General features: G+C 27.5%; 4 protein-coding genes across 4 annotated transcripts; 2 read left to right on the top strand and 2 right to left on the bottom strand.

Moving 5' to 3' along the window:
- The first annotated feature begins 27,957 nt into the window (after positions 1 to 27,957).
- On the top strand, positions 27,958 to 29,759 carry LOC136074110 (general transcription factor II-I repeat domain-containing protein 2A-like). The gene is made up of 4 exons (XM_065786411.1): positions 27,958 to 28,057; positions 28,229 to 28,936; positions 29,056 to 29,182; positions 29,279 to 29,759. The coding sequence occupies exons 1-4, from the start codon at positions 27,958 to 27,960 to the stop codon at positions 29,757 to 29,759; spliced, it is 1,416 nt and encodes a 471-aa protein (XP_065642483.1).
- Positions 29,760 to 32,303: 2,544 nt separating this feature from the next.
- Positions 32,304 to 34,241, top strand: LOC136074109 (uncharacterized). The gene has a single exon (XM_065786410.1). The coding sequence runs from the start codon at positions 32,304 to 32,306 to the stop codon at positions 34,239 to 34,241; it is 1,938 nt and encodes a 645-aa protein (XP_065642482.1).
- Positions 34,242 to 48,976: 14,735 nt separating this feature from the next.
- Positions 48,977 to 50,894, bottom strand: LOC136074108 (metabotropic glutamate receptor 8-like). Its single transcript, XM_065786409.1, has 3 exons — positions 50,888 to 50,894; positions 50,146 to 50,740; positions 48,977 to 50,099 (listed from the first exon to the last, which is right to left on the bottom strand). The coding sequence occupies exons 1-3, from the start codon at positions 50,892 to 50,894 to the stop codon at positions 48,977 to 48,979; spliced, it is 1,725 nt and encodes a 574-aa protein (XP_065642481.1).
- Positions 50,895 to 62,144: 11,250 nt separating this feature from the next.
- LOC136074107 (tigger transposable element-derived protein 4-like) lies at positions 62,145 to 67,128 on the bottom strand. Its single transcript, XM_065786408.1, has 2 exons — positions 67,029 to 67,128; positions 62,145 to 63,715 (listed from the first exon to the last, which is right to left on the bottom strand). Exons 1-2 carry the CDS (start codon positions 67,126 to 67,128, stop codon positions 62,145 to 62,147), a joined length of 1,671 nt encoding a protein of 556 aa, XP_065642480.1.
- Between the last annotated feature and the right edge of the window lie 4,961 nt (positions 67,129 to 72,089).

Below are 72,089 nucleotides of genomic sequence, written 5' to 3'. Positions count from 1 at the left end.
TCTATGTGCCTGCCAAATTTCATTAAAAAATATTCATGACCACATACCGTATTTTTCGACCCAGTGTAGGTACCATTTCCACCTCTTTTAGTGTTACTGTTACTGATACACTTTATAAAACTGTTTCTGCTGTTGTTACTGTTACTTTTTGTTATAAATTCTGTTTTTTTTTTACAGTTACCAGTGATTTTCATTCGGTTTTAAAATTTTGTTTCTGTTCCGGAGGTGCATTTATATTGAAAGCATGTTGGTACACATTTAAAATTTTTCAGGCAACTGTATAGATCTATTTTCTATGTGCCTGCCAAATTTCATCAAAAAATATTCATGACCACATACCCTATTGTTCCGCGCAGTGGAGGTATGTATTTCCACTTCCGTTACATTGTGTTAGGGGAGGGGCGGTTTTTGACAGTGGAGAATTCAGTATTTTTGATTTTTTATTCATTATAATAATATATTTTTTAAGAACTGTTATACAAACTTTTTTTTTAATAGCTTTTTACCACTAAGGATATTTGGGTTTTCTCTTTTTTTAAAATTGTTAAATGATGTACACAAAAACTAACAAGTATAATTACGGTGGTTATATATTATTTTTTTTTTTTGATGGCTTACTCTTTTCACACACCAAAATTAGTTTAAAGGCGAAATTCTGCAAAATAAAATTTAAAATGTTAAAATTAAAATTATATAACACTATTTTATGATGATTCTGCGTAAATTCATTAAAAACAAAAACAGCATTTTCTCAGCTTTTTCCATACCCATAATTTACCATATAGCCACATTAAGCTATATATGATATATAAAAATTATACATATATTTAAAAAATTTTTATTTAGATTAAATGTAATTTTTTAAATTATTTAGTTATGATTAATAGCTGACCCAATTAAATAGTAGTATTATGAATGTTGAATTTAATTTAGTGCATCATGGGACCTTAGAAGAAAACATTTCAAAATCTATTTTATGGTAAAGCTAAAACTTATTTAGCTTGTAATTTTCCAATACCAGCTCATTTAAATATTGGCTGTAGAAATGGACATGTACTGTATATATTTGCAACTAACAACGATTCATATAAAGTAACTGTAGAACTAATCGGTAAGTATTTTAACATCAAAATTTGTATAAGTCAGATTCAGCAACTAGTGAGAACATCAAAAGGTTTTGTAAACCATTTTTCACGAAATTCGAAACCATTTGTTGACATCTGCAACATGCTCTTTGCATACCAAATAACAACATCTGCTGTGGCACAAACATCCCAATCAATTGCAACCACAAATGACTTTCCTACATGTTCTTCATTTTCTTCTCAACAAATCAGTGTTTCATCTGTATCGAATAGTGATCAATTATCTCCTTTATCTCGTCCTACTTTAAAAATCTCTTCTCATGAACCACTATCTAGTTTGAGAGCTGACCAGTTGAGTCCCAGAAAAAAGGTTATGAGAAAGAGATTAACCATTTTGGTAAACGAAATGGCAATTAAGAAGAGAAAGCATAAATAGGATACTAAAGGTTTAAAAGATAAGGCAAAGGCTAGAGCATACAGATTTAAATATCTAAATCAAGTTATTACTCGTAAGGAAAAGATAATTTCTCAACTTAGAAAAAAATTAAAAGAAAAGTTTTTAAATTTACAGTTGAAAAAACTTCAAAATCAAATTTTTTTGTCAGAAACAACAGTTGACATCCACGCAAAGAAAGTTTTTTTATCAAAAGGCAATGTTAAGCCAACAACTTGCTGGAAAAAATTCTGCAATTCTTGTACTGCAAAATGAAATTCAGAATTTACAGGAAGAGTTTGGAGGAAATTAAGCAAGTAACACAAAACACCAAAAATGAAAAATGCTACTCAGCAGATATTAGGAGACTAATATGTGACATGCTTGTGTGCCAAGTTCCTACGCAAAGTGTGCCATCTCTGCTCCGTAAAATTGGGGAACATACTGGCTATCGATTTAGGCAAATTCCACATCGTACAACTGTAGAACAAATGATGCATGAGCTTGGTGTGCTTTCAGACTTACAGGCTGCTGAGATAGCATTTACAACAAAAGATCTGACACTTGGTTTGATGCAACAACCCAGGAGGGTGTTCATATAAATGCTGTGCGTTTGACAACGGAATCAGTATGTATGGTTGTAGCTATTGATCAACTTCCTGGAGGTACAGCTTATGACTATCAGCGTCATATTACAAAGTCTATTGATAAAAGAAGCACTATTATTGGGAACATAACAAATACAATGAGTGATAGAGTTGCAACAAACCATGCAACAATCGCAAAGTTAAACCTTGTGTGGCATCATTAAATGAACTAAACTGTCACCTTCACCCTTAAGACACAATGACCAGCTCTTGTAAGTCTTCACTTAAAACATTAGAGACTTCAAAAGGGAAACTTTTTGGAAGAGACTGCATTGCAGCAAACATTGTTGTACAGCTGAACAAACTTCGCTACAAGGATGCAAAAGGTACTCTAACTAATCTAAATCATTCTTTTACTTAAATATATTTAGCTTTCTGAATAAAATTTTGAGTTAAAATGAAATATTATAATTAGTGCATGTTTTTATTTCACACTCTTCTTGCAATTGCCAAAATGAGCTTCTTTATGATATTCATAGGTGATCCAAAAGGTTTTGTAACCTTTTTGGACCGACACGAGTTGTCCAGAGAATTGCTACCACGCTTTTTCACACATGCGGTATTTTAATCCATCATTATGCCATATTGAAGATATTTCTGTGTTCTGGCTTGGCGTTATGCGGAGGTCTGCGAAATAGTTTATTTCAAGACTTTACATCTGAAACAGGTATTTTTTTTCTTTTTTATACCTGTTCAGTTCATTTGATAAAGTGCTACACTATATTATAGGCTATAGAATTAATTACAAATATAGTTACAAATACAAATTACAAATAGTAATGACACTTGCAAGATTAACGTGGAGTAAAGACTATTATAAACAAAGATTATTTTTTGTTACTAATTCACTTTTTCACCTTAGGTGTGCGTGAGTTGTGTGTTTTAGCTTTAATTGGAAAACTACTTTCTGGTCCTTGGATGACAAAATTTTATATGCACCAAGTACGGGACTTGACTACATATCTGGCATTCAGATAGTAAAAGATGTTCGGAACACTCTTATTGAGAGCAGCAAGAATCCTTTATCTCTACTTTAACGAAAAACTGATTTCTTTGGTAATGATATTGAAGATGTAGTTTTTGATTCAATAGTCAGCTTTTGCCCAGTAACCGATGAAATGAATAAAGCATTAGCTGACTGCCTTAATGCAGTTATTAGCGTCATTGACAGGCAGTACAAGCGGCAATTTGAAATGAGTTCTAATGATCACCTTAAAGACCAGCCTAAGTCAGCTAGGCTTCACAACATTGATTCAGAAGAACTTATGGGTATGTTTAGCGCTGCAAAGCACAAAGCTCCAAATGCCACTCTTTGTTTTCTTTCTTCAAAACTTCGTGCTTGCAAAAACAACTGCTCTGCTATGCAAAAAGCCTAATGATATTCAAAACTAGTTGATATTATAGGCTCTAATGCCATCTCTAATGCCAGAAAAAAGTAGTTTACAAATATGCAATGTCATATTGACCTGAAGTTAGAATTGATAAAACGAATAGCAGATAAAATTCAGAAAAAAGAAAACAAAGAACGCAAAAATGTAGAAAAAATATTAAAAAACTGCATGCCTGATCAGGTAAAAGTAATGTTTCCTGACCTAGAAAATAATGAGGCCTCAGATATCGAAGAAATTTTAATTGGGGCTTCTATTGGAAGAAGTATTTGCCACATTTGGTTCGATAATGTCACTAACACCCAGGATGTATATTATGGCAGAATTGTTGGCATTAAAAAGAAGAAAAGTGATGTATATATAGTTTCTTATTGGAAACCAAAAGAGAATGAAAATGATGATGGTGTTGAGTATGATGTGAGCAAACATCAACTTTCTGCAGACATAATAAGTGGTGATATTGCGATAACATAATAGAAATGTGTAATAAGGTATATATTATTTTAAATAATAGTATGTTTTATAAACTTGCATTAATAGATATTATTTACAAATAGTAGGTTAATTTTTATTTTTTATAATAAATTTTACAGTGCCTAATGTATTTCATATTCTCTACCCTCCCCTTTTTTTAAGATAATGAAAAAATTTATAATTATTTAAATTCTTTTTATGTATACATATATGTATATACATATATGTATATAGAAATGTATTTTTAGGTAGTCGGTTAGTTACTGATATCCAAGAACCAGGGTTGACCTGGTTGCAACGAGTTATGGGAAACCAAACCTCATTTACTATTTGACATAAGCAAATTGTCTGGCTCATTACAATTAATTTTAATCATAATGATGGCTATACATTGTTTCTACCCAGAAAGACAGATTTTTGCTTGCATGGATTGAGAGATGTAAGTGTTTAGTTATAATAAATCAGTACACTCTATGCAAATGGCATATGCCATTACCAGATAGTTACGCTAACACAATATAAATTTCTTCTCATTATAACTTATAATCAAATCTATTATATTTCAGGTTAATAAGTATTGAAGGGTCTACTTCTATCGATTTTTCTGTTTGGTAATGAAAATGTGTTGTGTATCAGGAGTTTAGTGATTTTTAATTTTTTTTCAAGTTCGGAAATCATTCTCATTTTCTCTAATTTGTAATGGGTTTTTCAGTTATTGTGCTAAATATCTAATATAATTTCACTTATCTTTTATTGCAAGATTTTAACTATGATGGCAGCTTGCTACTGTAGACGTTTATCTTAAAAACCTCCAGATTATATTTATTATTTCAGTAAAAACAGTTACATGTTAATTTATTATACATTAGTTAATTGTTAGCCTTAATTTTTTTTTAAATTTTATATATCTGATATATTTTATCGTATGTATCATTGGAAGGTTACGCAACATGATGAAAACCACACGATTGCTTCGATGGATGTTGATCTTTTTCATATCAAGATTAAACCGGTTCATATTTTCTTAGAGATTGATTATGTTTATTAATGCAATAATAACAGTTATATATTTATTTATTATCCGCGACATAAGGTATCCTTATTTATTATCCGCGACATAAGGCATCATAAATAGGTATGGCGATATTAATTTAGGGGTTTACTTTATTTTAGATATCATTGGATGTGGTTTCTTTGCGTACTAAAGAATCGACTCTTTCTAGCTATTGATGACACAATTTTGTTTGCTTCAAAAATTAGGCTTTCTTCAAAGCCACAATTCTGTTAAAAACATTACTAAGCAAAAAAGAAAATCATTATTATAGTCTAAATTTTTTGTTAATGAAGTATGCTTTAAAAAAAATTACTTTTATTTTTTGCGGTTTGTTGGAATTTATATATAGTTAAATAGATATAAGGACTACGGAAGGGAAAATGAAATATTACGCCTTTTCCGATGTTGTTTTCCGATATTACGCCTTTTCCGATGTGAAAAAAAAATATATATATATATATATATATATATATATATATATATATATATATTTTTTTTTTTTTTTTTTTTTTTTATATCTTTCATTGAAATTCATGAGTAACGAAAAAAACAAAGCGAAAACGCAAAGGCTTTTAATGTATTTAAAGATCACCTAAATGCATTTAAAGATACACTATAGAAATCCTAGCCTTAGTGCTTATTTAATAAAATAAATATATATACCCTTAACCATATATATATATATATAATATATATATATATATATATATATATATATATATATATATATATATATATATATATATATATATATATATATAATATATATATATATATATATATATATATATATATATATATATATATATATATAAACACATATATATTTATATATATATATATATATATATATATATATATATATATATATATATATATATATATATATATATATATATATATAAACACATATATATATATATATATATATATATATATATATATATATATATATATATATATATATATATATATATATATATATATATATATATATATATATATATATATATATAAAACTCTTATATGTTGTCCGAAAGTTTTTTCCATATTTTGTTGACAAAAAGTAAAAATTAAAATGCAAGAACAGAATTTTTTTTTTATTAATTGATAGACTGCCTGCCCCAACCAAACCCGCAGTCGATGTAGCAGCACTCCCTTGCGGGTCAGGCTAAAAGATAGTAAATGTAGCAGCACTCCCTTGCGGGTCAGGCTATTTGTCAGTCGATGTAGCAGTACTCCCTTGCGAGTCAGGCTATAAGATAGTTGATGTAGCAACAATCCGCGCATGATTTACAGTAAAAAAAATAAAAATAAAAGTATTGTTTATATTGTTTATCTTTAAAAGTCATATTTTTGTTATACGATGTTTATAATATGTATGTTGGTTTTATTAAAAACGCAGCGTATAACAATTTTTAAATATATTTGGATAAAATAATATATTAACAATATTTTCGTTGACCTATTGTGGTCAGCATCATCAAGTAATAATTATTACCTGATGACACTGACCATAATAGGTCAGCGAAATATCGTTAATATACCATTATATCAAAATACATTTAAAAATAGTCATATGCTGCCTTTTTATTGAAATAAACTTACATATTATTAATATATATATATATATATATATATATATATATATATATATATATATATATATATATATATATATATATATATATATATATATATATATATATATATATATATATATATATATAAATTTTTAAAATTTTTATCTAACGTATTGTGGATTATAACCATTATGACATGAGGGAATCTTTTGGTGGCATTATAGTACTAGTATTAATAGTCTTGGATATAAATCCCATTTGGTTATACTATCCTAGGTAAATAATTTAAAATCAAACTCTGCATAAAAGTGCATCTAAAAACCCTTAAAAATATATAAACTTTAGCAAAACATAAACTTTTATCACTTTTACTTTCAACCTGCATAAATTGTACCAAATAAGTAAATAACCATATTTATAATATTTCTTAGTTGTCTTAACAACCAGTAAACTAGTAATGCTTAACAACAAATTTAAAAGCAAATAAACAATTTTTATCAATTCTAACATAATAAATATAATTTTTTAGTTATAATCTTATGATCTCTTTTTATGAACATATACATTCTAGTAAAATGATTTAAATGTTCTTAATCAAGTTTTTTGCTGTTGAATTCTGTGAAACATCAGGGTGATTGCTTAATCTTCTGTGCCTTTGCTAGTGGGAACTATGAAATGAAGTCTTTTTTTGCAATGACTGATACTTTAAATCTCTCAGCTGCTACAGAGTTTTTTGACATGACTTCTGCTTTTTTTTTGCAGGGTAGACTTTGAGCAGTTGTGTGAAAGGCCTACTTCTGAAAAGCATTGAGGACATCTTTGTTCAACTGTGTTTTGGTTTGCCTTAAATTTTAGAGTTAAAGAGACTGAAAGAATTGCGCTTAGAACTCCTTCCTTATTAAAATTAATTGGTTGCTTTGAAATAAGATTTACAACACTAGAATTTTACATACTTCAGGTTTTCTAATGTGCTTTTATAAAAAAAAGAATTAGTTGGCCAGGGTCTCAACTTGGACTTTTTTAGCCAGATATCAAGTAGATTTCGGTAATCAAATTAAACACCAAAAGTTGATTATAGAGATTATAAAAATATTGATAAAAATATTGTTTTTAATTTAATCAAATTAATATATTATTTGTTGTTGCTGTTTATTGTTTATTTTAGTTGTTAATGTTTCGTCGTCACATAAATTGATATATTTGTCTGAACTCATTTGTTACAATGATTTAAATATAAATTTCTTTAAAGATTTCTTTAATTTCTTTATCAATAATTATGATGATAAGTTCCTTAAAGTTACACATTAGGACTTTTGACTTATTGTTTTGCTTTTGTAAAAATAATACACTTTAAACTCAGGTTTTTAAAAAATTGCAATCAGTAAAGTTGTTAGTTAATTACTTTTAACGATTTTGTATCTTATTATCAAATTAATCCTAATATCATAATATTATAATAAGGTAAAAAATGGTTAAAAAACAAACAAACAAAAAAACTTACATGAATTCACTTCCAATCCACTTTTAGCAGTAAACATAGCTATTAAAACGACGCCTTAAACAAAAAAAAGTACATATTGTTAAAAAAATATTTGCCTAATAAAAGAATCTTTATTAGAATATAGAAATTTAAAATAATCTCTAATTATGAACTTATCTTGAGATCGAAGGTTAGAAATAAGAAGTAATTTATTATTTTAAAAGCAATATATAAGTAATATATCGTCGGTATACAAGGGAAATTCACCAAGTCCAAAAACGTTATTTTGAGATATTGAACAAATAAGTTTTTACGTAATAGTAAAAACCATTAGTTTTTGTGTAATAGTTGAAATAAAAATTTCCTAATATCTTATCAATAATTGATTTATTATATTTGTGTATATCAAACGATATAGAATTTAAAATACTAAATAGGGATATAATAAATCCATTTCATTTATTATTGCATTTCCCTTGCATACCGACGATATATTTTGTAAGTAATAATTAAAGTGTAATTATTTAGACAGAAATTATTAATTCGAATAAGGTGGTTGCTATGTGGTTATATGTACACATGTTTTCAATTTTAAAGTATCTCGATGATGTTACGGATTAAGAAGGATTAAGCCATGCGGTTTAAAACTTCGGTAACAACATCCCCAACAAATACCTTAGCAATTATGAATTAAAAAAAAAACGAGTAGTAAAAAATTTAATAAAAGAAATTGTTTTTCTTTTGTAAAAATGTTAATTCTTTAAAAAAAAAAATTAAAAAAATGAAATTGTAAAATTATAAAATAATCATACCAAATAAGACATTCATTTTAGAAAGCCGCAAAATAAAAACTTATATCCTTCGAACCAATATAAGCTATAAAGTAGAAGAACAAAACGCAAACCTTTTCGCGACTGGTTGGTTCGAAAAGTAAGTATTTTTTTAGTCAAAAGAAAAAGTAGTCAACCATCCGGAAATACTATAATAGAGTATTAAGTACATTAACTTCAGCATATAGAACATGTTTAGGCGATGAATATTTTTTGCAGCGGATTGTAAACCTTTTATCTGTTCTACTTTAATTTGAATCAACTTGATTATAATCTTTTGAGGAATATTTTTAAATATTTTGTTAAGCCCAATGGAACTGTACACTTCAGCTGCTTCCATATTTCTTTCAACAATACTACCCCAGTGGGCATCCATCGTCCGGAGGTCAATCGTAAGACGCCTTCTAAACGTTCAGACGTCCGACGGACGTCCCCTGGACGATACATGCACACTGGGTTGTAAATTGTTTACTTCCTGAATCACACAATGTTTACATCCACACATGTTTCATTGAGTAGCTTTCATTGAGTAGCTATATCATTTAAGAAAGACAAAAAATGCAACTATTTTTCACATAAAGATAAAAAAGTTTTTACTGCTACTTCAGTATTAAAAACGTTTATAAATGACTTCATTATTAGACATGTATTTCAAAAATTATTTAGTAATTAGAAATTTATATTCAAAATGTAAATTATTTAAATAATTTATAAGAACTATTTTTGTGTATGGTCGTCGTGTTGTGATCACGTGGTGCTCTAATGAATGGAACATTAGAGCACCTAGTAATACGATAACGGATATGAATTTAATTTTTCAATAATTACTGCTCTTAATTCCTTCAACAATAACAGAGAATCTTCCGGATTTACAAAAGCAATAATTCCTTTTATTCATTCTTTATAGGAGCTTCGAAGAAACTTTCTGTATTCGTTTTCAGGTGCAATTCCATCTACATCATCGTAACTTTTTCGAAGATATTTGCTATACACTATAGTATCAAAATCTTCCAGAAACATTTTAATTTCACTAATGCATAGATTTAAATCGCTCGCCTAATTCTTGAAAACTTCTGTGTCATTGTTTATATACACAGCCTCTGAGGTTGTTAAATTAAAATAGTTCCACACCAAAGAAGTCAATAGGATTAATAAGGCTTGCATTTTATACCGATCTGATGGCACTGTTTTTAACATATTTGTTGATTCATATTCTAAACAAGCAGTTGTTGCTCCGTAGCTCACCATAACTGTTTCCGTGCCGTCTGCCGTCTCTACAAAAGAGCTATATAAGTTTTCGTTGGCGCTTATGATTATCGGAACATCAGACAAATATTTCAAACAATAAAAAAATGAAAAACAAAATATCATCAAACAATAAACAAATAAAATAGAATTTATAATATAAAATAGATAATATCAAAATTAAAATCCTTTTTCAATTGTATTTAAAATTTACTTTTCTGTTTTTCATTTTAAATAACTCGAAAACGATGCTCTTTTGCTGTATTTTCATCTTTACAAACTTGAAGACAATGTTATTCTCAAAAGATCAAAACTTTTGAACTAGGTCAAACTTTAACTAACGTTGGTATTTATCTAAAAACTTCCTCAAACTAGCTTATTCATATAAAATAACTTTTTATTCAAAAAAACAAAAGATTCGCTAAAAAAAAGACTGTGTTTAATCTTTTTTTAACAGGGTGTTCATATTCACAAAAGGGTTAAGAGGGTATTTTAGAGGGTGTTCTTGCCTCTCCTTAAAAATTCATATTAACTAATTAACTTTATTCATATTAACTTTTATTTGTGGCGTTGGAAGGTTATAGCAGTTTACTTTCAGCTATAGCAGCCAGGGTTGGGGATTAGAAGGGGAGGGATGTCTGCAACCTTTTTTGATTAGATATGAAAGGGGGCTGTTAACTTTTCTGTAGTTTTACTTAATCACCAGATATTTATAACTTGTGGTTTTACTTGATAACCAGATTCAATACATACTAAAAAAGTAATATAATTTGAAAATGAGAGAAAAATAAAAATTAACCGTTTTTATATTTATTACTTTTCCATTAAATTTCCAGCAACTTTAAACAAAGTTGTTAGTTACATGAGAAAAGTGAAAGGTAACTTAATAATTTTTTCTAAAATTATTATTTATAATTATTTATTAAATGATTATTATTTATTTTCTATAAAATTATTATTATTAAAATTTATAGAAATAAAAAAAGTAATACAAATTATCATCAGTGGTTTGAATTAACTTTTTACTTATTGTTTACGTCATGATTTTATTAACTTTTTACACCACATTCCACATAAATACCTTTTAAAATGCCTATACCTATGAAAATATAAAAATGGATATATTTTTAACCTACCTCAAAAGAAAAAAAAAAATTTCAAACTGTCTTGTCAAACATATTTATTGACAAAACAATCCAAAAAAGAGACAAAATTTTTAAATTCTTAGTATGATGATAGATGAAACATCTTGGAGACAAGTTGATTATATTTACATAAATATTGCAAAAAGCATTGGAATTCTATATAAAGTTAAACATATATTAAATAAAAACCGATTCACACAACTACAGGGCTGAGAACGCCGGGGGGGTGAGGGAAACATTTGCCTTTGCGCCCTCTCACCTTTTTTTTCTAGAGGATTTATTTTTTAGAAAGTTCTAAACACAGAGGACTTTTTTTACAAAATTAACAGTTTTGATCCCCCAAGTCCGTCACTTTCCGAAAACTGCTTCGTCGGCCCTGAACTATATTAATTTATCCTTTACCATGTAAATTCTGCGAAGATAATGTTGTGAAGTGCTCACGAAATCGAACTTGAATTTTTTATCGACATCAGAAACACTTAATTTTGAAAATCGTTTTCAAGAAATAAAAGTTTTGAATAATTAACAACGAGAATATTTAAAACAATATTTCATGTTTTATGTTTAAATGTAAACAAAATATATAACATAAAGTTTTTTTATAATTTAAAACTTAAAAATAAATATGATCTTTGTGTTGATAAAAACATCCTTGAGCGATTTTGGAAAACTAAAAATGTTTTGTATTTCTTGTTTTCGTCCTTTTTTTTGGAATAAAATAGTTTTTGTAACTTTGATTTTTCTTTTAAATAACTTAATTCTTTTTTATAAACGTAAAATCAAAAGGTTATCTTTTTGACAAAAAATAATTTTATTTATTTTTAATAATTGAATTGTTTTGAAACTTTGTTTTGTTTATTATAAAGATTGCGAAGAAAATTTTTTATGTTGTGATTGTAATTCCATGTAATTCCAATTTTTTATGTTGTGATTGTAATTCCATGTAATTTCAATTTTTTATGTTGTGGTTGTAATTCGATGGTATCATAGATTGTAAAAGCCTCGTGATAAGATCCTGTGATTTTCTGGTCTTGCCGGTAATATATTCAATGTAAATTTATATTGTAAATATTCTGGCAAAAAAAATTAAAAAAATTACGAATTAATCACTTTATTAAGCAGCCCATTTTATAGCAAGTTTTTATTATTATTATAACTTTCGCAGACTATTTTTATGGAACAAAGTAGAATATTATTATTTTTTCAATAACTTTTAATAATTCCTTACTTTAGCATATCTTTAAAAAATTTCCAACTTGGAATATTTGGAATATTTGGAATATTTGGAATATTTATATTTATCAAATCAGTTATTTGACGTTTTTATTTGAATCTAATATAAAAACGGATATTTAAAATTTTTAATGTAATCATTTCTAACTTTTTTGTAAAAGTATTGTTGATGATTTAAATTCTTAAAAATTATCTTGCAATCTTTATTTACAATATTTTGTAAATTTGTAAATTATTAAAAAGTGAGTTTGTAAAATTATTTTTTTATTTTAATTTCCTTTATTTATTCATTGAATGTTTTATTAAGTTTTTTTACTATGAGATTTTAATGAAATTTTAACATGTGAATTTTTTTTTAAGCGGTTCTCCATAACAAGACCTTAGGGTCTTCTACGAATCCGCGCGTTTCATTATTTGTTAACAATGATCATTTCTTGTAATTTAATTATATTAACGTATCTTGTATTTTATAGAAGAATCATTTTTTTAAATGTAATAATGAACGAAAATAAAAAAAAAAAAATGTTTTGTTTCTCTTGAAGCATGCCGCTTGCCGTTCATGCTATCTTTAATTTATATCTTTTATTTTGTGTTTTATGCTTCTTTTACAATATAAACTCTCTTTCACGAGCACGTAAGCTTGTTAAGGCCAGGGTTGCTATTTGGCATTAAATTAGATTTTCGTTGCAGATAATTTTTTTTTAATTAGGAAGTGGTTTTTAAATAACATTGAAATTATATGTTTTTAGTGCTTTTTGTTTAAAGCTTTTTTTTGGTTTCAATTTGAGTAGTTAGGGCAGTTTTAATATTAAAACATTATTTTCAAGTTTTTATTTGCAAATTAACTGTTTAGATTGTTTTTAATTTAAAAAAGATATTTTCTGCAACTGCTTTTAGATCTGATTTTTTATGACCATTTTTAACAAAAATATCTTACATAAAATGAATTCCGTCGTCAATGAATTTTTCAGACTTCACTTGCTTGTGATATAAAACCTTTTAAAACTCCGGTAATAATTGTTGCATTGATAATTGATTAAGGCATTATTTGATTGTTTGTTATTGCTGATTTTTGGTGAACTATATAATACTAATGGGAATTATTTGTGTTAGTTATATTCATACCTAAAAAATAAAGTTATCTCTGTTCATTTTCTTTTGTATAAAATTAACTTCTCTCTTATGCTGCGTCATATATTACTTGAACTTCATCTGGACTGCACTAATTAAATGTAGTTCATTTAGGTTGAAAATTTGATTACTTCAAAAGTTTTAATTGCGTCATATTAAGGACTAATAAACAGACTGATCTCTGAAGAGAACGAATTGTTTGGCGAAAACCAAGACATCAACTTTTTAGGAAATTAGTGCAAATTTGTCTCCGCTGTAAAATTTAGGCTTACAATTTTTTGAATGATTTTTTTTACTTTCTTAGACTAGAAGAAATATAACAAACGAACTTTCTAAAAATAATATTTAGATGGTGTTAGAAAAGATTGGGTTTGTTGTCAAAAATACTAAAAATCATGTAAACCTTCCGATTCTTATAGAAATAATGCTCGACAATTTAGAGTTCCATTTAGCAGCAGATTTTCAGTACTTAAACGGTTTAGTTAAAACAAAGAAAATGTTTTGTGCAAATTTTTTGCTAATATTGTGACGGTAAAAAGTCAAATCTTTTTACATTCACAATATAAACAAGAAATTCGCTAAAAATCTTTATAAATAACAAAACTATTTATAAAAATTATGCTAAACTTTTTTAAAATTAAAAAAAAAAAAAAAAAAAAATTATTACATAAATTTACTTGAAAAATTTAAATTAAATTTGAAGCGCACATGGTCAATTTTAAGGGAAGCTACTGGCAGCAAGAAATCTTTATCTCACAATTTACCCGATACAATTAGACATAATAATGATTTTATATATGATAAAAGGGAGATTGCGGAAGAATTTAATAAATACTTTGTGTCTGTAGGGCCTAATCTTGCCAAATTAATTCATAAACCTAACAATCCAATTACTAACTTATATTTCCCTTTAAATTCTTACCTAAACTATTTCGAATTATCCTTTGAATAACTCGAAAATGCTTTTAAAATGTTAAAGTTAAACAAATCAGTAGACCCTGATGGTGTCAACGGAAACATTATTATTAGTTCATTTTTTTATTTTATTTTATTTACACTTTTGCCGATAAAAAAAAATTTTACAGTCGTAACTTATAAAAAATAATTACATGACCGGGGCTAAAAGAAGACAAATTTAGTCTTATCATTAAGCCCCAAAAAATGCGTCATTACAAGACAAAATATAGTTTGACAATAAAATATAGTTTCAATGTATATATCTCTAATATATATTATAAAAGAAAATTTAAATATATCGCATATCGTTTAAAATTTACAGTTTTTCAAAAAATAAGTTATTGCTTTGTAAAATAAAAGAAACAAAATTTATTAAAATATTAAATGACAAAAATAACATTTATAAATTGGTTTAAAAAATAAGAAAATATGATTTTATATAAAAACATTTTATTGGTAGAGCATTTTATTGGTAGAACATTTTATTGGTATAGTTTAATTTATTTAATTATATTCATAATATTTTTCATTGCCAGTTAAGTAAAAGCAAATAAACAGTATAAAATGAAAGTAAAAGATTAATAAATAACGCAAAAATAAAAAATAAATGTCTCAAAAAAAAGATTATCATTTAAAATGATAAAAATATATGTACAATTATTGATTAATTAAGTATTAATAATCTAAAGTAATTAATTAATTAATTAACTATTAATTATTGATTTCTAATATAAAGAAGTTTTATTAGAAAAAATTTAATTCATTTTCAGTTAACAAAAGTAATTGCTTAAGTTTTGTTTTGAATTGGTTTAGAGAATAATTAGTTTTCATTTCATTATTTAATATTATGTTCAAAAACTTTGGTCCTCGGTTTACAAAAGAAAACTTAGTAGCGGAATAATAAGTTTTGGATTGAATGTAGTTGTATTTTGAAAATCTAGTAGGGTATATGTGATTTATTTTTTCAAAAATTGAATAAAATAAGATTGGTAATATATTTTTATCAAGTTTGAACATGAAAATAAGAACTTGATAGAGGTTTAGTTTATATACATTTAGGATATTGAGTTCATTAAATAGTGTTTGTGTGTGTGAGAAGCGATCTACGTTTGAAATTATCCTTATAGCCTGTTTTTGTTTGCTAAGCAATTTTTTTATTTTCGTCGCGTTAGTGCTACACCAAGCAATGTTCGCATAACTTAAGTAGCAATGAATAAAAGAAAAGTAAATGTTTTTTAAACAAGATCGATGTAATAACTGCTTTGCTTTGTACATTATGCCTAAATTTTTTGATACTTTATCTTCAACTACACCTATATGTTCCCTCCAGGTTACATTTTCGTCTAGAAACACGCCTAAAAACTTTATTGATTGCTCTCTCTTTATTAATTGATTGTCAATAAAAAGGTCCGGAAGTTCTAAGGGAATATTTGGTTTTTTATGTAGGCGATGGAATAAAGTGTATTTTGTTTTAGTAATATTTAAAGATAACTTGTTTGATTTAAACCATTGGGTTAGTTTGTCTAGTTCTTTGTTTAATGTTTGGAATAATATATTGATATCTTTATTGGAATAAAACAAGCTGGTATCATCTGCAAATAAAATTGATTTTAAAATGTTAGAAAATTTATTTAAATCGTTTATATAAACAAGAAATAGAAGTGGCCCTAAAATTGATCCTTGAGGAACACCACAAGTAATTGTCTCATAATTAGTTTTTCCTTCATCAAAAACTATATACTGCTTCCTATTAGTCAATTAGTCATTTGATGTTTTAAAAGATGTACTATTTAAAATTTTTTCAATTTCAATATAACCACAAAGCCTAAAGATAGCAAAAGTCATACCAATATTCAAAAACGGTGACTCTACCAACATAAATAATTATCGTCCTATTTCAGTTCTTCCTGCGCTCTCTAAAGTTTTAGAAAGAATTTCGTACACTAAAATATATAATCACCTTACTATAAACAACTTATTATACAAAAACCAATATGGCTATCAAAAAAACAAATCCACTGAACACGCAATTCTTGAAGTTACTAGAAATATTTCTTACTCATTCGAAATTTCTCAATTTACTTTGGCTGTTTTCATAGACCTAGCAAAAGCTTTTGATACTATTGATCACAAAATTCTTTTTAAAAAGAAAGTGGTACGGAATAACTGGTAATGTATTAGTTTTGCTGAAAAGTTACCTTTATAATAGAAAGCAATTTGTTTATGCAGATGAAAGTACAACATCTAGTTTGTTAAATGCAACATGCGGAGTTCCGCAAGGATCCACATTAGGACCTCTTTTATTTTTAATTTACATTAATGACCTATTTAAAGCTTCAAATCTAATTACAATTATGTTTGCTGATGATACCAACTTATTTCTCTCTCATAATAACATAATAACATTATTTAACAACATGAACATTGAACTGGCTAAAGTTTCTAATTGGTTTTAATTAAACAAATTATCATTAAATATTAAAAAAACTAAATGGATTCTTTTCCATCCAGCTGGTAAAAAACACCAACTTCCAATTAATATGGCAAATCTTTTTATTGGTGATATTCTTATTAAACGGGTTATAGTGACAAAATTTTTAGGTGTGTATATTGATGAAAGTCTTACTTGGACGAACCACATTGCAAATTTATGTAATAAAATTTCTAACAGTATAGGGGTTTTATACAAAGCAAGAAGCGTATTAAACAAACATACATTAATTTAATTATATTAATCACTAATTCATTGCCATTTAAGCTATGCTAATATTGCTTGGGGCAGAACAAATAAAGGAAAACTCGAACCTCTTTATCGGCAACAGAAGCATGTTGCACGGCTTATAAATTTTAAAGGCCGTTTTGCTTATGCCAAACCTCTTTTATATGAAATGAAAGTTCTTAATATATACGAACTAAATATTTTTAATATTTTATGTTTCATGTTTCAATGTAAAACAAACTTATCGCCTATTTCTTTTCATAATTTATATCTACAAAAAGACAGAAATAAATATATATTAAGGAATGTTAATTTAATTCGACAACCGTTTTCTCAAACTAATTTTGGAAAATTTTGTATTTCTTTTCATGGACCATTTTTATGGAACAATGTAATTTTAAATGCTCAAAATGATATTTCTCAAGATTGTACTTTAAATTCTTTTAAATTTAATCTTAAAAAACTAATTTTTTCAATTACATATATATTGATTTACTTTTAAAATATTTTCAAGTTTATTTAATTATTTTATTCTGGAGACTAATGTTTAATGTGAAAAAAACGTTATTTGTGTATATACTTTTTATATTATTTTAAATTTAAAATAAGTGTTTTACTTCAGCGGTTCTCGGTGACAAGACCTGCCGGTCTTCTTCGAGTTTCCGCGTTCTTTATTATTTTTATTACAAAATCTTTTTATTGTATTTTCTTTCTTCTTTTTAGATTTTTATTTTTTTTTATTTATAAAAACTGTAAAATGAATTATTAAAAAGTTGTTATAAAAAAAAAAAAAAAAAAAAAAAAAAAAAACGTCTAAGAAATGGTTCAGGCAAAATTACAAAAATTTAATACATCAACGTCTACTTGATGTAGCTGGGTGATGTCTACTAGATGTAGCTGGGTGTGAGAATGTACTTGATCTAGTTACTCAACCAGAACATCATTTGCTGATGAAGATTGTATCAGTGATTTCAAATATGTTATGTAAGGAACCTTGTGTTTTATAGTGGACTAACTTAGCCAGACGCCGATAGGTGTAATCAAAGGATAGTTTGGCATTTTATCCTACGAGTACCTAGCCATCATCATAGTGCTAATAAAATTCGGAAGCTTCTGCTTTCAAGTTTGCATTATAACTCGAGGAAGCTTCTGCTTTCGATTTTGCATTATAACTCAATATAATTTAAAACTATTAAATAATATTAAAGTTAATTAGTGCTTTGGGGTGTAACTTCATGAAGGTTAAAAAATACCATTTTAAAATAAAGACTATTGAAAGTAAATTTAAAAAAAAAATAACTTTTTAGAAAAGAATCATTGAAAATGTAATTTAAGTAAAAATGAAAACAATTTTTATTTATAAACATTTTATGCAGTAGACATTCTATCTATTTATTTTTTAGTTTACTTTGATTTACAAAACTATACTTTTGTAAAGATTCAAACCGCAATCTTTCAATAAAACAGTTACTATTAATGGAAATATACTGTAGGACAATCATACACTGAAGGACAGTCATACACTGTAGGACAGTCATACAATGTAGGACAGTCATGTTATTAAATGGAAAGGGCTAATTATTAAACCCCACCCCGTTGTTTTTTTAAACAAAATTAGAATAAATTAGGAGTGTTTGCTGATCAATGTTTCGAATCTCTTCATTACAACATGTTTAACACTCTGAGTGGATTCTCACCTTCTGAATCTAAATTGAAGTTATTGAGAAGAACGGTATTTGAATACTCAATTATTAGAGCTTAAATGACATTAATAAATCAATAATTAAAAAATCCAAAAAATTGGAAAAGCTTGAACAATAAGTTTGTATGCATTTCTTATTTTTAATATATTCTGGCCATATTATATTATGGCTTGTATAGTATTTTTTGTGTATAATATATTGTGAAATATAGACTTTTATTATTTAATACCCTGTAAATTCATAATTCGTGAATATTTGCATATAAAGCACCAAAATATGTTTTGATAAAATATTATAATATTACAATATTCACCTAAAATGTTAGGTAAAATTAAGGGGAAGGGGACGAATTTGCCCCAAAAAGATGATTTTCTAAGGATGTACATCAAACAGTTTGTTTTCTTCACAGATTAGTCTGTTTCTTAGTCCTAAATATTGTTAAATTAAATTTTTTTAATTATTAAATTTTCAACCTAAACGTACAACATATGACTGTAACTGGCACACCAGGATTGGATATAGAATTTAACAAGCGCACTTTTTTTTATAGGATAGGTTGAATAATTTTAACAAGGTATTTTAAAGCTCCGTAAGGAAAAGTACCTATCGTAGAAACTACTGGTCGCATCAGATGTTTCTTTTCTGGTTTGTGAGCTTTATACAATGTTGCGGGTAGAGGTTTACGTGTTTTAAAAGAAAAGATGCCAACGTATATAGGTATTGATAATATGCACATGAACATCTATATAGGTGTTAACGTTCACATAATAAATGTTGAAGGCAAAAAATTTCCAACTGTTTAGGAAAAAAGTGTTAGCGTTAAATAGAAAAGGTGTGTACGTAAGAAGAAGGCTAAATTTTTTTCAAGTGCGTATAAATTGAGGAGTTCTAATTGATGAACACATCTCTGAACAAATATCAAAGAACATAGGTTTACTTTACAAGTCACGACCATTTTTTTTACAAAAAAACTTATCTACTCTTCATTCAAACATAACTATCTCATGTATGCCAATATAGCATGGGACAGTACCCACAAATCTAAATTAGAACCACTTTACATACGTCAAAAACACGCTTCAAGACTAGTATACAAAAAAAAACAAATTTACTCATGCTCAACCTTTACTGGAACAAATGAACGCACTAAATATATTTCAAATATATATTTTTCAAAATAAACATTTCATGTTTACATATAAACTGTAATGTAAACTGAAATATAAACTTTCTTCATGAGCAGATGTGTTTTTGCGAGCGTGATAATTAAAAGAAAATAAATCGTAGTATTTTTAAGTTTTAATATTTATATATTCTTAAAAATAGGAATTATTAACGGATAAAGAAACATAAATAAAATAAAGTAATACATCATGGATAAATTACACTGATCAACAAAAAAAAACTTTAGGAAAAAAATCTTGGAAACCAACACTTGTTTTAAGACAAGTAAGACATGCTGATTACAAATATAGAAACCGTTTGTCTCTATCACCCACCGTTGTTGAGATATTTGGCATTGACCATTTATATATGTTTAATATTGTATCAAAGCAAACAACTCGCAGGAAAGTTACAGTAGAGCATATATCGTTGAATAGAGTACTACTTAACATAAATATACATAGTTTAAGATATAATACAATTGTAAAGTACATAGGTATAACGTAAAGTTCCTTAAATTAAAAGTTAGTTTGGTTTGAATTTCTTGACTGTAGACTTGCGTTTGTGCTGACATTTTGGCATGTTGCGCTGAAACATCCAGCAATAGTCGGCTAACATTGCTGCACTCCATCAGTCTTGATAGCGTGAGTCTATCACCGAGATGTCCTGATGGAAACGTTCACCATGTTCATCACAAACAGAACCTAGGTTTTCTGAAAAGAAGTCGAGGTGTAAGTCAAGGAGATGAATCTTGAGGGACATGTTACAACCCATTAACTTGTACGCACTAATGCACTTCTGCACAATATTTACATAGTCAGGAGATTTATTATTTCCAAGGAAATTGGCTACAATAGACTTAAATGCCAACCATGCTTTTTTTTCAGTTCTGCTGAGTAAATCTTCGAAGTGACTGTCTGCTATGATCTTCCTTATTTGTGGACCAATGAATACACCTTCTTTCACTTTCGCATAACTCAACTCTGGAAACTTGTTGCATAGGTACCGAAAAGCATCTGAGTTTTTGCCTAGTGCCTTCACGAAGTTTTTCATGAGCCCCAGCTTTATATGAAGTAGAGGCATAAGAACTTTTTCACGATCAACCAATGGCACACGCAGGACGTTTTTACTACCTGGCTCTATTTTATCTCTAATGGGCCAATTCTTATTTATATAGTGGTGCTTCCTATCTCTGCTGTCCCACTCGCAGATAAAGCAGCAGTACTTGGTGTACCCTGTCTGCATTCCCATGAGAATAGTGATCACTTTTAAATCACCACACATATTCCAATTGTAATCGCGATAGCAAATTTTTTCAATTTCAATTTCAAGAAGTAGCGACATGGTTTCGTACGTCTCTTTTAGATGAGTAGAATAACCAACCGGTACTGATGCATACATGTTTCCATTGTGTAATAATACAGCCTTCAAACTTGCCTTGGAGGAATCAATAAATAGACGCCATGCTTGACTCACGCCATATCATAGGAACTCCAAATGCCAGATGGTTTTTATTTTAGCCTTCCTTATCCAACCCCGTAAGTTGCATGCACATGTCAAACAAATGAACTGTGGTGCCCATGATTTGCCGCTGTCAACCTTTGAATCAAAGTATAGTTCATAAACTTTTCTTAGAAATGGTGTAAATGTCTTTCGGTGGCTTTTGTCTGTGAGATAGCCGCACACATAACAAAACAAGTCTGGTGAATTGATGCAGTCTCTAGACGCCATTGTTTTCACTGAAAAAAAATAGCAAATATATAGGAATAGTATAACTCATAATAAACACACAACTCATTAATAAACATACAGTTACAAATTAAGTACACTAAATTAAACAAGCAATTCGTTCATTTACATCAGTTTATAAACATCTAATACACAGTAAATCAGTCACTATCACTAGACACTTGTCATTCATATACTTATTACATTTCCTCACAAGGGAGAATTCAATTCACATAAAAAGGAAAATATCAAAAATCACTAAATTAGCATTCGATAAAAAAAATGAACTCAACAGGGTTCGTTTCTGTAAAATGATATTAGTCTTCTTAAAAGACAGGTGAAACATTACCTTACTCGGTAGAAAATAAAACAAACTCGAAATAACTAATTTCGGTCTTGATTAAACCACTCAGGGGTTTTCACTTTTAATTACTATGTTTAAATCAAATAATTTATTCATTACTCCTTATCTATAAACTAAAATAGCACACACGAGATCTTCAATTGATCACAACAAACAACGACTGCCCTGCACATCTTTTAGCGGACCTATTTTCAGAACAGAAAATATCATTTTAAAATATCAAAAGAATATGTTTAGTGTTGCCATCTGTTATTAACTTAGTAAACTAAACTCTATTTTTTTATTCATTCGTAACAATAAGGGATCAAAAAATGTATGTTTATGTTAATATCTTAAAAACCTGACGTGATAGAGAAAAACGGTTTTCAGATTTGTAATCAGCATGAAAAACTGCTTTAGAAAATGTAATCATCAAACAAGATATTTTTGGGTTTTTATTCAGTGTTATCAAACGAGGAACAAATTATTTCAATAAAGCTTGCACGAGATATATTCAACAAAATGTTATTAAGCAACAACGATAGAATTAATGGTTTGTTAAAAGAAATAAATACTGTAAAAGATTTGTGTGCAACACTCCAAAAAAAAAACATCTTTATTGAAGAGGAAAAAAAATTACGTTAAAAGATTAAACAAAAATGAAATTGTGCAAAAAGATATAGAAGAAAGTTTGAACTTTACACAAGACATGCAAGTTAAAAAAATTCTCGAATTAGAAAAAAAATCATATCAAAATCAGAGAGCAGCGATACGGAAGATAATAAACTAAGGCAGCTTGAAGATAGACAAAGAAGGAATAATCTTCGAATAGAGGGTTTATCGGAAAATGAAAAGGAAAATTGGGATGACACCGAACTGAAGGTATTAAATATTTTTGAAAAAAAACTTAATTTAAAAGGAATTGTAATTGAACGAGCACACAGGTCAGGAAAAATTGAACCAGGTAGACCAAGATCAATAGTAACGAAACTGTTAAGTTACAAAGATAAAGTAAAAGTTTTAAAAAGTGCGAGTAAACTAAAAAGATCATTCATCTGAAACTGCATCTATCAGGAAAAAACTATTAGAGCAAATGTAGATACATAGGAAAAATGGTATGTTTTCGGTTGTAATTTGCGATAAATTAATAGTAAAAGAATTCAGGAAATTACCTTCTAAACTTTAATTATTTTATTTTATACTTTAAATATTTTTTTAGTATAACCTTTCTTGTTATTATGGAAGGTATGAATTTTCGTGAATTAAGCTTTGGGGCATTCCAGACAAATAAAAAGAACTTTTTGAGAATCATTCAGATCCAGACGTTAGTTTTTTTAAACTTCTTATTATAATTCCGATATTTCTAATCACTCTGCTGATATAGATATTAATGAGTTTTCTATTTTACACCTAAATATTAGGAGCTTACAAAAAATTTTTGATAAATTTAAAGATTCATCAAGTCAGAAATACTGAGACAACAGGTGGAGGAGTATGTATTTTTATCCTCAACTCTTCAAATTTTAAACCGCTAACCGAATTTAGTTCAATTAGTAATGATTGCGAATCATTAACGATCGAAGTTATAAATAAAATCACTAAAAACATCATTGTGCATGTTGTGTACAGACCGCCATCTGGTAATAACAAGTTTTTTGAAAAACACTTTAAAAGTTTAATTAAAAACAAAATTTTATGTGACAAACATGTATTTTTTGTTGGGGATTTTAATTATAATGCGCTTGATTACGACACAAATAAAAATGTAAAAAACTTTATGAACATCATATTTCAAAATAAGTTCATTCCAACAATAAATAAACCAACACGAAATATAATAATTAATGAATATACAAAAAATGGAATAATAATATCTTATATATCGGATCATTTCCCAATATTTATAATCGCGCATAAAGTTGTCGAACACACCCCTCAAAAAAATATTTATTACAAAATCGAATTTATAATGACATTTCTATGGAACTTTTTAATAAATCTCTATTTTCTGAAAACTGGGACGAAATTTTACAAATTCAAACAACAGATCCTGCTTATAACAGTTTCCTTCGAATATTCAAAAAACACTATGATAAAGCTTTCCCGGTGGTAAGAAAAATTATTAAAACTAAAACATTTATAAACCCTTGGATTACATTAGGATTAATAAAATCATCAAAAAAAAAAGCAATTGTATGAAGCGTTTCTGAAAAAAAGAACTTATGAAAATGAATTAAGGTATAAAAAATATAAAGGTCACTTTGAATCAATTATAAAGCTACCAAAGAAGTTATTATTCAAATAAAATAATAAAATTTAAAGGCGATACTCAAAAAACATGGCAATTCATCAAAGAAGTAATTGGAAAAAAAACCCTTAAGTTAATGGTCTTCCAAAAAAACTAAACTATCATCATCAAGATATTACTAAAGAATCTATAATTGCTAAAACATTTAATAAAGTGTTTGTCAATGCAGGTTTAAATTTAGCATCAAAATTAAAACACAATGAGTTTAACAAAGAGAAATACTTGACTCCTAGCAATTCAATTATGGAAAATGCTGAGTTAACTGAAAAAGAATTATTAAATGATGTGAGTTCATTAAAATTAAACAAAGCACAAGGATTTGATAACGTTAGTAGTAATGTTGTAATTTTATGTATTTACTATACTAAAAAAGTTCTTTTGCATATATTTAATCTTTCATTTAAACAAGGAGTCTTTCGAAAAAAACTTAAAATTGCAAGGGTGATACCAGTTTTTAAGTCTGGAGATGATACTAATATTTCTAACTATAGACCTATTTCCATTCTTCCTTGCTTCTCGAAAATACTAGAACGCATTATGCATAACAAGTTATACTCATTCTTAGAAAAAAATAATATTCTTTATAACAAACAATTAGGCTTCAAAACAGGGCACTCTACTGATCATGCAATTCTTCATCTCATTCAGATTATTTTTCAAGGTTTTGACAAAAACAAGTTCACTTTAGGTGTTTTTATAGATCTTAGTAAGGCGTTCGACACTGTTGATCAGAGTATTTTAATTAAAAGATTAGAAAACTACGGAATCAAAAATATAAACATAGCATGGTTAAAAATCTACTTATCTAATAGAAAACAATATATTTCATTCGGGAATGAAAAAAATAACAATATGTCAATTACTTGCGGCGTTCCTCAAGGATCTATATTAGCATCACTTTTATTTTTAATTTATATTAATGATTTGAGCAAAGCTTCTAATATTCTAGATTCTATTTTATATGCTGATGACACAAATTAATTTTATTCTCACAGTGATATAGCAACATTATTTAAAACGGTCAACATTGAACTTCTAAAACTAACCGAATGGTTAAATGTGAATAAACTTACAATTAATTTAACTAAAACTAATTATACTATTTTTCATGGCCTCCATAAAAAAGATTAAATCCCTCTTGCACTTTCAAAACTTTTTATTGGAGAATACATCGTAAAAAGAGAGTGTTCAATGAAATTTCTAGGTGTAATTCTAGATGAAAACATAAATTGGAAAGACCACATAAACATGATTGAAAATAAAATTTCTAAAAATATCGGATTACACTATAAAGCAAAACCATACTTAGATCAATCATGTTTGAAATACATATATTACTCATTTATTCGTTCCTATTTGAATTATGCAAACATTGCCTGGTGCAGCACCAAAGACAAAAAAGCTATTTAGCAAACAAAAACATGCAATGAGATTATTATCAAATGAACACCGCTTCTCACATTTTGGACCATTGTTCAACAATCTAGAAGTATCAAATTTTGTACCAAATAAATATATATCATCTGCTTATTTTTATGTATAAAACTAATAATAATACAATACCAAATATTTTCAAACCATTATTTAATAAAATTCAACACAAATACATGACTAAATATTCAAGTAACAACTTTGTACAACCCAAAACTGTATATGAGTCAACCAAGTTCTCAATAACTATTAGAGGGCCTAATGTATGGAATAAGATAATTAGTAATGATATTAAAACACTAACAACTCTTTAACAGTTTATACAAAAGCTAAAACTATTACTTTTAAATAATGAAAAAACAGAGAATTGTTTTTAAATCTATCTATAAAAATGTTATATTTGAAAACTATCTATTAGTGCATGCTTTGTTTGTTTGGAAAGGTCTAAAGTCTTTAACTGTATACATTATATTCAATTATGTTATGATAAATTAATTATATAGATCTACAGCATTTATGTGCGCATGCATGTATATGTGTATATGTGTACATGCGCATGTGTGCATATATATACAAGTGTACATACATGTGTATCTGTTTATGTGTGTGTATATGCATGCATGTATGTATGTATGTATGTATGTATGTATGTATGTATGTATGTATGTATGTATGTATGTATGTATGTATGTATGTATGTATGTATGTATGTATGTATGTATGTATGTATGTATGTATGTATGTATGTATGTATGTATGTATGTATGTATGTATGTATGTATGTATGCATGCATGCATGTATGTATGTATGTATGTATGTATGTATGTATGTATGTATGTATGTATGTATGTATGTATGTATGTATGTATGTATGTATGTATGTATGTATGTGTGTATATGTGTATGTGTGTGTGTATGTGTATGTGTGTGTATGTATATATGTGTATGCGTATGTATGTATGTGTATATATGTGTATATGCGTATATGTGTATAAATATATTTGTGTGTATATGTGTATGGGTATATATGTGTGTGTATGTGTGTGTATGTATATGTGCGTGTATATATGTGTATGTGTGTATGTATGTATGTATGCATATGTATATGTATATATGTGTGAGTGTATATTTGTGTATGTATATATATATATATATATATATATATATATATATATATATAATATATATATATATATATATATATATATATATATATATATATATATGTATATATACATATATATATATATATTTATATATATACATAACTTTATTTTAATGAATAACTGAAATTTTAATATATATAGCATTACATGACCGTAAGTTAATCTTCATGTTATTGAGAATAAATTACTTCCTTAACTTTTATTAAAAACAACTTTGAAAGACTCTAACTATTTTGCATTTTATATAAACTTCTTAGAAACATTTTGCTTTTTTCTCTCATTATTAATTTTTAATTTTAGTTTTTACGTATTTATATAAATGTCTAGAAAAAACATGGGACTTAGTGATAATGCAAATCTGTCTTCTTCTCGTCCTTGCTATTTATATATATATTATAAAAAAAGGAGTTTGTAAATTGTTTAAAAATATTTGTACGGCTAAATCAGGGTTTTCCAACGCGTGGCCCGCGGGCCAGAAGGTGGCCCTCGTCAGCATGGTCCGCATATCACGGTCCATTAATTTTGAATTTTTATTTTAATAAAAATTTCAAATAACAATAACAAAATAAGTTCTACAGCAACAGCATATTATTTATATATTTATAATTCGAATTATACATTCGATTTCGATTATACTTTCACTATTCACCGCATTTGAAAAAATAAAACGCGCTAAAGAAAAAGCATTATTTTTATATATTTTATAAAGATGACTTCAGCTAAAAGACGTAGATGTGATACTGAAAGCGGTCATGGGGGTCGTGTATTTAATCCTTCTTGGATAACTGACTATTTTGTAAATGAACAAAGTAATTCTATTATATTTCTAATTTGTTTGGAGAAAATTGCCGTGTGTAAAAGTTATAATGTGAACAGGCACTACACTACAAAACATGCTGTAAGTTATGACAAATTAAAAGGCCAATTTTGAATTGATAAGTTTGAATTGTTGAAGAAAACTTTTCTTGCACAACAATCAGTGATGAAAACTAAAGTGATTAGCTCTTACAGTGCTACCGAAATAAGTTTTTTAATGGCAGAAGCTATTGCAAAAAGTGGTAAACCTTTTTGTACTGGAGATTTATTAAAAAACTGTTTAAAAATATTTTGTAAAGAGATATGTCCTGAAAAAACACCTACTGTTGAAGATCTTAGCCTCTCACACCAGACTATTGCTAGAAGAGTTGAAGATCTATCAAAAAATATTGAATTATCATTAAAAGAAAAATTAAATAAATGTGAAACCTATAGTCTGGCACTGGATGAATCAACAGACAGAGGTGATACTGCTCACCTAGCCATTTTTATTAGAGATATAACTAGTAACTTTGAAGTAATTGAAGAACTGTTAGATATTAATCATATGAAGGACACAACAAGAGGAGAAGATATTCTATCTAAAGTGAAAAAAACATTGGTGAAATTTGAATTACCAGAAAAGAAACTCTGTGGTGTCACTACAGATGGAGCAAGTGCAGTAACAGGAAAAAATATTGGATATATTACATTACTTAAGAAATCCATTTATCATGAAATTATTTCATATCACTGCATTATACACCAAGAGCAGTTATGTGCAAAAGTATTGGAGATGAAGAATGTTATGGAACTTGTTATTCATACTGTTAACTTTATAAGAAGTCGTGGCCTTAATCACAGACGATTTAAACAATTACTTGAAGGTTGTGGTAATGAGGCTGAAGATGTAATTTATTTCAGCCAGGTTAGATGGCTTAGTCGAGCTGCTACTCTAAAAAAATATTTTGGATACTATTATCTGAAATAGTGCTGTTTCTAAAAATTAAAGGGAAAGACACAAGCTTGCTTGAAAATATTGACTGCCTGAATGATTTGGCATTTTTGATTGACATGACTCAGATGTTAATGGAATTAAATCTTAAGTTGCAGGGTAAAGATCAACTTATTAGTAAATTGTTTGAAAATGTAGAAACATTTGTTTTAAAATTAAAACTTCTGAAACAACAATTAAGTTTTAAAGTACTTGTCCATTTCAAGGCATTATCATAAAGGAATATTAATACAATTGACTCTGAAAGATATTGTACTCTTATTTTAAAATTAATTGATGAATTTGACACAAGATTCTGTGATTTTAAAAAGGAAAAAAATGAGTTAGACTTATTTGCGCATCCATTTTCCATCAAAGCTAAGACAGTTAGAATTGAATTTCAAATGGAATTAATAGAATTGCAAAACAATAAAGATCTTAAAAAAGCCTACAAAGAAGTAAAATTGTTAGAATTTTATAAAAAATACATGAGCATTGAAGTTTTTCCTCGTTTGTGCAGACATGCTATTAATTATTTTTCACTTTTTGGAAGCACATACAACTGCGAACAGTTATTCTCAAAAATGAAGCATGTAAAAACAGAACAGAGAAATAGATTGACAGATGAACACCTTACTAATACCCTTCGAATTGCATCATCAAATATAAAAGTAGACATAGATCATTTCTGCAAAAAAAAACAGTGTCAAGTTTCACATTGAACGAACTTTTGTATAACTTCACTTTGAACCTTACCTATGAGTGTAACTGTTTATTTAAATTTAAATAAAAACTTCAAATTTAATAATTTTTATTTTGGGTATTTTATGTTTGTGGCCCTCAAGTTGATTTTGAAACAAATTAATGGCCCTTAATGTAAAAAGGTTGGACATCCCTGGGCTAAATAAAAGAAAAAAAAAAGTCTGGTTCTAGAAAATTTTACAACACAATTTTTTAAAAACAATATAAATAAATACAATACAAGAGCAACAGGCAACTTTAAGATACCTTTTAAAACAACAAGACTCTCAAGATTCTCAGTAACATATCGTGGTCCCTATTTATTTAACAAATTAGTTTCCAGAAACGAACATCTCTGAAAATAAAGCTAAAAACTACAAATTAAACAACTATAAAGAATTTTTTAAATTTGAATAAAAAATAAATAAATGTAACTTAACTTTTAATACAAATCGATTAAAAAAGTATTACTAATGACAAGGTATATATGTAACACATACATATATATGTAACACATACATATATATGTAACACATACATATATACCACGTATGCAACTGATTTTTTAAGTGTATTACACGTCTAAGAAAAAGGTACTCGATGACAAGACTGACTTAAGTCTTCTGCGAGCTTCTTATAACTACAAATAAGTAATTCTTTTTATCAATCTTTGTTTTTATCATATTTTGAAATGTGGTAAATAAACTTATAGTAAAACATCTAAACACTCCTCTGAAAAATCAGCAGATTTATTTTTATTTATTGTATTTTTTATTTTAGTTGGAATAATATAGAGATATATTTCTCGGATTATTTTTACGTACACATTATTACATTGTTGTAATTGGTATTTTTTTCAATCATGTCACGGAGTTGTATGCAACTATATTTTTATTTACTTCGTATATTTCGAACTTACGACTTATATTTGTATATCTTTACCGCCAATCTGCGATTGGTTACTTGTAAATACTTTGTAGTTGTAAAATAAACATTTATAAAAAAAAAAAAAAAAAAAATTGTTAAGAATAAAATGTTATTTATTTGGCGTAAAAAAATATTTACAATGATTTTTCCTTATCCCAGCAAACATTTAGTCTAAAAAACACGTTTTTAATACATCTTTTAAACGTGTTTAACGTTTTTTATACGCCTTAAAGACGTCTTTTTTTGACCAAATGTTTGCTGGGATGGGAAGTGTCTTTTGTATGCAAACTGTATTTTTTTATCATTTAAATAAATTATATACACACAGACACGTGACCAGATAACAAATTTATGAACTTATTATTTTAAATTTAATTTCAAATTTTTCAACTTGCTAATTAAAAATCAATGCAGGCAATGAATTATTATGGTATCATGAACACACTGACAAAGCATTACTGTTTCATGACTGATAGTTTTACTATTTACTAGTTTTACTATATAGATATCTTGCAAGGTCTTCGCAAATGGCGGATGCGTTTTTATAACGGCAAAAGAGAAAATTAAAGATAAATATAAAGAATATTGAAAAAAAAAATCTATATATAAAAATATTAATTATTTATTTTATAAGCACAAATAACTTATCAACGATCATATAAATTAACTTGAAGCAAACACACACCAAAAAGCATTCAAAAAGGAAAAGAAAAAATATATATAAAAAAATAAAAAAGAACTTCGAATTTTTTAACACTTTATAAACTTAAATAAGAAAAGAAAAAAAAAAAAAAAAAGAAGGAAAAAAAAGGTAAACAAAAGAACGAAAAGTAAAGTAAACAAATAAAAAGAAGAAAAAGATAAGAATAATTTAATTATCAATTAAAAAAGAAAGAAGAAAAAGTAGTGTTGGAAGATTTTTTATTTTTTATTATTTCTTTATTTTTTGTTTTAGATAATTTTCTTTTTTCTTTACGATATAACTTGTAATCATGATTATAATTCATTAGTTATTATTTTTCAGTCATTATGTTATTATTTATTTTCATAGTTAATTGTATTTATTATTAGTCCTCGTTTAATACCTAGTTATTTAATATATTACATTTATTTTTAATATATATTTTTATAAACTTATTTATTATTGACTTATTTTTATTTGTTATTGTTCTAGTATCTTTGTTGATAACATTATTATTAGTAACAGTTAACAGTAGTTATATTATTATTAGTTTATATTATTAATATACTAGATATTATTATAGTATTAGTTTTTTTATATTCGATATTTATTGTTGTCATAGTTACTTTTAACATTAGTTCGTGGTTTGTCTAATTTTAATTTATTTTGATTGTTTAATTTTATAAAAGTTAGCTTTTAATTACCTTTAATGTGATTCTTTTTTTCTATCATTGTTCTTATTTTTTTGTATTGTTTTAAAAATTATTTTCGATTACTCACGCTAACGGTTACCCAAGTTTTAAATTATTAAGTTTAGTCTTTTTCTTTGCATTTATTTTTTAAACCTCTATTTTACACTTTAGTCACTTTAATTAGTTAATACTGCGTATACATAAAAATATCTTTTCTAAAGATTATGGCATTCAAATCTCTATGCAATACTTGTCATAAAAATATAACTGATAATCAAAGAGCCATCCAATGTGATCTGTGTAACTCATGGGTCCATGCAAAGTGTACTCATATTAATGCGTACTCTTATAATCTTCTTTCAAATGACTCGTCAGATTTTTATTGTCATAGTTGTTTATCTAAGAGTATGGCGTTCAGCTCGATTTCCAACTTGGAGCTTAAATCAACATTATTATGTAAGAATATACCTACTAGTTCATTAAACTCTTTTGAGACTCCAAGTAATCATAAAAAGATCTTTAAAGATCTAAATAAATTTCCCAGTTCTGTTAATTGCAAATACTATGACGTTATTGATCTCAATAAAACTATGCTCCCCAATTCGGAACTATATATTCATCTTAACATCGCTTCTCTACCATTCCACATTGACGAACTCTGTAGTCTTATCAACTCTCTTAATAATTTTCGCTTAGCAATAGGTATTACAGAATCTAATTTATATATAAATGATACAAATATAACTGATATATACATAAACGGGTTTAATATTGAGCATTGTCCTACTGAGGCTAAAAAAGGAGGAGCACTTTTATACTTACGCTCAAATTTAAACTACGTAGTTCGCAATGATCTTATGATTTACTCATCTAAATATTTAGAGTCTATTTTTGTTGAAATCGAAAAACCTTGTGAATCAAACATAATAATTGGCTGCATTTATCGTCATCCCTTAATGAATCAACATGAGTTTACTTCTTCCCACTTAACTCCTCTACTTGAAAAGCTAAGTAACGAAAAAAAAAAGATATTTCAAATGGGTGATTTTAATATGGATCTATTAAGTCACAATGAATCTAACCCTGTTTCTACATATCTTGATTCTTTAACTTCTTACTCACTAAGCCCTTCTATAATTTTACCATCACGCATAACGGCTACATCTAAAACGCTGATTGACAACATATTCACAAACTTTCATTCAACTGATCAATACTCAGGTAACCTTACGATTTCAACTTCAGACCACATGGCACAATTTATTTGCATTCCTGGCATACCCAAACACCCCAAAAAAGTAAAAACTTACAGACGATGCTTAAAAAAATTTAATAAAAGTTTATTTATTAAAGAAATTTCTAATATTAACTGGGAACTCTCTATTAAAAAAGATGATGATGTTAATAAGTCTATGGTTTTTATTTTAAAAATATTTGATGAAATCTTAGACCTACATGCTCCTTACAAAATACTAACCAACCAACAAATTAAACTAAAATCAAAACCTTGGATAACGTATGGAATACTTAAATCTATCTCAGTTAAAAACAAACTTTATAAAAAGTTTATAAAATTAAAAAATATTTATAAGAAAAATGAATTATTTACAAAATTTAAATTTTATAGAAACAAAATTTCCAATTTATTAAAATTTAGCAAAAAAACATACTATATTACGTATTTTCATAATAATCTGAATAGTGTTAAAAACACCTGGAAGGGAATAAAAGAAATCATTAATATTAGACCTTCTACACACAATACATCTTTTAAACTTAAATTGAACGAAAATCTTATCACTGATCACACTGCCGTATCTAATATATTTAACAATTTTTTTAGCACTATACATAACAAACTACTTAGCAAAGCCATACCCCCAAAACGCGTATTTAGTGACTTTCTTAACATTCCAAATGCTAAATCGTTTTTTATTAATCCTGTTACTGAAAATGAAATATCTGGTCTCATTACAAACAAGCTCAAAACTGAAAAAAGTCTTGGTCCTAATAGCGTACCTACATTCCTCCTTAAACTAGTCCCACACATTATTTCAAAGCCTCTCTGTACTGTTATAAATAACTCATTTAAAAGTGGTATTTTCCCAGATATTTTTAAAGTTGCCAAGTTATTCCAATATTTAAAAAAGGCTCTTTACTAGATTTCACAAATTATCGACCCATCTCCTTGCTTTCTAATATAGGTAAACTATTTGAGAAGGCAATGCATATTAGGCTTTATGCTTTTCTTGAAAAATTTAAATGTTTTTACACCCATCAGTATGGATTTCGTGCCAATCACTCCACAACTCATGCTCTCATTGAAATGACTGAACTGATTAGAAAAGCAATCGATGAAAAATATTTTGCATGCGGTGTATTTGTCGATTTACAGAAAGCGTTCGATACAGTAGATCATTCAATTTTGTTAAAAAAATTAGAATATTATGGGATCAGAGGCGTACCCCTTAAATGGTTTATTTCGTACTTAAACAATAGAACACAATTTGTTGCTATTAATGACTCAAAATCTACCCTTGTAAAATGTTCTAATAGTGTTCCACAGGGTTCAGTATTGGGACCACTGCTTTTCCTTCTTTATATTAATGATCTTCATACGTCCATTAAGTTTGCTACTGTTTACCACTTTGCTGATGACACTATCCTAATGCTAATTAATAAATCCTTAAAAAAAATTAACAAACACATTAACCATGATCTTGCCAATCTAGTTCAGTGGCTTCGCTCCAACAAACTTTTTCTAAACTCTAACAAAACTGAACTTATTATCTTTAAATCAAATAAAACAAAAATCTATAAACATATGAACTTTAGATTAAGTGGCAAAAAAATTGAACCTGTTAACTCAATTAAATATCTTGGTATAAAAATTAATTCAAATCTTTCCTTTTTATCCCACTGTGAAGACTTAGCAATGAAACTAAGTAGATCTAATGGTATGTTGGCCAAAGTTCGCCATTATGTTAATCTTGAAACACTTTTGAACATATACCATGCTATTTTCGGCTCACATCTTATATATGCATGCCAAGTATTAGGTTATCCCACCTCCAAAACAAGGCTTTAAAAATTATTTATTTTCAGAATATTAAATTTAATTCTAATGTGCTCTATCTAACTTCTAAAGTTTTAAAACTATGTGACTATATTCAATTTTCAAACTGCCAATTTGTCTGGAATCACCAACACCTACCTTTAACTTTCATCAATTTCTTTTCCAAAAGTGCCTACTCTCGTTATCACCTTCGTTCCAATAGTAATTTAAACCTGTCTGTCTCTAAACATTGCTCTCATAAATACGGACATAAATCTATAAAGTATCAAAGCATTAAAACTTGGAACAACCTTCCTTATGAACTAAAAGCTCTCAATTCTTTCTCAACCTTTAAAACTAGATTATTCTAATTTTTATTAAAAAAATATAGTTAGTGTTTATAATTTCTATTATCAATTTTTGTTGTCTTTAGTATTTTTTTTTTTTTTTTTTTTTTTTTTTTAATTTCAATCATATATTTTGTTGTCATTACTATTGCTTATTGTTATTTCTATAAATATTTACATTACTATTATTAACTACTTTTAACTATTACTACTAATATTAATATTGTTTTCATTATTATTATTATTATTTTTGTTATTATTGTTATTATCATTATTATTACATTATTATTGTTATTATTATTAGTGGTATTATTAACACCGTTATTTTTATGTTATAAAGTTATAATTAACATCGTTATTTTTATGTTATAAAGTTTATTATTTTTATTATATATTATGAAAATTAGCATTATATTTATTTGAATTAGATATTAGTAACATTAGCAGGTGATTACTTTATATTAGTAAATTTACTATTTGTAAACTTCCTTGAGTGTAATATCTTATTTCAGAAATAAATTATTGATTGATTATTGATATAACTCAGGCTTTTTAAAACATTCGCCATCTTGCCCCATATTCCCCTACGTTTATAACGGGTGATGACATAAAAATGAGATTGCGTTGAATCTAAATTTGCATGTACTAATACCATTTGCTGTATATATATTTTGTATTTATTTTATAGAAAATTTGTTCTAGTTTTAAATAAAATAAAAAATAATTAAATTTCAACGATTTAAAATAAAAATAAACAAATTTAAGCAAGAGCTTCTCCGTGAACGTGTGTATGGCTTTTACATGGACAATAAGCTAAATGGTAAATATTACACTTATTGTAATTTTAAAGCAGAAAAATTACCAAAAGCAACCATATACCGCGCAGAAAATGGAATCGGAACTCAAAGAGTTAAAGGAAGTGGTTGAGTTGCAAAAAAAATGACAAAAAAGAACATTACCAAGCTTTTTGACCACAAGGATGGCGTCTCACAAAGACAAGCAGCTAGAAAATTTGTGTGAGATCAGTCTTGTATATGCAAAACATTGAAGAAAAACACAGATGTTAAATGCAAAAAAAAACAAAGATTCATTAAGAACAGAGTCACAAAAACGCAAAATAAGAACCAGATGCAGTCGGTTATACGAAAAATATAAAAATCACGATTGGATAATTGATGATGAGTCTTATTTCACTTTGAAGCATAGCACCATTAACGGAAACTAAAGTTTCTACTCAAGTAACACTGCTTTGACACCGCTAAGCGTAAAATATGATCCAGTTGAAAAATATAAGCAAAAAGTGCTGGTCTGGATTTGTGTTTTGGCTAAAGGTATTTCTATACCTTTTTTTGTACCTTCTAAGCAATCACTCAAGCAAGAATTATACCTGAGCGAGTGCATCAAAAGAAGACTTGTTCATTTCATCAAAGCAAATCCTCTAGACAATAATTACATACTCTGGCCTGACCTATCAACATCACATTATGCAAAAACTGTAGTGGAGTATTTCAGACAAAATAACATCAATTTTGTTGAAAAGGAAGACAACCCTCCCAACGTACCTGAATGTAAGCCTATTGAGGACTTTTGGTCTCAATTGAAAGGAGAAGTATACAAGAACAACTGGCAAGCATAAACTATTGATCAACTTTGCAATAGAATAAAGTATTGTGTGAACAAGATCGACTTTATTGCCATACAATGGCTTATGGGATTCGTAAAAGGTCAAATTGATAATATTCGTAGAAATGGAATAATAGAAGATAATTAAATATATGTTTTCAAAGCTCGAAAAATTCTCTACTTAATACATTTTTAATTAAAAAAAAATCATTAAAAATAAAGGAGTTATGCCCTTTTAAATGCAGTCTCGTTTTTTTTTCATCACCCGTTACATAGTTTTACACAGTTTTCTATCAATTTAAAAGAAAAATGTTCAAACAAGATGTACAAATACTTGGAGCTCAAACAACAACATTCTTAGCTTTTTTACAGAGTGCTTAAAGATACCCCGAAAGTTTATATTCTTTTGGAGCGTTAATAATACTCATTCCAAATTGGCCTAATCAATTCTACATAGATGGTTTAAAAAAAAAGATTTTTTTAAAAACTTATTTTATAAAAATAAAGATTAATTATTTTCAAGCTGGTTTGTTTTTTATGTTGTTGTTTTTTCAAATTTATAAAACTTTATATTTTTATTAACTTTAAAAATAAGTTAATTAGTGTTCAGTAAATGGCTAACGTAATAATGATGTGCCAACTATAAAGTGTAGTTTATTAAATTTAGAAATAAGTTAATAAATTGCATGTTAATTTTCACTATTACAAATTACAGAGTTTGTTTGTGTTACTTATATTAACTTTTTTTTTAGGTATAATGACTCGTAAATAAAAAAAACATAATAATGGAAACCGTATATTCAATACTTTTTCTAACATTATTCTTTTGAAAAAGTGTACCCAAGCAATTCATAAAGGAATATTTAATCGTCAAACTCCAAAAAGGTTTTATATACCTAGTACCATCTGGACTAATTTGGTTAAATGCAGTACGTTTAGGTTGCAAATTTGATTACTTCAAAAGTTTTAATTGCGTCAAATTATTTTTCTTCCTTAGACATGAAATATATGTATCAGTAAATTTTTAAAATCATGACGATAAATTAAATACATATTTATAAAAATATATTACATTCATTGCTTCATAGGTTGCATTGGTATTGTTTATAATTCTTTTTAATGTCTTATTGTTTTAAGTCCATTTAGTTATTTTAAGTCCTTCTTATAAAATAAGTTCTAAGTACAAATTTAAATTACATTAAATGTAAGTGATAACATTTTATTTAAAGGCCTATGATAAATTTCAAATTACTATGTCAAAGTTACCCCATTACCGGGTAACTTTGACCCTCGCATTAATTCCATAAAATCTTGTATTTAATGAATACAGTGAATTTTTTATTTTTTTACTTCATTCATATTTATTTTTTACTTATTTTTATTCATATTATTAAGTAAATAACACAATAACGTTTAAATTTTCTATCTCTCAAGATTTAAAAATCTTATGTGTTTTATATAATGACCTGACCTTGTGCTAACCTTATGTGTTCTAAGCAATGACCTGACCTTGTAGTAATTTAATGTGTTTATTTCTGAATATTACTTGTCCTAGTTGCATACTGTATATTGCTCCTTAAATGTGAGTTTGATCTGACCTGTTCAACCTTTACTACTGGGGTAGACATGTATCCCCAGGATAAGCTTTTTTATTATTAAACTCTGCAACTGGACCCTTTTGGGTCCAGGTGCAAAGTTATACAAGAAAAAGACATAATTAAAAACGACTTGACTTATCATTTTTTCTATTTACTTTTCAATAAGTATGGATAAAAAGTTAATATCTGATGAAAAACAAATTTTTATAAAGCGTTTTTTCGAACGATATTCTTGAATGTTTTTTTTCGAACGATAACCTTGAATATTTTAAAGAGTAGTTATCTCTAATCCATTGAAATTTTATTAATACTTTTGATAATGCAGACTTTTTTAAAGCGTTTTACGATATTTAAAACTCTATTTTTTTGAAAATAGTTTCATCTAATAGTATCTCAAAGATAAAACTATTAAATTACCGTGGATTACAAAGGGTTTGCATGAATCTTCAAAAATTGAAAATAAATCATACGTTAAAAACTTAAAAACTAAAACAAAAGAAAACAAAGTTATTTATAAAAGTTATACTAAAATTTTTTAAACCCTAAAAAAAAAAAAAAAAAAAAACACTCTTTAGAATTTACTTAAATAATATGAAATAAATTCGAAAGGCACGTGGTTGGTAATAAAAAAATGCCATTGTCAGCAACAAATTTACGTTACGCTCTCTACCCAATTCAATTAAACTTAATAATTTGTTGTTTGATAAAAGAAAGATGAAGAGTTGAATAAGTATCTTTTGTCTGTAGGACCTAATTTTTCCAGAATACTAAAAATTTTTGCTCCCTTCTTAACTCTTACCTAAACAACTTTGAATTACCTTTCAAAGAACTTAAAAATCTTTTTAAAATGATAAAGTCAAACAAATTAGTAGGCTTGGACGGTACTGATTAGATATGATATGATTGGATGGATTGAAATATGATTAGTGACAACATCGTTATAAGTTCATTTGATGTTATAAAATATATAACATTTATGATTTTTTCAGTTTCAATAAAACTAGGAATTTTTCCACAAGGTCTAAAGATGGCAAAAGCCATATTAAAAAGTGGAGAAAAAGCGTTTAACAACATTAATTATCGTCCAACTTCTATTCTTCATGTTTTCTCTAAAGTTTTACAAAGAACTTTGAACAACAAAAAATCAGTGGTCATACCATTTAAACATTATATGGTAATCAATATCGCTTTAAAATAAATAAACCTACTGAACTTCTTCAATTTATTCAATCTACAAAAAAGATTTCTGATTCTTTTGAAAATTCTCCACTTTAGAAGTTTTTATCTAGCAAAAGCTTCTGTACTATTGATGACTTTAAAAAACTCACCACATTAAAAAAAATTTTTTAAATGTGGTAAGTGATAAGGAGTAACTGGTAATATATTAGTTTTGCTGAAAAGTTACCCTAAAATCTCGAAAGAAATTTGTTTTTGCAGATGAAATCATCAACTTTTTAAATATGACAGAGTTTTACAAGAATTCATATAAGAACCTCTCCTATTTTTAATTATTAATTATCTTAATGATCTTTTAAATGCGTCTAAACTAATTAAAATTATGTTTGCTGATGATTCAAAGTTATTTTTCTCTCATAACTCTATTAATACATTATTTAACAACATAAACATTGAACAAATTAAATGGTTTAAACAAAAAATCATTAAATTTTGATAAAACTATTTGGATTATACCCGTCCAACTAGTATGACTTTTCTTATTATTTATGATATGCTTATTAAAAAAAGTTTTAGTGACAAGATTTCGACGTTTGATTAAATTTTACTTGCAAGCTTGTGCGATATAATTTCTAAATGCTATTTATCTTCAAGACTTGTAGACATTTATTTATTTAGACCACACAAATTTTATTTTTCTTCCATAACAACATCACCTCATTATATGAAGTAATAAACATTAGTTTACTTTTTTTTTATTTAGAAGAGATCGAGACTAGTTTCTCAGTTTTTACATTTTAAATTCTGTAGCCCTTATGGCACTTTTTTTTCATAAATAGTAAAGTATACTCTTAAAAAATATGAATTTTGGTAACATAGTTAAGTATTATTTTTTAGGACGCAATCGAAGCCTCAAAAAAAAATTATGCTAACACACCCCAGATTGGCAGATAAATTCAAGACCACGATAATAAGCAGCAGGATTTGCAGGTGTGAATTTTTTTAGATTAATAATACTTCTACAAACCATTTATTTGTATTTTGAATACCTAAATAAAACAAAATGCAAAAATAACATTTGTTCAATCAAAATGTTAACAACGTAAATCAACAAAGCTAAAACTGAACATTGAGTTAAAAAAATTACCAAACGAATTTTCTTTTTAGATTTAAGGTTCAGCATTTCCACAAAATAGTTTAAAAAATTCACTGAACGATATTCGTGGCTAGATTTTAATAAGTTTTATATTGGAGTCTTATATATAGTCTATATATTACCAAGTTTCATGGCCGGTTACGAATGTTAAACATAATGGTTATGATATTTACAAATTGATATTGTGCATACATACATATACAAACATACACGTTGTTAACAAATCTTTATTATGGAATCACAAAGTTATAATGTTTAATATTATTTAGAGATTAAGTTAATTAATTAGAGAACAATTAGAATAATTAGAATAATTAAAGATAATTTTATTATTAAAATGCTTTTTACTTTCCTTACTTTTTTTACACGTAAAAAAGTGTTATAAAAAAACCTATTTCTTATATACAGCTTGAACATATGTTTAATACCATAAAATTAATTTCATTTATTTGGAATTTAGTAAAATGTAGTTTCAATTATACCAGGGTTCAGTTTGGAAGAGAAGAGCTGACTTGTAATGATTCACATTTTATGGAAACTATTGGATTGCTGACAAACTCTCAACTTCTGTAGAAAATTGGTTTCATAAAAAGAAATTTTGAAATTGTGTTTTAAAAAGAAGAACAAAAAATTTAAGTAAAAAGGTTTTAGAAAAAAGATAACAACTTTAAGATTTGACCAAAAAAAAACATTATCACTGAACGTTGAACGTAATTACGAAGGCACCTTTTTCTTACACTACCCAATGCAAGCTTATTGTAGCTTTTAGTTTTATAAGAATGATAAAAAATTTCTAAAAAAGAGGTACGGGTGATATTTGTTAGCTTTTTAATTTTTTTAGGGCTTTTATTTTTACAGACATTTTTTAATTGACTCTACATAGTTTATATAGTTTGTAAAATAATAAAGTTAAAATACTTAATATTTCATATTGTTGTTAGTATAAACCTTTTTAGTATAAACCTTGTTAATATGAACCTCGTTAGTATAGACCTCTAGTTGGTTGGAGTATTAAAGAACTTGTGACAATGAGAAGTATTATAATAAAATGTTTAGACTAATGGTAAAGCGACAAAAAATAGACGATGCGTGGGCCATGGCGACGAGTAAAAGGGGGGAAGCCCGGAGGGATCATGCCTCTTCCCCCCTCCCCTCCCTAAGAATTTTTCAAAGTTATGTTAATTTTCTAGCTGATAAAAAATTTGAATACTATTATATAAGTAGAAACACTTTTATATTTTAAAAAATGTCAGACATCATAAATACACTTTACAATGCTTTTACTTTCCTTAGTTAATGTGATTTAAATCTACATCTCGTACCGAGATTAGATTAGGCAAAACTTATTTCGCCTATTACATGAAAAAACCAACATGTCTTGCCTTAGCATGGTTTGTAAGACTCCCGCGCTTTTCTTAGTTACTCGTCAGCAACACTGCAACCGTGAATAATAAAAATGCCCAACGGAATTTGAAATGTAAAGTAAATTAAATCTTGATAGTAGCACATTCGGCGGCCTCAGGCGGCCGCCGAATGTGCCGTACCCTAGATCCGCCCCTGTAATAAAAATTTTATTTTACATTTGATTTAAACTTGGACGTATTTAGTATATTATATTATAATATTATATCTTTTATACACCCATGATCTTTTTTTTTTTTTTAATATATATATTTACTGCTCATATAATAAGAAATGTAAATAATAAATATAGTTTTAATAAACATAGCAATTGTCATTTAAATATACTGTCAACTCAAATATGCAAACTCTGATAAATAACAAAATACGAGCCAATTAAACAAGTAAAAAGCTAAGAATAATGGAATTTTTATTTCAAAAAATCAATAAAATTATTTATCTAATTTAAAAATTTCATTTTTTATTACAAACTTAAAGGAATTTAACAACTTCACCGTATTTAAATTAAAATAGACAAATGTTAATTTAAACACAAGACAAAATAAAATTATAAAAATTTCAAAAAAATTACTGCTACCAAATTTTTAAAAGCATATTTAAGTTTGTTGTCTTTTTAAGGGCACTATACCTGTACCGCGGATCAAAACTATGGAGCGCATTTTTTTTAACTTTGAAAATCACAAAAGTAAATAGTATATGTTGTATCTGCGACTTAGAGCAATAATTAACAAATTCATTCAAATAATTTAGAAATAATATAGAATTATAACTTTGAAATGTGTTATAATTTGATTTTAAAATAATAATTATAATGACTATTCACTTTCAGATGATCTTGCAAAAGAACTGGTTGAATGTGTCATCATGATTAATGAAAATCAAGAAGTATCCGGACATTGGACCGGGCAAATTCACTTCTGTCGGATATTCAGTCACGATGAAACACCAAAATTTGTTAACTTTGGTGTTAATGGTTCATCGAGCGGTTTAGTATATGGTGGTCGTGGTAAAAGATGTCAAAAAATGTTGTTCAAAATATTTCTAACTTATTAGTTTCGACAACAGAGAATAAATCACAAGATTGCAAATCCTTCCTTGCATTTTATAAATTATTCGACAGACACTTGATTGCAAAAAAAACACTTCGCCCTGTTTTTGTACTGAGCGATGGTCACAGTTCTCGCTTCCATTATACCTTACTTCGATTTCTTTGAGAAAAAGAAATACATTTATATATATCACTTCCAGACACTACTTGGGCAACACAACCACCCGACCAAATCAACAAGGCACTCCATGACCACCACGCCAACACAAAAGAAAATTTGTTCAATCGACGTCAAACAATTAACAGAGAAGCCTTTATGTTGTCTCTTGCAAGTATGAGGGACAAGTGGGCTACGCCAGAATCGATACAAAAAGCTGGTAAGAAATTTGGTATTACTAATGAAAGTTTTAATTTTGCATTTATGCCAAGTAATAAATTCTACCAAGCTTCTATGTAAGGCAAGGAAGCTGCTTCCCCTGACGTTACTGATGTTTCAACAATTCTAAGTAGCAAAGTAAGTTTTCATATATCTATGAAACGAAAAGATAGCTAAATGTATTGGAAAGAGAATGCTTAAAACTAGAAAGAAAAATGTTTGTTATTGCAGACCATGATTACAGACTTACATGAAAAAAGCATCAATCTTAATGAAATACCAGATCTTTTGACAATCCAAAAAATAAAGTCAACTCAAAGTAATGGTATGCACAAAGCAACTACAAGAGTAACTTATGTCCATGGCTCCATGGAAGGTCATGATGTGCTAAATCTCGTAGAATCTAAACTCAAAAGAAAAAAAAGTGAAAGAGGAAGAAGACAGAGAAAAAAAGAGAGTGAAGAAACTGAGTTGTCCTATAGATGCAAGGAAAGATGCATTTCGGACAATACCATTTGCAAAGCTGCAAAGCTAAAACAATGTCCCATGTGTCAAATTGTTATGAAATCAAGAATGTATGTGGTAAATCAAAGTGCATTGTAGATGGTAAAAGACCAATTATGATTTTACTTAAATTTTTATCAAGAAAAAGAATCGCTGCAAAATATTTATTTCGAAAGTCTAATGATAAAGAAGACAGCACTGAAGATTCGTAAATCCAATAGATTTCATTATTGAGAATCGTTTTTATTATTTATTATAAATTAAAGTGTTTTGTTTGATGTTTTTGAGACCTTTCTCCTTCAGAAGAATGAAAAATTGGAAAAAAAGTTAAAACTATATGGTGCCCTTGAAAAGACAAAAATATTAACATTTTACAATGCTTTTTAAGCAACCAAAACTATATATTCCTATTAAAAAAGTGAAAAACACTTACTATTCTTATAAAAGCCCTATTCATAGCCTCTTGGTTAAGGAATTAAATTAAATATTTTTCTTTTTATGTTAAATATTAGTCATTTTATGTTCTCAAATTTTTTTAAAAACAATCTTCTGGAACAAAATTTAAAAAAATTTTAAATTTCTGCACTATAACTTCACATTTTTCTGAAAGTTATATGGTCTGTTTATATTTTTGAATTTCCCAACTTTTGTTTAATGCTTTTCAAGATTAGTGATAGGCAATTTAATTTTCTTATCTTTTTAAGCGCACTTTACCTGTACGATATTCAATATTCAGCATAACGGGTGATGCGGAAGTTATCGGACAAATCCTAATTTCATTATTTGAGCATAATAATTAGTTTTTGTGGTTTATCTTTGATTTTATCACAAAAACTGATTATTATTTGAGCATAATAATCAGTTTTTGTGGTAAAATGAGGTTAAATGCAGCTGAACGAGAATCTTTTCGAAAGCGACTAAAAATTTTTTTTGTAAATAAACCTAATATAAAAAATAAATAAATCGTAAATCATTTGAAAAGGAAGGATTTGCTCGAAGTACAATATATGATAACCTAAAAAGACTTGAAATTGTTCAATCGTTTTCTGTTAGAAAGCACCCTGGTCGTCCGACATCCTGGACTAGAGAAAAGAAAGCCGAATTAATGAGACTTGTCAACAATCGAAACGGGGCCAGTCAGAGAAAAATAGGTATTAAATTCGGTGTAAATCAATCGACAATTGGTCGTCAGTTAAAAAAAAAAAGAATATTAAATATAGAAAACTTATAAGCTTTACGCCATGATTGATAACTTGCTAAGATCCCTTCAATTACCAAAGATGTCGGCAACCAGTGGAAGAAAATCTTCATATTTAGTATTGATACAATAAAAAATATGAGAAATGATGACCTATTTATATTTTACGGTGGTTAAGAAAGTAATAAATTCAATCAAATTATTTGAAAAACCTGTTTGTTAATAGAATTTTAATAATAATTTAGATCTTCCTATATTTATGAACGGTGATGTACTCGATGTGTCACCTACTCTTCATCATCATCTAGGATTAACTCTTACTTCCAATCTTTCTTGGAAACCATATATCAAATCAGTTGCAAAATTAGCATCTGCTAAGGTTGCATCTCTTTATCGATCTCGTCACTTTCTTACTTCGGATTTTATTCTCTATCTCTATAAATCTAAAATCCGGCCTTGTATGGAATACTGTTGCCATATCTGGGGCGGATCTTCTAATGATGTCCTTTCTCTTTTAGACAAGGTGCAAAAACGCATTGTAAACATAGTTAGACCTGCTCTTGCAGCCAACCTCCAAAGATCATCACATCGTCGTAATGTTGCTTCTCTTTCTATTTTCTACAAATACTATAATGGGCACTGCTCTAAAGATCTAGCGTCTCTTGTGCCATCTGCTAAAATTCATTCTCGTGTTACTCGTCATTCAATTAAGTCTCATCCTTTTTCTGTGACTGTTTCTAAGTGCTCCAAAAACGCTTATTCGTCTAGTTTTTTTCCTCGAACATCAGTTCTTTGGAATTCGCCTCCTTTATCTTGCTTTCCTGATTCATATAATTTGCAATCTTTTAAGTCGTCCGTCAATCGTTATCTTGCTCTACAATCTTCATCTTTTCTCTTTCAATAACTTCCAACTTTAATTAGTGGCTGCTTGCAGCATTGTTGGAAGTGAAGATGTTTAAAAAAAGTAAATAAAATAAATGTCATTATAATAAGATCCAAATTGGAACCAAATAAAAGTGCGATTCACCTACAGACTATTTAAAAAAATTCGATGCCAATTGATTTCCGAAATATTCGCAAGATAGTTCTGAATACGGAAAAAGAAAATTATCCCATAATCCAGAATATTTGGATCATTACCGAAATCGTGTTATAAAGTGGAGCTACATCGGCCACTAAAAAAACGCTCTTTTTCAATGCAGAGAGTTAAAACGTAACTCAGATCAGCAGTAGCTAACAATTTACTGCTGCACAGGATAAGCGCAGGAGTAAGCTCGCATTATTTACTTGTATTTGAATTCAAGATAATGATTTTACTTTAATGAGGTGGCGCAAAAGTTTGCATGTGATTTTGAATGTACTTTAGAATGAATTTATACAAATGAGTACGAACCACAATCCAATCATAAATTATAGTCACTAATAACCAACTTGATGTTAAAAACAACAGCGAAGTACATTTATTTCAAAAATGTGCTTGTTTTCAATAATATATTTTCGGTAGAAGATAATAATCAATCAGATTTGAGGCTAATAGATACCGAATGCTACCTTTCCGTATCTATCAGCCTCAAATCAGGTGGTAGATACATACTATCTCGAATGATAATCTACTTATGTATATATACTAATAAATCTACATTTCATCTAAAAGTTTTTTAATTTGATTAAAATTTTACTAAATTATAAAAATTTTAATATTTCATAAAATAAAAAACAGGTTTACTAAAAACAGTTTATTTATTACTAAAAAACAGAAAAAAATTCTAACAAAATAATAAAAATCAAAAGATCAAAATCTCTGAAGATTTTTTTTAAAACTGAAGAACAGAAAAAATCTTGACAAAATAACAAAATATAAAGAAAAAATTGAGTCGAATTGGAATTTTTATAGTTTAAGTAAAAAACAGAATCAAAATCTCAAGAAAAAAAAAAAGAAGAAAAACTCAAATGGAACAATAATTTTACTTTTTTTATATTATAAAAAAAAATAAAAATATATTAACTAAATAACACAAAAATCAAAAATATCAACTGAAGAATTCAAATAAAACCATAAAAAGCTTGTAATATTATTTAGATATTTAGTTTTATTTTAAAGTTTATAAATCTCAGTTTTTAACAAAAACTTGAAAAATATCAACAACAAAAAAATTTTTAAGTAACTTCTTTTAAAAATAAAAAATGTTTAGTTAGCAACGCCATTTACTTTCATCTACTTTTCCCGTGGGAGCAATCGTTAATCGTTGAAAACAATATAATAAAGAAATAATCCTTTCAAAAATACCATTTTCAATCACTTTTTATCAATTCATGACCTTGAAAAGTGATATTTCTTTAAAAATATATATAATACGGCCATTCAAGAAATCGCAAATATATATATATAAAAAATAAATAAAGAACGACTAATCAACACTCTAACGAAGCAATGATTTTTTTAAAATTGTTTTTTATTATAAATGTCAAAAACTCCTTAGTTCCATAAGTACTGCTTTTTCTTTCATTCTATTGGCATTATCTTTTCTAATCTGGTCCCGATATTTGTAAAAATAACATTACTTCGGGACAAATATGAAGCCAAGAAATGTATAACTTCTAAGTAAATAAAAAAATGAGGAAGCTATATCTTTGTGAAAATAATTGAATTTAGCTACAGCGAAAGCCACGGAAAATACGATAGTTATAAAAAATGATACCGACGTTGTTAATACAAAACTCCAGCCTTCATTATACTTCATGTCTAAAAATTGTTTATTTCGAATCTGTAGTCCCATTGACAAAATAATAAAAAAGAAGCAGACTGCGTTAACAATGTGAAAGTAGAAACTCCGGGTCGAGAATCCACAGACGTCAGTCGAGTATGTATAGTCTACTCCAACCTCGACTACAGTGAAATAACCAATATTCGTGTGAATACAAGTGAAAGGAACAACAGATAATAGTAGCAAAATAATTACTTGCAATGTTTTATTGGATATTATGCGATATAAACAGTTTGTTTGATTCGATTTAGGAGATCTGCTGATTTGTGATGTATTTTTAAGAGGTTCCCTTGCAAATGCAAATTGTTTTACTGCTTTCTTCGTTACATCTGGAAGACGAACACATAATTTTAAAAGAATGGTCAAAAAACATATATTTGAGCCAGTTTGAGAAAAAAAGCTTCTGAGAATACAAAGAACGTAAGTTGCTGAGTTCAAATTTAAAATTGCAGCTGTTATTTGGAAAAAAATACCAATGAGATAAACAATCCACAGTGCTCTTCGACCTTTCCTGAAAATTTTTGAATCAAAATAGCGAAAAACAATGACAAGACAATATATATTCATAGGATACACAAATATTGTTAATAAAGCTAACACACTTAGATGATACGAAAATGTAAAAAAGCTTATTTTTTTTTTGGTAACCTTGAACAAGTCATTGTTTCTAGTTCTGCTTTTTCTAAGCCTAGCTGGCACATAACACATGTATTGTTAATAACAATGCTATTAAAAGGACATTTTATACAACTCCAGCAGCAGATTTTGAGATTGTCATTAGCATGTTCCTTTATGTAACCTATATCACAAGGTTTGCTACAAATTGGAGTAAAATTAAAACCCACCCATGTTTTGCTATGGTCAAATAAATAAATTTTTTTACATTGTCCAAGAACTTTTTCATTCTTGAAATAAGAATTAGTGCGATTTATTGACCAAACACCAACTTTAGTAGATTTGAATGCTCTCTGAGTAGGGTTGTGGTATACAACGTCATAGCTAATTATTTCAGGTTTAGTATAGTTATCCCAAAACACAGTTGATGAAATAGTGTTGTCTGGATATGACATTAAACGAAGAATATTAAACAATTCTTTCCTAACATTACTCACATTTACGGTAGAATATTCACATTTGAAATAAGTAAGGTGTGATGTATCACTTTTTTTTTCTATTAAAGTACGGATAGCCATAGCGCTGGCATAAATAGCGTGAATCATGTAATTTACAAGAACTTTTTCTGTGTATGGTCGTCGTGTTGTAAACCATTCCACATTGTATGGAACTTCAGAGCATCTAGTAATACGACAGTGTTTTTGCATGAAGTTATATTTTTTGGCTATTTTATAATACGTATTACTTACATTGTCGTAATACTTAACAGCATTTTCTTCAGAATACCATGATTGACTCCGACTCGGGATGAGATAACGAGAATCCATAAAATTTTTAAACTCCGTATGTTCTGCGTGTGTTAACTCAATTAAAATAGATTCTACATGTAAAACATGCACGTGATCAGACATAGGAGGAGAAAAATATAAAAAATCAATTGCTCCATAAAACCAAATTATTTTAAATGGATTGGACTTTAAATTTTTTTCAATAATTAGTGCTCTTAATTCCTTCAGCAAAAACAGAGAATCTTCCGGATTTGTAAAAGCAATAATTCCTTTTATTCCATCTTCATAGGAGTTTCGAAGAAACTTTCTGTATTCGTTTTCAGGTGCAATTCCATCTACATCATCGTAACTTTTTCGAAGATACGAAGATTATGATACTATGGTGTATAGAAAACACCATAGTATCATAATCTTCTAGAAACATTTTAATTTCCCTAATGCATAGATTTAAATCGCTTGCCCAATTCTTGAAAACCTCTGTGTCATTGTTTATATACATAGCTTCTGAGGTTGCTAAATTAAAATAATTCCACCCCAAAGAAGTCAATAGGTCTAATAATGCTTGCATTCTGAACCGATCTGATGGCACTGTTTTAAATATATTTGTTGATTCATATTCTAAAGTAACAGTTGTTGCACCGTAGCTCACCATAACTGTTTCCGTACTGTCTGCCATTTCCACAAAGGAACTGTATAAGTTTTCGTTTGGACCGATGATTATTGGAACATCAAACAAATAAGTGACCAATGTGTCAAATGTAAGAATTGTTGTAATATCTTGAGGATGCGCATCTGCAACATCATGACCCAAAACCTTATTCAGAGCCATTTTGTATCCGTACAAAAAATCTGTTTTCGAGTTGACTTGATTAATTGCAAAGACAGCTGCCTCCATATAAACAAGATATGGTTGATAAAAACTATTATTTGGATCATTAGTAGCATCCCAGGTATCAGGAACAATAATGTTAACAAGAAAAGTACGATCATCTAAAGTTAAATGAAAATAATACAGTACAATAAATGATCTATAACAGAGCTTAATCCAAAACACATTTTTAACACTGTTTAATCAACAACTGAACTTTAATAACAACCCAGATCCATAACACTCATTCAACCTCTCCTAAAAATTACCTTCCATAACAAAACATAATAAGTAATTATTCCATAATAATATAGTTTTAAAAAAACGTTTTAAAGCTAACTTATTGAACCATACCAGTTAAACAATTGCAAGGTTTCAATTTATTTTTTCTTGTTTTGTTTTATCTATTTAAGCATTAAAAAATATATTAAAAAGTTTAATGTAATGCAAATATTTAATGTAAAAAACTAAAAAAAATTAAGAAAAAACACCTTTTTTTTTCCCAATCAAGATCAATGCACTTTAGATCAATGCAATTTAAAAAATTAGAAAAATGGATTTCTTTTGTATGCCTAAATTAAATTTGTATTTAAAAATGATGCGCCTAATCATTCATACTTTATGGTAGGGTTTTCATGGTTGCGTTTTGTTATGGTTGTGTTGTGATCAGCATCAGTAGTAACAATTCCTTAATTTGTAAATATTCTCTAGTAATGAGTCTGTTATGCTATGAAATGATTTGAATGTAAAACATGCTAAAAGTGCATGTTAAGGTTATTTAAAAAGCTAATAGACATTTTTTAGTACCACAATTAATATCGTCATAATAGTCCTGTTAATTAGATGATAGTATTATTGAAAAAATAAAAAATTGCTAGATGGAGAGATAAAAGAAGAAAATAAATCAGTGATACTCAAACTTATATGGCCTCACATAAATAAATGTATTTATATCAAATTTGAATAGAATAAAATGAAAATCATATTACTTGACAAATATAAATGTTGTTATACGAATTTAAAAATATATAATATTTAGAAAATGAAGTATTTAAGCCATAATCTCTACTTTAATCGTCACCGACTGCAAACTAGGGAGTTTATAAAACACATTTTGATTTGATTGTGTTTAAGGGCGCTCAAGGGGCATTTACCCAGCATGAGAACCACTGAAATAAATAAACAAATTTCGCAAGTTTTTTTAAAACTATTTAAAAAAATACTTTTAAATAAAAATAAGTTTAAAAAAAATCAAGTTGAATATGTCAATATTAGGATATGTAAAGAAATTGAGAAATGAAACTTTGTCGTTTAGACGAAAACATGTTTTTTTTAATCTTTTATACAAATATTTTTTATTTGATTCCGTAAACCATTTAGCCCTTTGAAAAAATTGAAAAATTTGACTTTTAGGATTTAATTTTTTCGTAATTTAATAATAATTGCGAGATTGCGCGGACGAACTCAGATGTGTTTTGGTACCGCTGGTACGGTAGCGGCGCCTTTTACTTATCGTTCGGAATACAAGTGTAGTATCGAAAATTTAATAAACTATTTGAATATGTAAACATCTAGTTTATGTAAGCTTAAATAATGTTAATGAAAAAATTTTTGTATAACGTTATATCATTTTTTTAATAACTTAAAATTTACATAAATTAACTAATTACATACTTATGTATAAATTTAATAAATTTTCAATACAACACTTGTATTCCGGGGTAATGATATATATATATATATATATATATATATATATATATATATATATATATATATATATATATATACATATATATATATATATATATATATATATATATATATATATATATATATATATATATATATATATATATATATATATATATATATATATATATATATATATATATATATATATATATATATATATAATATAATGATATACAAAAATATTATTGCAATTACTAATGCTATTAGTTTTAAATAAAAATAAATATTTTAAGTTTTATTTTAACTAAAGCATATTTAAAATAATATTTTTAGATATGCTTTAACTTATGCATGAATATAATAATTTTTTTTTAAATTATGCAACTTCATGTCTAGTTTTGATGGCCAATTCTTTTTCTCAATAGGAATTTTTTTTCAGTTTTTGATTTTAAATATTTAAACCCGTATACCCTTGGTCTTTTTATCGATTAAAGTAAAGCTTTCGATACAGTCTATCATCAAATCCTTCTATCGAAACTCAAAAGTTATGGTATAAAAAATACTAACTTGTCCTGGTTCGAGAGTTATTTGACTAATAGGAAGCAGTATATAGTTTATGATGAAGGAAAAACTAATTATGAGACAATTACATGTGGTGTTCCTCAAGGATCAATTTTAGGGCCACTTTTATTTCTTGTTTATATAAACGATTTAAATAAATTTTCTAACATTTTAAATACAATTTTATTTGCAGATGATACCAGCTTGTTTTATTCCAATAAAGATATCAATATATTATTCCAAACATTAAACAAAGAACTAGACAAACTAACCCAATGGTTTAAATCAAACAAGTTATCTTTAAATATTACTAAAACAAAATACACTTTATTCCATCGCCTACATAAAAAATCAGATATTCCCTTAGAACTTCCAGACCTTTTTATTGACAATCAATTAATAAAGAGAGAGCAATCAATAAAGTTTTTAGGCGTGTTTCTAGACGAAAATGTAACCTGGAGGGAACATATAGGTGTAGTTGAAGATAAAATATCAAAAAATTTAGGGATAATGTACAAAGCAAAGCAGTTATTGCATCAATCTTGTTTAAAAAACATTTACTTTTCTTTTATTCATTGCTACTTAAGTTATGCGAACATTGCCTGGTGTAGCACTAACGCGACGAAAATAAAAAAAATGCTTAGCAAACAAAAACAGGCTATAAGGATAATTTCAAACGTAGATCGCTTCTCACACACACAAACACTATTTAATGAACTCAATATCCTAAATGTATATAAACTAAACCTCTATCAAGTTCTTATTTTCATGTTCAAACTTGATAAAAATATATTACCAATCTTATTTTATTCAATTTTTGAAAAAATAAATCACATATACCCTACTAGATTTTCAAAATACAACTACATTCAATCCAAAACTTATTATTCCGCTTCTAAATTCTCTTTTGTAAACCGAGGACCAAAGTTGTGGAACATAATATTAAATAATGAAATGAAAACTAATTATTCTCTTAACCAATTCAAAACAAAACTTAAGCAATTACTTTTGTTAACTGAAAATGAATTAAATTTTTTCTAATAAAACTTCTTTATATTAGAAATCAATAATTAATAGTTAATTAATTAATTACTTTAGATTATTAATACATAATTAATCAATAATTGTACATTTAATTTTATCATTTTAAATGATAATCTTCTTTTTGAGAAATTTATTTTTTATTTTTGCGTTATTTATTAATCTTTTACTTTCATTTTATACTGTTTATTTGCTTTTACTTAATTGGCAATGAAAAGTATTATAAATATAATTAAATAAGTTAAACTATAAAATGCTCTACCAATAAAATGTTTTCATATAAAATCATATCTTCTTATTTTTCAAACCAATTCCTAAATGTTATTTTTTTCATATAATATTTTAATAAATTTTGTTTCTTTTATTTTACAAAGCAATTATTATATCTTATTTTTTGAAAAACTATAAATTTTAAACGATATGCTATATATTTAAATTTTCTTTTATAATATATATCAGAGATATATACATTGAAACTATATTTTATTGTCAAACTATATTTTGTCTTGTAATGACGCATTTTTTGGGGCTTAATGATAAGACTAAATTTGTCTTCTTCTAGCCCCGGTCATGTAATTATTTTTTTATAAGTTACGACTGTAAATTTTTTTTATCGGCAAAGTAAAAATGAAAAAAAAAAAAAAAAAAAAATTACTTGCTTTCAAAAAAAAAAAAAAAAACCTCATTATTTTAATTATTATTATTTTGTTTGGTTTAAAAATAGTTTTTTTAGTTATTGAGTAATTATTACGAGATTTTACGGACAAACTTAGATGTGTTTTGGTGCCGTTGGTGTTGGTGTGGGCGCCTTTAACTTGTTACTTTTTTTTTAATGAAATTAATTATAGATGTTTTTTCTTTTATAGTATATTAATTATATATATAATTATTTTATAATAACTATAGATGTTTTTTTTAAATGAAATTAATTTATAGATGTTTCTTAAATGAAAATAATTATGTTTTTCCAATTCAATACATTTGGTATTGAACAATTTCTGCTCATTTGCTGTTCATTATTTTATCAGAAAAATACGAAAGATTTTTTTTTTTTGTGTAATTTATTTAATTTATTTAGTCACTATACATTTTACATACAATTAATTTTAATACATTTATATAAGTATATTTATATGCACACATTTATAAATAACGTAAAAGTTAAAAACAGGAGCAAATAGAAGACTGCAGTCTTATCATCAAGCTCTTTTCGATTGCAACTTTGCAATAAGTTTCACTTGAGATTAACGTGACATTAAAAGTTCGTAAGTAGAAATAAAGCAACCACTGAAAATTTTAAAAAAACAAAGCCTTGTACGTCACGATCTAATAGATGAGTATAGAAAAGAAAAACTATTTGTGATATAATCATCGTTTGTAGTCATCCAAAAGCGGTAAATTGTTTTTAGTTAGTTATTAATTTGATTTTTACAAATAGGAGAGTATGTTGACGTCACTTAAGTTAAATAGTTGCGGTTTTACTGCTGCTTTAAAGAGATTTAATGACTTCGTGTTTTTATTTCCTCTTTATGGTTCGAATTCCAGAGGCGCGGTCCACGAGATAAAATAGAGAAGTCGGTTTTTTTGAGTATAGCTTTCATAATTTTAAAGTTTTGAAAAGAGTACTTTGTTGTGTATTTCTGATCAATGGTGGAAAATTGATTTTCAAAGTATTTTGGTAGCAAGTTGTTTTGCGATTAAAACATAAATAATAAGTTTTGGAGGAGGTTCAGTTTATAAATATTTAGAGGTCAAATTTCCCTAAATAATGGTTTGGCGTGGGCATATCTGTTAGCATTGCATACTATTCGACACGCTTGTTTTTGTTTTACGTATATTTTCTTTAGTTCTGAAGAGTATGTGCTTGCCCAAACGATAATGCAATAGTTAATATAACTGTGAATTAACCAATAATATTTATTTTTTTAGCAAGTTTTATTTAGGTATTTTATTTTGTGAATAATGCATATTGACTTAGAGACTTTATTTTCGTTGTGCAAAATACGATACTTCTAACTAAGAATTTCTAGAAAAATTATTCCCAGGATTTTCATTGAATTGTCTCTTTCTATATTAATGTTGTTGATTATAAGCTGGGGATGCTGAAGTGGTAAATTAACAGAGTTAGATGGTTTGTGAAATAAAACATATTTGGTTGTGAGGATGTTTAAGGAAAGTTTATTAGCTTTAAACCATTAATTTAAGTTTTGCAGCTCGTGATTAACTGTAGAAAATATTTTATATTTGAGTAATGATTTAAAATTTTTTGCATAATTATTTGTTCAGAACTATCGTTTTGTTATTAATCAAACGAGAGTTAAAAAAAAATGGTACGCATTTTCTTAAAAAAGTTTCCTGAAACAAAAAATAAGAGTTATCAAAAATTAGCTTGTTCACTTCTCTTTGTTTAACGGAGAATTTGTCTCTAACTTCATTACAATATTCCTTAGTAAAGAATTGAATACTACGTTTATAAGAATATGAATACGACAGTGATATATTATATAACTAGATTTCTAACTTGCGGGATTTTATTGGACAAAAAGTGAAGCCGCTTTTTTTTGTTTAAAACAATAGTTGGCCATTTGTAAAAAGGGCAAAGAGCGGCTTCACTTTTCGGGTCGAAGTTAGACATCTAGTTAGATAATATTTCATTGGAAAAAAAAAATCTTATCTGTCCCTTAAGCTTAACGGAGCGTTTGTCAAACATTTCTTTTTTACCTACATCAAAAAAATTGGAAAAATATTTTTTATACATAAATGTTTTATTTTAGTATTAATTTTATTTAAACAAATTTAAATTAAGTTTATGTCATTTCTTTACTTAAAAATAAAGTAATGAAACTTCAGACAAAAGCTCCGTTAAACTTAACGGAGATAAGTGAATAACGGAGATAAGGTTGCTGGTCATTAAAAAAACTAAAAGAATTTTTTAAAACAAATATTAAGCAGATGTATAAAAAATTCTTTAATAAATATTTGTATAATTAATTATATTATTTTACTTAATTATATTATTTGATGATTAAAATATATTTAACATATTTAAAATAATAAAATAATTTTTAACCTAAAAAATATTTTTAGGTTAAAAGTTATTTTATTATTTAAAATATGTTAAATATATTTCTCCTTGGAAAAATATAATAGCATAAATATAATTTAATCATTCAAAATGTTTTGAAACAGTCTTAGTAAAATAATTTCTTGGTGAAACAACTTTAAAATTGTAATTAGACAATTATAAATTTTTAAATTTTAATTGATTTTTAAATTGTAAAGGATATTAAATAAAAAAACTAAACCAAAATTTTTTCAAGCGCGATTATTTTTAATAATAGTTTTATACCGTAAAACCGCCTAAGTTCGGTCAGTTAACCTTAGAACATTTATTTATCACGCATGAATAAAAAAATATTGATAATTGCTAATGTAAAAAAAAAAAAAAAAATGAAACATAAAAACTAGTACTCAATATTTAGTTTAAAATGAAAACATCTACTTTGACCGAACTTTCAATATCCATCTCATTAGTTCGGTCGCTTTATAAATACTCATAACGTATCACAAACTTAACGTGACAAATAATGAAAACCAAATTATGATATATAATGAAAACTAAATTATGACATAAATTCTGGTAATAACAGAATTTATATCATAATTAAGAAGGACGTAGCCCCAGGCTTCATTAGCCTCCTTAGTTTATGGGGCGTCGCCAAGACACCTCGCCCAATAAATTAAGGAGGTCGTCGCCCCAGGCTCAAAAAAAAAAAGTCTTTTGGACCACAAAAGAAATCAAGAGGGAGCACATAAAAAAGGCCTTTTTAAATATAAGTAGTATTTTTAATTTTTATAGTCAACTATTTTATTACATAGGCCATAATCACATTTGCTATGCAACAGGTAAAAAAAATTTTGAATATATTTTTCAATTAATTTAAAAAGGTCTTTTCAATTAATAAAAAAACACTACTTCGCTTTAAATGAGCTTTGTATGTTTATTTGCAATTCTTGAACGTGTTTCTGACCATAATAGAACAGCAAGATCCACAGAACCAATCGTCACAGGATTCGCAACGCATCCATAATTGTCGTGAAGCTGTTATTTTATTTCCAAAAAAAATGTCACGAGCGTAATATTTTCTAGAACTCAAAGAACCGTCGGTTAATTTTGAAATTATGAACAATTTTGTTATTCAAATAAAATATCAAGGTGTGTATGCATAATAAAAATGTCAAAATTTACTGGTAAATTTACAGGTCAAGTTACCGGTAAATTTTACATTTGCAACACTTATCAACATTTCACAAAATTATTGCTAATTGTCGCCTTCGCTATTAATCACTAGTTTTTATAAAAAAAAGTTGTTAATTTTCAAAAATCAATAATTTTTTTTTGTAAATAAAATTAATTTGGTGATTCTTAATAATACAAAGATTAAATATGATCATTTATTTTAATAATTTGCTTATTTTAGATTTTAATAGTATGCATTTTTTCAAACTGTTGTTTTGCTAAAGAATTATTTCAGCAGGTTGCATTTAAACGTTATTTTTTTTTTATAGATTCTGATTTACGAACTATAATTACAAATATTATTTTAGAAAAAAAAGTTTGTAAAATTTGAGTTTTGCATGCTTTTTTTATATTTTTTCTTAAATGGTCGAAGTTACATGGTGGCCGAACTTAGACGATTTTACGGTACCTATTTTTAGCAATTATGTGAAAAAATAAAAATGAAGAATAAAATTAGCTGAAAGGTTTTGAGTCTGACAATAGAATGGCGAACTTAAGGCCAAAAATACCGTTTACCTTTATGTTACGCAGAATAACAAGTTAAAAAAACGTTTGAATTTTCAGGTCGGAGTTCTGCGAATCGGTGTATTAGAAATGATCTATTCGGGAAAATAAACGTGTTGCTTTGAGACATTTATTTTATATTTAAAAAATGTTTATTAATAGTTGTTAAAAGTCGTTGTTTTAAAGTAATATCAACGGTATGGCGGTGGAGTATTTTATTTTTTAAGTTATGAAACGAAAGAAACGCGATTAGAATTTTATTCATTCAAAGTTTTTGCAAATTATCGGTCACTCTTTTACTTAGAGATTTTTCCATTAAAACATGCAAGCTTTAGAATTTAAAAAAAAAGCGCTAAAACTTTATTTTAAATTAAAATACATAATTGAGATAAATTCGCTAAGTTTTAACTAGGCGAATAAACCTAAATTATGCAAAGGGTTATATATATATATATATATATATATATATATATATATATATATATATATATATATATATATATATATATATATATATATATATATATATATATATATATATATATATATATATATATATATATATATATATATATATATATATATATATATATATATATATATATATTCGATATTTATTCTTTATATAGAAAGATAATCTCAATAACTTTAAGATTTCAAAAAAAAAATTTTCGGTTTTTTCTGTTGATTTTTTGCGTGTGTAAACATTTCAATAACACGAATCAAGTAACATAATTAAAACTTAAACTTTTCTGATTATTTTTTAGCCTTTAGCCTTAACATTTTCAGATTCTCAGTTTAAGCAACTTATTTCAACTTAACAACATTAACATACCCAACTGTTGGAGCATGCAATGATTAATAACTAACAACCATAGACAAATCTTTAACATCTTTCGTTATTATCTTTTGAAAACCTGAAAGATGTAAAGAAAAATGCATGGTAAATAAAACCCAATTGTTATCGGCAAGAAAATTATGTAAAAATATAATCTAATTAAAAAAAAAAATCTAGTTTTGTCTAAAAAAATTAAAACCCAATATTTAATTTGTATTTCTTATTAAATTGATTAAAACTTAAAGCGAAGTTTATGAAAATATTTAATAGCTTAACTAATCACATTTTTTTTAAAGTAAAAAAAATCAACATACCGTTTTTATTAGCTTGATTAAAACTCTAATTTGAAATAAAATAAACAAAACACATACAAGTTAAACTTCTTTTGCAGTCGTTATTTGTTCGATTAAAATTTAAAATTTGAACGAAGTTTCATAGCAGAAATCCAGCGTCCACACCAAAATTCCACATTCTTTTTCTTTTAAAATTCGAATAAAATGTCACTCCATCTGCTTTGTAACAGTTAATAATTTTAAGAAAGCGCATATATTATTTTAACATCTAAGTTATTAAAATGTACGTAAGGGGCGGTCAATTATTATTTATATTTACATCAACAATTTTCCGGCGTTTTATACCTCCGCCTCCCCCTTGTCAACAAGTTGTCAAACTTCTCGAGACCCCTAAAATATTACGTCAACATTTAATTACCTCTCACCCCTCCTTCTAAAAACAAATTTAATTGAAATGGAAAAAAATAATAACTATTTTGAATAGAATAGCTTACAACTAAAACAAAAAAGAGTAAGCTATTTAAAGAACCATTTAAAATTACAATTGCTCTGAAAGAAAAAGTGAATAAAAGTAAAAGGTATAGAAAAAATGTTATTAAACTTTTAACTTAAGAACATATTTCCAGTTTATAACTATAAAAACTCCGAACAAAAAAATAAAGATTAAAGGGTTCACAAAAATCTATAGACTTTGCACGTTTAAATTATGAACATATTTCAAATTAATGCAACACTTCAATGTGCCAATCTTCCTCCTTTAATCCTCCTCCTTCAACCCTCCTCCTTCAACCCTCCTCCTTCAATCCTCCTCCTTCAATCCTCCTTCTTCAATCCTCCTCCTTCAATCCTCCTTCTTCAATCCTCCTCCTTCAATCCTCCTTCTTCAATCCTCCACCTTCAATTCTTCTCTTTCAATCCTCCTCTTTCAATCCTCCTCCTTCAATCCTCCTCCTTCAATCCTCCTCCTTCAATCCTTCTTCTTCAATCCTCCTCCTTCAATCCTCTTTCTTTAATTCTCCTCCTTCAATCCTCCTCACTTTAAATTGATAACTAGTTAAATTTTACAGTAAAAATTATTACTAATAGAGTTTAATAAAACGAAAAATGCATTTAATAAATTGTATAAACCAATGGTCAGCAACCTAATGAGACAGAAGACCCAAAAGTTATAGTTTACAAAGTTTTAGTCGACTGTGAAAATAAAAAAGATTCATGTAGGTACATGGTCTACATTATACTATATAAATGTTATTACCAGGGGTCGGCAACCTGCGGCTTGCAAGCCTCGTGTGGTTTATTTGGTGTCAAGATGCGCCTTAACGCACCATTATTTTTTTTGATTATTTTTACGTTTGTAATGTAAATTTATTTGAGGGATATCGTACAATTTTCTAAAAGTCTTAAACCTGTAAGAAGGGACTTTGTTTTATCCCACTGCCTTGTAAATTAACTAAATATAAATAGAACAGCATAACATATCGAAGGCCTAAGATATGAACAGTTTTAAAAATAACCATTTCAAAAATGGTGAAATCAGTAAATTCATTTAAGTTTCATATAAAAAGAGAAATTTTGAAATCAAATGAAAGATTTAAAATTTGATATACAAACCTTTTTGATAAATTTTTTTGTTAAACTTAATTTCTTATAGGGGAGATATGGGCGCATTGATCGCCGTAGCAGTGTTTTGAAAATTGCGCAGAACCTGAAAGAGATGTAAAAACTTATTAACTACGAAACACATGTAGAACTATCTGGCTTTTGGAATATATAAATATTTTGATTTAAAAAAATGATAAACATGAATAATTTTAACTTTTAAAAAACCCTCTCAAAAGATCAATGTACCCCAAACTATGGGGTACTATGATCTCCGACTTGGGGCGCATTGATCTTATATGCGTAATATTATCTAAACGTTTAACACTTCTACAACTAAATCTTGTAAATAATTTAGTCAAAGGGTAATATTGTATAACATATAATACATCTAAATTTTTTAATTATTTTTTAAATATAGCAGTTAAACCCACTAGTCTATTTTTTAATTAAAAAATGTATAAATCACAGCAGCTATAAGCTACCCGCTTTATATACGTTTAAAACTTTACAACAACTTGAAATTTATAAGAACTGAAATATAAAGACTGAAATAAGAATACAACTTTTAAGTTTACAAAACTTGTTAAAAGTACAATATTTTGATTAAGAGTATTTCATCATTTGTGAAAGTCAAGTTGTGAAGCAGCTTTTGGTTTGCATTGTTTTTTATTCCTAAGCAAGTATTTCTTAGTTTATTTCTTATCTTTTGTGGAGACTTTTTGTTGATTTTTGGTTTGCTTCAAAATTTTCTTTTCTTTTGACAAACGAATTTCATTTTTGACAGGAGTATCAGTCAAGATCCTTGTTTTTAACTGCCTACTTTTAACATTTTTTTTTCTGGCAGATGCTTTTGGGTAAGGTTTTAAAACCTCAGGTGAGATTATAGAAGCAACACTTGTTGACACTTTGTTTAAAATACTTGTTTCAATATTTACTATAGTTATTTCAGACTCTATGTGATTAACATGTGCTGGTATCATTTCAGATTCCATGTTGTTGACAGGAGTGATAGTAACTGTATCTGGAGCAGCTCTATCTGTAACTGATGATGGTAGATATTCGTCATCTTTGAAAATTTCAGAATTGAATGGCTCAATGCCAGCTACTCTAAATCTTGTCTGTATATTAGATGGTGAGAAAGCTTTTGTATACGGTTCTCGAACTATTGAAACAATATCATAAATGGTCATTGGTCTTGGGTTTGAAACCATCCAATTATCACATGCAGAATTGTAAAACCTTTTCAATGGTCCAAAAACAGTTCTATCTAATGGCTGCAATTTATGGCTGCAATGGGGAGGAAAACTTATCATTGTAATTCCGTGTTGTTGAATTGCAAGCTCCAAGCCTTTAACAGAAATATGACTTTCAAGACTGTCGAGAAGTAACAAAACTGGAGATTCCTGAGAACAGTTTGAATATTTAACAAAATGTTTAATCCATTCTATGAAAATTTCTGAGTTCATCCAACCAGAAGGATTTGCAAATCCCACACATCCAGGAGGTCCTTCCTTAATCATGTAATCATGAAACTTTACCCTAGGAAAAATAAATAATGGAGGAATGGAATTTCCAATAGCATTAGAGGCACAACATGCAGTTACCAATTTTCCTCGTTCTGCAGATGTGATTCTTCCAACTTGTTTGCTTCCTCTACCAGCTAAAACCTTTACCGGCTTTTGAACGGTTGTTAAACCAGTTTCATCAACATTATATATACAGTTAGGATTATATTTATATCGATTTCTTACCGTTTTAAGATTTTGAAAAAACTCTCTTACAGTGTCTTTGTTAAAAGCTGTTGATCGAGCGAAGCTCGTTGCTTCAGGTGTTCGTAGAGACAACTCTGGTTGTCTTTTCATAAAACCTTGCAACCAATCAATGCCTGCAATTTTATTTTTGATCCATGATGATGGGCATATCTTATTGTTTTTTAAAGCAAATTCATATGCCAATAATCGCGTTGACCTAGTTGAAAGGCCATGGTTCATTTTTGATGCAATTAGTAAATAACTTGATAAACTTTTTTCATCTTCTGCTGTAAAAACTTGTCTATTGTTGTAGTTAGGCTTGAAAGCTTCATTTGGATTAAGTCTCTTTTTACGACAATATCTTTTTAAAGTCATTCTATCTATGTTAAACTGACGTGCTACAACATTCAGTTGTGTTCCTTCTAAAACTTTATTTACTGCTACTTTCATTGTTTCACTTGGTATAGCAACTTTATTTGTTTTTTTAATTCTATTTCTAACCATTTTAAGATCTGTAAAAAAATATATCAATAAAAACATATGTTTTTAATAAATGCTAATATTTAACATAATAATATTATGTTAAATATTTTTTAAATTATTATGTTAAATATTATTCTTTTGATATTATAAAATAATAGTATTATTATTACTAGCTTATAACATAAGTAGATTTAAAAAATGAAATGCTAAAAGCTATTGTTTGTTTATATATAGTTTTTTTTTAAATTATAAATACAATTCCATTCGTTTAACTGTATTGCTTATAAACAAAAACATGGGGCACTTCGTCTTCTATGGGGCACTTTGATCCTCCGATCAATGGGCCCCGCATAGTCAAAGATCAATGTACCCCAATAGGTATAGGTAACATATTGATAGCATTATCTACTGTATAAATTGCAGCCAAATAAAAATTATATATTATATTATACACCTAACACTTACAAATTTAAAATAAAATTGTTGTTAACCCATACAGACATCTAAATAAAAATATATTTGAATTATAGTACGATTTAAAAAAATCACTTTTTATGACGAAAAACAATATTTTCTTTATTTTTTTTTGACGCTGATAACCTTATGAAAAAATATTACGAATAATCAATTAGGGAAGCATAATGGTTAATTAAATTGCAACCTCACTTCTAGTAAGGCAATAATGAACGAGTAAAAGCCAAAAGATCATACTGCCCCGGCGATCAATGCGCCCCCATCTCCCCTATATAGGTGATGCGGAAGTTATCGGACAAAATAAAAACGTCATTAACTTATTTATAAATAAAAAAACAAACTACTATTATATTTTTTTTAAATAAAGCATATATCTTTTAATAAAAATATATTATTTTTTATATGAAAAAAAATCCATCTGCAATTGATCTCAATTTTGCTCTGACGCCTTTCATATGCGACTGTAAAATGTTTAAACCAATTTCTTGTAGTTTTAGTTTAATGCGATCAATCAAAACTTGCTCTGTTGAAGCTTGCCAATCTCCCTCGAAAACCTTCTGTGCCAAATGTCCCCAAAAGTTTTCAATTGGTTGTGCTTGAGGCACATTTGGGGGATTGGATTCTTTATCAACGTAATAGATATATTCATTATTCTAAAGATTCTCTAAATTGGATATCCATCCAATTTAGAGAATCTTTAGAATAATGAGAACTTGCTAAATCTCGCCAAAATAAATAGTTAAAGTCTCCATAATATTTGTGAATAAATGGAAGAAGTCGTTTTTCTAAACATTCATTAATATAGATTGATGAATTGATCGCTACAGCCTTGGAAGTGCGAAACAATGGCTCGGACATACCACGGTCAGATATGGCTATCGATGACTAGAAGCGATTTTGTATTATAGAGTTGGTTAACTAGTTTCCTGCTACTTTTCTTTGCCTTTATTTGTTGTTCTATAATGTATTTTGGAGTCTTTTCACGTTTTCTATATTTAATATTCATTTTTTTTAACTGACGACCAATTGTCGATTGATTTACACCGAATTTAATACCTATTTTTCTCTGACTGACCCCTTTTCGATTGTTGACAAGTCTCGTTAATTCGGCTTTCTTTTCTCTAGTCCAGGATGTCGGACGACCAGGGTGCTTTCTATCAGAAAACGATTGAACAGTTTCAAGTCTTTTTAGGTTATCTTATATTGTACTTCGAGCAAATCCTTCCTTTTCAAAATAATTTACGATTTTTTTTTTTTTATATATTAGGTTTATTTACAAAAAACATTTTTAGTCGCTTTCGAAAAGATTCTCGTTCAGCTGCATCTAACCTCATTTTAAATAATTGTGTTTCAAATAACAAAGTTTATATCTTTTAGAACGTTTATGCCTACGCATAAAACCACAAAAACTAATTATTATGCTCAAATAATGAAATTAGGATTTGTCCGATAACTTCGGCATCACCCGTTATGTGAAATGTTTTAACAGAACAATATCTCTTCAGAAAAGATATTCTTTTAATAAAGTATTTCACATGTATCAATGCTTTCGTTTATATAATACTATATAATATATAAATAATATTATATAATTGTGTTATATATTTACAAGTTCATTAATATAATATTAAGTTATAAGAAAAGATTTCAGTTAAATTCTGTCTTATAACATAATCGTTCAGTTAAAGCACTATCACAGTTATTATTTTAATAAATGATGTTATCATTTAAAACTCATCAGTGCAAATTGTAACGGGAATTTATTTATTGTCCCATAATATAAGTGATAATAGACAGAAGACACAAAAAAAACTCTGAAGTATAGATAGAATAAATCTATCTGTACAGTAAAACAGGGTGAGTAGAAACAATTTTCAACTTTGGTTTGAAGTTTTGCATATTTGCAGTTGTTCTATAAACAATTTTTTGCCCAAACAAATTTCTCTGTTAGACCTATTTGTTAATGGTTATTAAACTTTTTAATTTTAACTTATTTTAAAGAAAAAAATTAAAACACGGTGTTTCTAGTCACCCCGCAAATTGGGGTGAATAGTGCATAATTTCATGTTTTTTCTATTGAAACGAAACGGGGGTTGTCCCAAATCAGAAATTTTTGATCAGTTTGTTTTTTCAGATATGGAAGAGCAAATGTCAGTACCCAATCTTCAAAGCAAAAGGAATCAAACCAGCTAGGCTTTCTTCCATTGTTCCTGGCATTTTTGGCACACCCTCTGTTCAGCTTTGGTACAAGTTCATTGCCTGTACACAACGTAAGGGGGTAAAATAGTGCCATCAGCAGTGGCTGCAAACATCACAGACGTAGATGCCTTTGATAAGGTATCACTCACTTATTTCAACTTAACTTACTCACTTTCTTTAAAATGTTACTAAAAAAAGCTGCATTCAAACAAGGCGATCCAGTCTCAACACTCAAAGATCGCAAAAATAAGAATAATAAAAGTTTCAAAAGACACATCAAAGGTACTCTCTGATGAAACAAAAAGAATGATTGTGCATGCGTTCCACTCACTTAGTGCCTAGTGTTATGTTAAACCCAAAATGAGCTCATTTGTAACTGACTACCTTGAACGTGAAGATAAATTGCACTTTTTCAAAAATGGAAAGCCTTGACTCCAAATATTCAATTTTAAAATCAGGTCGGACTGTGCACGATAAGTTTATTGAACAGCTGAAAGAAGTATCTTTATCCAAAACTGAGCAAATTGGTGATATTATAGTACTAGATGGGCATACCACTCACATGAGTTTGGAAGCATTGTTACTGTGCAAAAAATACAAAATAATCTCGATTTGTCTCCTAGAGCATTCTTCACATTTTCTAAAATGTGAAGAATTGCTATTTCAAACAAGCGCGGAAGTTAATGGAATTTAATCCATTATTATCATTTCTAACAGCAGCACCAGTAACATCTTCCTCAGTCACTGCATTATCATCAACAACCGCCATCGCAGCGCCTACTCCATCTACACGCCAGTTATCATCTTTACTAACTACACCAGATTTAAGTTTTAATAGCAATCAAGCACGTGTTGATTCAACACGAGTCTAATTGCTATTAAAACTTGAAGCTGGCGTAGTTGGTAAAGATGATAACTGGCGTGATTAGTTGATAAAGATGATAACTGGTCATTACTGCAATCTTGAAAAAAGAAGAGGACTCATTGATTCGTTCTTTATGGCCCTCAAGGTCTTACTTGGAACCTTAGTCATTACTACAGGGATCTTTAAGGTAAAAATTAGTAATAACAAAATAAAAAATAAAAAAGAGGTTGTTAGATAAAAGAAAAGAATAAAACAGCTAACTTTCTGGAGGGTTCAATTGAATTGTGGAGGAAGCGGCATTTTCTTTGGTGTGCGTTATAGTTGTTAATCCTATATCCTCAAAAGCCTACTTTTCTTAAAGTTTTGCTCCTTCTGCTGCTTTTTTAGCAGCTTTAGCACGTTTTTGAGCGCAAGAAGATTTCTTTCGAACCATTTTGTCGAAACACCTATATTTAATTTTAAAGTTTTTATAAAAGAAGGCAATTTCATTTTCATGTTTTAGTGTTTATACAAATCAAACGTGTTTTACTCGAGCAAAATTGTTTTTAATAGTATTTTATTATTATAATTATTTTAGATAAAAAAAAATAAATTAATCATATTTTGTTTCAATTGTTATTTTGTATTATTTTAATTTTATTCAACGTTCTCAAATACAAGACCTAAAAGATAAAATAATTAAACCCTTTTTGGTTATGACTTTTAAGCATTAAAATGGCAAAAAGGCTGCGACACAGTGGTTAAAAGCTTGGTTTAGAAGCATGAGATCCAGTGTTTGAAGCGAGCTCTGGACATATTTCGCGCCATCGTTAAGGTAGGAGACGTAAACTTTCTAGATAAACGCTCTTCCGCGGTGCTCTGTTACAAAGCCTTAAGTTTTTATTTGGGAAACCTAAATCAAAATAAATAAATAAATGAAACTTTAATTAAACTTATCTCAGTTTAATTCCGCAAATTTTTGAAAATAATTTTGTTTTGTTTAAACACCAAAAAAAAATCTGCCCCATTACTGGTTCAACAATTTCTAATAGTCTGTTTGATACTTTTCCAAAATTAATAACATTTCTATACCTGGTTCCAATGTAAAACAATAGGATTAGTGCTTAACAAAATATATCTCTGCTTTACTTATTTCCTAACTTTTACAATTACTTCAACACTTAAGTCTCTCTACTCTTCGTGACATGGAAGATATTGACATTAGATCTTTAATTAAGCCGGTTACATTAAACTGTCAGTAATTCTGAGTAAAACAAAGATTGGCGATTATCTTGAATTTTTTTAAACTTTGTTTACTAAGAATACAGTCAAAATGGTTCGAACTATTTAAAATATTGTTGATATCAAGTAATGCAAATTAATATGTATAAAAAGCTATACCAACGTCATTCTAGCGCCTGGGCTTGTAACCATGGCCAGACGTTAGTATGACAAACCAACTAATTTTTGATTGTTTTGCCCCCCTTCCCCCTCCTTTATTACAAAATCGTTACACTTTAGTAACAATTCTCGTAGGAGCCGTCATAACACCATTAACCCCCCTCCCCTCACTGCGTGACGTAATACATAGACAACCTCTAAATTAAAAAAAAAGAGTTATCAAAATCTCCGATATGCCGAATTGAGATAAATAGTTCAAGTGTCATTTTGCCGACTATAAAAAGGTTTTAATTTTACGACTGAAGGTACAATAAAACCATATTTGCTGACTAATGGTATATATAATGGTCATTTAATGAAGGTGGCTGTCACACTCCCTATATACCCTCATTGCGCTAGCCTCTCTGGCAACACGGTATAGCGGTAACTTTTTCCCATTGCCTTCCTCAACGATGACGCTTTTATGGTTATATTACGAGAACAAAGTATATTAAGTCCAGCACATTTATCACCGCGACAAATTATACATTAGAATAGCTTTTTTTTTTTCTTTCTCGAACTTTACATATTTTTTTCAAATATTGTTTTATTATTATTATAATTATAAAACAATATTTGATAAAAATAATCAATATAAAAAATAGTAACTAATATAATAATAATTAAATTAGTTACTATTTGTTACATTTCTTTTTTATGTTATTTTTCAAAGATCTTTGAAAATTTGCTGTTCAACTTTTATAAACAACATTAAAAAAAAATTTTGAAAGAGACAAATATCATTGTATAAGTAATATTAAACTTGGGATGAAATTTTTTATATTGCGGAAATTTACAAACGCTTTTAGTTTAGTAAACTAATTAAACAGCATCATCAAGGTAAATAAGTTTTAAGCACTTAATACATGCGTAAAATATTTTAAATCTAATTTTAAATAATAATTTTATTAATTATTCATAGGTATATAATAAATTATTTGTAAACAATTTATAAATAAATTACTTGTAAATAACCAGTCTATTTTTAAAAATGAATAACTTTTAAATAGAGACTGTTAAAGACTCATTGTTTAAATAATATTACTAATATTATTAGTTATCAGGGGCGTGGTGGCTCTAAAAAGCCCATGCGGGATTTTTATTAAAAGACCTAAAAATGCGGGATTTTACCATATATGCTTTAAGATAAGTTTCACAGCTTAAAGTATACTTATATTGGTTATATTTGCTTGCTTGCTTAAAAACTATTTTCATTAGAATTTTGTTTGGATCTTTGAAATAAAAAACTGCTTGTTGCATAATTAGAAAACGTAAATATAAATTCAAAAACAGTTATTACACATAAAAAAAAAGAAGATGAAAAAAACTACAGCCTCATTACCGATTGCAAATTTTTTAAGTGTTAAGAAGTTTTATTTAATAATTAATATAAGACAAAAAACACTTTCACAGCAGGTATCAACAAAAAAATTTCTTCTTCTGATACCTTATAAAACTGCAATTAATAAAAGTTATAAAAAAAAGGTTTGTTGACAAAAATATGAAAGAAGAGTCATCATAATTTGTTTGTGACTTTTAGAATAATAACAATTTTAGACTTTTTTTATTACACAATCTTTATAAGCGTTTTTCAAGCGTTTTATTTTTTAAATACTTTGCTAGACATAAAAGACATTTTCTCAACTTATGAAAAAGATTTTGATTTAAAATTTCAGTAAATGTTCCTTGTTGTGTTATCTGGGGTTTGTACCGCAATAAAAGTCCAATTCTTATTTTAAGTATACTTTTTTATCTTTTTGGGTACTTCATTTTACTAATTTTTGGAAAAAACTGAATAACTTAAAAAATAATTATCCGTTTTTCACATACGCGTTAGAAACCCCATTTAATAGTACTCTAAATATACAATAAAAATTTAGAGTTTCCAGCATTTGTAAAACTTTTACAATCATGTTTGAAAACTTTTCAAAATAGCAGCTTAAATGTGTAACTAGTTCTTATTTCCTTTTTTTTAATTTTATAAATAAAAAAAAGAAATTTAATTAATTTAAAATAAAATTTAATTGCAATTAATGTTCCAATACAAAAACTTAAGCAAGTGTATATATACGAACAAAGCAAGTATATTTATACTATCATGTATAACATCGTATATTTAAAAGAATGCTCAATAGGTAAACTATAGCTAAATAGCATATATGTTACTGTTACCCGCAGTAACAGGAACCCAGCAAACACATGAACGTCAAGAGGTCGTTGCGAGGATGTCATATTCTGACGATCCGTTTATAGTCGTAAAGTGTAATCCCGCTTTACGTCAATGAACCACGTTGTACTGACGTCGTACTTGTGACTATATACGGACCATCTGGATGTTAGCACCTTCGCAATGTTTTTTCGACGTTCGTGTGTTAAAGCTATATAAACAAGCATTTCGTCCGTTTGGTTTTCCCCTTTATTTACATACCCAATTTAATAAAAGATATAAAGCACTAAAAATGTCAACCTAATTTCAAATAAAGTAATACACAATAAACCCAAGCAAATAACTTAAATATTTAAAAGGAGTAAACAAATTATTATGTTTAACAAACTAGTTTATTTAAAAATCATAAGGCAATGAAAAAGCAGCTGCTTTATCTCAAGTTTAACCCTTATAATAATAACTAATACAATATTTGAACCTATTTATCCATGTAACTCAACACTAAATATTGATATTTCATTAAAAGAATTCGATATTGCTTATAAAATGTTTAAAGTTGATAAAGCCATAGGCCATGACGATATAAATGGTAACATTATAATCGAATAATATGAGAAAATAAAAACTACACTCTTTTAGACTTTTCGGTGCGCAATAAAGCAAGGAATTTTTCCCGATCAACTTAAAATAGCTAAAGTAACTCCTATATTTAAAGGAGGAGAAATTTCTAACAGAACAAACTATCGTCAAATTTCTGTGTTATCTACCTTCTCAAAAATTTCAGAAAGAGTCCTTTACAATAGCTTATACGAACATCTTTCTATTAATTAAATTTTACACAATAATCAATACGGATTTTAAAAAATTAACTTTATAGAATACGCGATACTTCATCTAACACGAAATATCGCAGATTTGTTTAAAAAATCTCAATTCACTCTTGGAATTTTTATAGACTTGTCCAAAACCTTTGATACCATAGATCATTCAATTCTTATTAAAAAACTAGAGCATTATGAAATCACAGGAAATAATTTAAATTTACAAAAGAAATACTTAAATAATCGTAAGCAGTTTATCTAAATCAATGGTTCCTTGTCTAAAAATATTTTGAATATAACCTGTGGAGTTCCACAGGGATCAAGCAGCAAATCATTACTGGGACCTCTTTTTTTTTTTTTATTTATATTAACGATTTCTTTAAAGCCGCTAAATTAACGACAGTAATGTATGTTGATGACACTAACCTTTTTTTGTTGAATAACAGCATCAGTGCTCT

The sequence above is a fragment of the Hydra vulgaris genome, chromosome 01 (genome assembly GCF_038396675.1).
Source record: "Hydra vulgaris chromosome 01, alternate assembly HydraT2T_AEP".
Taxonomy (NCBI): Eukaryota; Metazoa; Cnidaria; class Hydrozoa; order Anthoathecata; family Hydridae; genus Hydra; species Hydra vulgaris.
This window is presented reverse-complemented; position numbering and strand designations above follow the sequence as displayed.

Bases quoted from the DNA above. Each gene is read 5' to 3' on its own strand.
- LOC136074110 (XM_065786411.1), top strand. From the start codon at position 27,958: ATGACTTCAGCTAAAAGACGTAGATGTGATACTGAAAGCGGTCATGGG. The intron at 28,058-28,228 runs GTAATTCTATTA...CACAACAATCAG, and splicing joins CTATTTTGTAAATGAACAAA to TGATGAAAACTAAAGTGATT. The intron at 29,183-29,278 runs GTTTGAAAATGT...ATTATCATAAAG, and splicing joins GATCAACTTATTAGTAAATT to GAATATTAATACAATTGACT.
- LOC136074109 (XM_065786410.1), top strand. From the start codon at position 32,304: ATGGCATTCAAATCTCTATGCAATACTTGTCATAAAAATATAACTGAT.
- LOC136074108 (XM_065786409.1), bottom strand. The intron at 50,100-50,145 runs GTTTTCTATACA...TCTTCGAAAAAG, and splicing joins GAAGATTATGATACTATGGT to TTACGATGATGTAGATGGAA.
- LOC136074107 (XM_065786408.1), bottom strand. From the start codon at position 67,128: ATGGCGGTTGTTGATGATAATGCAGTGACTGAGGAAGATGTTACTGGT. The intron at 63,716-67,028 runs GTTTGAAATAGC...ATTTTTTTACAG, and splicing joins TTCCATTAACTTCCGCGCTT to ATCTTAAAATGGTTAGAAAT.